The 72,089-nt window shown below is 33.3% G+C and overlaps 3 protein-coding genes across 5 annotated transcripts; 2 read left to right on the forward strand and 1 right to left on the reverse strand.

Moving 5' to 3' along the window:
- The first annotated feature begins 7,105 nt into the window (after nucleotides 1-7,105).
- LOC133292972 (probable alpha,alpha-trehalose-phosphate synthase [UDP-forming] 11) lies at nucleotides 7,106-10,416 on the forward strand. 2 transcript variants are annotated; one of them, XM_061491471.1, is made up of 4 exons: nucleotides 7,106-8,114; nucleotides 8,217-9,358; nucleotides 9,477-9,750; nucleotides 9,929-10,416. In XM_061491471.1, the coding sequence occupies exons 1-4, from the start codon at nucleotides 7,395-7,397 to the stop codon at nucleotides 10,241-10,243; spliced, it is 2,451 nt and encodes an 816-aa protein (XP_061347455.1). In that variant the 5' UTR covers nucleotides 7,106-7,394; the 3' UTR covers nucleotides 10,244-10,416. The 2 variants fall into 2 exon arrangements, with proteins under 2 accessions (XP_061347455.1, XP_061347454.1); XM_061491470.1 differs by having other exon boundaries at nucleotides 7,106-9,358.
- A 4,048-nt stretch (nucleotides 10,417-14,464) lies between these two features.
- Nucleotides 14,465-22,801, forward strand: LOC133292971 (cyclic nucleotide-gated ion channel 17). Its single transcript, XM_061491469.1, has 7 exons — nucleotides 14,465-14,616; nucleotides 14,862-15,378; nucleotides 16,063-16,272; nucleotides 16,419-16,717; nucleotides 20,444-20,555; nucleotides 21,362-21,598; nucleotides 21,918-22,801. The coding sequence occupies exons 1-7, from the start codon at nucleotides 14,588-14,590 to the stop codon at nucleotides 22,635-22,637; spliced, it is 2,124 nt and encodes a 707-aa protein (XP_061347453.1). The 5' UTR covers nucleotides 14,465-14,587; the 3' UTR covers nucleotides 22,638-22,801.
- An 18,300-nt stretch (nucleotides 22,802-41,101) lies between these two features.
- Nucleotides 41,102-46,041, reverse strand: LOC133292980 (protein SUPPRESSOR OF MAX2 1-like). Of its 2 annotated transcripts, none has more exons than XM_061491483.1 (3): nucleotides 43,916-46,041; nucleotides 43,118-43,409; nucleotides 41,102-42,975 (listed from the first exon to the last, which is right to left on the reverse strand). In XM_061491483.1, the coding sequence occupies exons 1-3, from the start codon at nucleotides 45,127-45,129 to the stop codon at nucleotides 41,359-41,361; spliced, it is 3,123 nt and encodes a 1,040-aa protein (XP_061347467.1). In that variant the 5' UTR covers nucleotides 45,130-46,041; the 3' UTR covers nucleotides 41,102-41,358. The 2 variants fall into 2 exon arrangements, with proteins under 2 accessions (XP_061347467.1, XP_061347466.1); XM_061491482.1 differs by having other exon boundaries at nucleotides 43,112-43,409.
- Between the last annotated feature and the right edge of the window lie 26,048 nt (nucleotides 46,042-72,089).

Consider the following 72,089-nt stretch of genomic DNA (forward strand, 5'->3'; position numbering starts at 1 on the left):
GAACATATTATATCACATACCGTTACAGTTAACAAATTCTAACCACTACCCAATGGGTATGGTGGAGCACACATGAGGATTAACTCTAGGACTAAGGGTTTACCTCAATGCAAACTCCTCCCTGCAAAGCTCTCAATGTCAAGGCAAACAGTCCAATCCACAACGATTTTTACCTACAAGATCATATAAACATATGCTTATCACAAGCTTGACAACAAGTTATAAACAACACATAAATGATAATCTTCCCACACACTCATTCTCTTGGCCCAAGCTTCCAAATTTGCATCTAATTGTGATTTAATCCAAGTCAACCAATTTCACAACCCCAATAACATTTTACAACATCAAGCCACACCATAAGTACTCATCATAGTTTTTAAATCAAATGTTAAGATTTCTCTTAAGCAATTTATCAAACACATGGTAGGTATGTATTTACACACCATAATTGCACCATATAGGGTTTCTTGGACCCCTCAAATTTCAGATTTCACAACATAATCCAAAGGAAAAATGATTAAAGAACAAACACAAATCAAAACCAACCAACTTCCAAACTTAAAACACATCAAACACCCACGAACGATCCTAAACATTACAAAATCAGCTTGAAATATCAATCTACATGCACATAAGTTTAGATACAATACCTTGTCTAGCTTCCACAACAATTACTACACACTTTCCAAGCTTTAAACCACTTGAAAATCATTAGTTCCCCCACTGCATTAACAGTACAAGAGATTGTTCGGGAGGAAAAATCTCAAGCTACAATGATGCCCAAGGTTGGAGAAGAGAAGGGTTATGACTAAAAGATGCAAAACTACAAGTTTTGTAGAGTGGACTTTGGCTAAAAATTATTAGATCACCATGAAAATCCTTGCCTTTTCTCTCTACCCATGTTCACTGCTCATAAGAGAAGAAAAAAGGAAGAGGTCGTGTGAGTTTGATGGAAAGAAAGAGAGTCGACTATGTGTAGTAAAAGAACAACTAAGTCATTTAACTATTACACCTTTGATTTTATTTATTTAATTTTACCATTCCTTACATTCCTATTGGTCCCATTTAATTCAACATTTGGTCTTCAATTTTAAAGGACTCAACGGCTACATATGTATCGAATATGTAGAAGAAATTCACTAAATTATGTGATGTTTCATCATTTATAGATTTATCATGTAATTTGACCTATTAAAAACTCTATTGGTTGATTTTACATCAACTTTGACTTATTTAAATTAATTCCTCTAAACCTCATAAGATCAAATTAAATTCACATTTATCCCACTAAATTCACTAGACAATTTAATTAAATCATCTCATTCAAGTTTAGACTTAATTTTTTGCTAAACTATAAAATATCCGTTAATTTTCACTATAAATATTTTCATTTTCGAGTTCATATCTCATAATTATATCTAGGTCATCTTATACATGTCTAACATGAACTGTATCTTTCTATTAATTAGCATGTCACCCACGTGATTTACCACTCACCTTTTCATTAAATCCACAATTAATTCTCTCATACTTGCTAAACCCATTTGATTGACACTACTTAATAGCGAGAGTTGTTATAATTTGTATTGTGTAATGTTTCTCTCGCCATAAAAACTGCAATTTTGACTAAAATGACATAATTCTATGTCCTTTGAAAGGACAAACACTAATCCCTAATTTTTTATTTATTAAGAGTATGATCGGTCCAATAGCAATTGAGTTGGATCACATACGTTTGAATCTGATCTAATGGTTGTCTGGGTCTTTGCTGGAACAAGGGCACTATGAGATGATTCCTTTACGAGATACACAGTGACTTGTGGGATGCTCTGTGAGATTGTGGTCTTGGAGTTGGATCTCTCGGTTGATTAGGTCGATTGGGGGGAGGTGCCTACAAGGCACTTTGAGACTCAAATTAATATATGAGTGATGAGCTTTTAGTTAAGATGGGAAAGATGATTACACCTGGGCTTCTAACCTCTGTTTATATAATGATGGATTGTCTTACTCATGCCGCCTTAGTATGGTGGAATTTAATCTCAATAATGTGCAGAAGTGGCATTTAATCTCAATAATGTGTGGGATGTCTATTTGGAGACTATATCTTATAGGTGCAGCTGGAACCATGTGTCTTTCTCTTAGCCATTGGCTATTATGTGGATTGTAGATTTCTTTAGTGTTGATGTTGTATAGTCACAAAGGACCGAGCTGCTGATATCGCGTGTTAGTTTACCTAGGTGATGTCATGTACGCGAGATGGATTTATTTCTTGGGCCTTTTGGGCTCTTTAAAAACTGTACCTTGTATCATAAGATAGGTTCAGATCAGAGCCCAATTTTAGAAATTATTAATTTTTTTAATGAGTTTTTGATACAGATATTTCTAACGGTAATACTTTTAGTTACAATTAATGGGGTTTGCATCTATCATGTCACATGACACAAAAAAATTCCTACACACACAACATTTTGTGGGGCCCGTACTTTTTGAAACAAAACAAAAAACTAAGGTACGCAAAACGAATCTCTATAACATTACACAATCATTTTTCCTACAACATAACTCTTCTAAAACCCGCAATTAATATGATTTAATCATTAATATTAAACCATATAATTGTAACATCCCAAGAGTAGGGAGTGATCGTTGGAGCAAAAGAGACACGAACAATAAGCGGCTCATGCCAAAACTTGTAGTTGTGGGGTACATGATTGAATCGAATCAACACCCGAAAGAGAGGGATTTCAAAGAATGTGCAAGTATAAGATTGTACAGTTGGGGATAACTTATAAGAATTAATCGGCACTACCTTTACTAACAAGATGTATCTACTTTTTGATAGTCCAGAACGAAAGAACTCCATAGTTAAGCGTGCTTAACTTATAGCAATTATGGGATAGATGAACTACTGAAATTTTTTTCCAAGAAATGCGTGAGTGAGGACAAAACACGTTGAAAAGTCTTGTATTAATTTGTGGGTACAATCATTGATCCTTGAAGCTTACAACAATAATATTATACAGTGAAAAAAAGTGTTCTCCTGAACGAAAGAACTCCATAGTTAAGCGTGTTTAACTTATAGCAATTATGGGATAGATGAACTACTAAAACACTTTTCCAAGAAATGCGTGAGTGATGACAAAACACGTTGAAAAGTCTTGTATTAATTTGTGGGTACAAATGAAGCTTACAATAATAATATTATACAGTGAAAAAAAAGTGCTCTCCTGAATCTTCGCAAAACCTAACTAAAAGTTAACGGGGGATCCTTGAATGTGATAAAATAGCACGAACTAAAATAATTAAGAATTAACAGATACATTTATGCATTCTATCTTAAATTCTAAAAAAAAAATCACAAAAAATGTATAGAAAAAAAATCTGGCAGAATAGTTTTTAAAATGAAACTAAAGTATAAATTAAATTTTATATATCAAATTATAATTTTAAAATAATTTAATCTTTTTTTTGGTAGGCAAAAATAATTTAATCTATTAATCTACTTTTTATATAAGTTTAATTAATTTCCCGTGCGATTCATAAAATTATGAAATAAATTTCTCATATTTTGATAAATTATTATAAATCTATTTCGATTTAAAATTTTAATTTTACGCAACATAAAAACATAAAAATATATTTATATATCATAGAACACACAAATTATTTAATCTGAAACCATCCCTAATAACAATAAATACAAAAGAGTTATACTTATATGAGTTTTTAGTATCATTTAAATTAAAAACATTTAAAAAATAAAATATTTAAAATTTTGAACGACAAAATATATTTATTTCGATTTTTTTTATAACTTATAATATCTTATAATTAATAAATTTATATTACAAAAAAGATAAACATTAGCATCTTAATGTTCATTCTGTATTTAGACATAAATAACTTCATTTACAAGCACCACACATACACACATGTATATCTTTAAATATAAAGGTGAAAAGTTCCAAACGTAAATATGCCAACAGGTATTTTTTTCAGAGGAACAGTGTTTTTATTAAATTATTTAAACAGGGAAAATTTTAGATGCTTAAAATTGGTCATCATATATATTCTCTTGGATAATGGTATTATACATTATGCACATTGGTCAGTAGGTTTAGGATATATTTGTAGTAAAATTCAATAAGTGCTTGTAGCTGTTATATGCGGTGCAGCCCCTTTATTTAGTATTACAAACTTTTATGGACAACATTATGTGTATGACAAAAAATAAAAATAAAATCAAATGATAAATATTTATTTTATCGTGCTTTAACTGATCACAACAATTATAATATTAGATTAAAAATATCAAAGAAAGACTTATTAAAAAAAGAAAATTAAAAGGATATCTCCGTATAACTCTCACTTATGAAATTGATGAGGCGTTATTTTATTTAGGTTGGAGGACATGAGTCAAACTCATTCCCCATATTTTATATTTGTTTATATATCTAGTGTTAGCCTATAATTCTCTTCAAAGCAAGATATATCTATTAATTCACCGCTCGTGTTAAAAATAATAAGAAATACAGTTATAAAGAACAAAATATTATGGTAAAATTATTATTATTTTTTGGTAAAATTATTGTATATAAGGAATAAAAATCTGATACGCATGAACTCTTGCGTAGTATGAAGCGCGAGAATGTTCTTGAATCATGAGTCACGCGCCTAATAAAAAGATTTGTATGGAAAATAAAAAATTGTAAAAAGTAAGATAATATATAAAGATTATAATAATAACTATCATGAATATAAAGAACACGAAGAAGCAGAGCACGCAGAGGAGTAGGTGGGTCCCAAGTTCCCAGCCATTGAAGAAAGATGCCGGCCACGTGAATGGCTAACTTTTAAATAATAATAATAACTTTGTAGATAAAGTGGGGCCCATATTAGCCACGTAATCCAGGTGGACCCCACTCAGAGTGGGCCCAAATCTATCCATGTTTCCTTCGATGTTCTATCTCTATCTTTCTTTTTAATTCGCATTGCAGGCGCAGGTCCCAATATTTGTTAGAACAAGCCATCGAGGATGACTGACATGTTTTTTTTTTTTTTACGCTGAGGAAATCATCAACAGTAACGTCCCTGTTCTTCCACGTGTTTTTATCTCTATTCACCACGTCACCTCATTATATCCACTTTGTTCAACCTCAACGTGTTACCTTCTGCGGTAATTGTTTACTTCACCCTATTCGGATAAGCTCTTCTCTCTCTCTCTCTCTCTGTCATCTTAAAAACAATAATAAAGTACAGCTTCCTAATTTAAATACAAAGATAATTGACTTTCTAAAATCAACACTATAATCAAATTAAAATTCATGATACAATTAAAATATATATAATACATGATTTTGATTTACTATTACTAGTTTTTTTTTTTTTTTTTTTTTTACATATTTAACTATCATAACAATTACTCTAAACGTCATGTAACATATGGACAATAGCTACATGATACATTTTAAGTTAAATTTTAAAGTACATTTCATATACTAATGAAAATGATAACGAAATTATATTACCACAATATCTTTCAAGCAGCATAATTTTTTAATATAACTTAGGATATTAAAGATTAATTCTTTCGAGGCGTAAAAATTATTGAAGTGAATTTATTTTTTTTTATTTACTAAAAAAACTACTATTCATGGAAAGATATATGAAAGAAAGTAATAATAAATGTAAAATATCCTTTGATCAATAAATTTCTATACTTCTAATACAACCTAAGAATTTATCCTTTTCAAGCAAGGAAAAAGCGACAATTCGAATATACTTTACTTTGATCATTTTTGTGAGTGGAGATAATATATATGTTTAAAGTTGGAAATTACGTCTGACAAAAACAAAAGCATAAACTGCCCATCACTCGGTTTATTATACAAACCATACTATAGATGTGATCAAAATTTAATTTTCTAAGTTGGTAATGCCACTGGGAGTTCTCTATATGGTAATATAAGATAGAACAATTCCTTGTTTGAACAGAAAGATAGTCAGTCACCTTTAATTGATTTCATTTTCTTTCTTTTTGATTTTTCTCAGGTAATATTGCGTGTTGCAAAACAACCCATAATTAACAACCCCAATAATATACTAGCAGACAAAGGTAGACATACATACTAAAACACGCCATAATTAAGTTTTTTTAAGCCAAAAAATTTATTTTTTGTTAAGGAAAAAATAGTGCACCCGACTATTATTACTAGAATTCATTTTAATGTCAGAGCAACAACGTGTAAGCAGAGAAGAGCGTGGTATAATAAGAGTGTTGTGTTGTAATGAGGGGTAATGTGGATTAAAGGGATTGGTGAAAATATAAAAGGAATGGATGCCAAGTCAGCAGTCAAATTGTGAGAGAGAGTAAGATGACACCCACACGCCACGTTCTTCAGCAGAGGATCACGTGGCCACTTGTTGGAACCCATTTACTCTTTGGCAGATCAGATCATATCATATCATATCACAACTCTTCCAACAAAAAATAACAAGTCCCCAACCAAATCTCCCAACCTTCTTCTGCAGATAACGGAGTACCAGATACACCAGGAAACTTGCGCCTCCGTGTGAACAAGGGTTCTTGTTAAACGTTTCCATTTTCCACACCTGTCCCTGGACCATCCACCTTTATAGTATTTAACCATATATATATCTATCTATCTAAAATGATTAACAAATATTTAGAGCAATTCATTAAAAAAATAAAATTATATAATTATTTAAACATCTCTTAAAAAGTAAATATATCTATTAAGAAATTTTTTTTTTTATTTCTCTTGTATTTTCCGTATAGACCACGTGATCCTGTGAATTGGCATTCAATTCATATTTCCTTTTTCCTTCCTTAATACATACCCATCCTTATCCGTTTGACATAACACGGGCTATACCCGGTAACCCTCTCAAACCCACAATTTTTTTTCTTCACAAGTGAAAAACTGAAGGATAGAAAAAGAGTAGTCGGTTACAGTTAGCACTTAGCGCACACCCTGATGAGATAGGATCAAATCTGAACCGTCCAATAAAGTCTTTTACGTTGCCCCCATATAAAAAACAGGTTCGTTCTTATCCGCAACACACCACACAGCAGCGTCGTAGTTTTGTTTGCAGAGAGACACGCCACACACACGCTCTACTTCTTCTATAATGGAAGGTGTATTAGTATTAGTTTCTAGGATTTCCATTACTCAAAGATTTATATTCCTCTGCAACACCCACCTATAATACCATCACCCTAAATCACACACACATACAAAAAAAGACTCCATCTTTAACCTTTTTTTCCCTTCTTCAACCAACCAACCACCTCCACCAGCTAGTAAAAGAGAAGGAAAAAAAGAAGAAGAAAAGAAGATAAGATTCGATTTTATCGTGGTTATTGGGTAATGCTCTCGAGATCTTGCTTGGGTTTATTGAATTTGGTATCAGTGGATGATTACCAAGCGCTGAGCCGTGTCCCGAAGGTGATGGCGGTGCCCGGAGATGTAGCGGAGTTGGAGATCGACGACGTCGTTTCGTCGGGTACTCAAGAACGGAGGATCATCGTGGCGAACCAGTTGCCGATACGAGCGTGTCGCGACGCGGAGGGGAAGAGATGGAGCTTCGAATGGGACAGTGACAGCCTCGTGCTGCAGCTGAAGGACGGTTTCCCTTCCGACGTGGAGGTTCTGTACGTTGGTTCGTTGAAGGCGGAGATCGACGCGTCGGAACAGGAGGAAGTTGCGCAGGTGCTTCTAGAAAGGTTCCGGTGCGTCCCCACGTTCTTGCCTGCGGATGTTTACAACAGATTCTACCATGGTTTCTGCAAGCATTACCTATGGCCTCTATTTCACTACATGCTTCCTATGTCGCCCAGCCAGGGTGCGCGTTTCGACCGTGCGCAGTGGCAGGCCTACGTGCTTGCTAACAAGATCTTCGCCGATAAGGTCACCGAGGTTATAAACCCCGACGAGGATTACGTTTGGGTCCACGATTATCACCTCATGATCTTGCCCACTTTCTTGAGGAAGCGTTTCCACCGCGTGAAGCTCGGGTTCTTCTTGCACAACACGTTCCCGACGTCGGAAATCTATAGGACGATACCGGTTCGCGATGATATTCTGAGGGCCTTCTTGAATTGCGATTTGATTGGGTTCCACACTTTCGATTACGCGCGGCATTTTTTGTCTTGTTGTAGCAGGATGTTGGGTTTGGATTATGAGTCCAAGAGGGGTTACATTGGACTTGACTATTACGGTAGAACCGTGACCATAAAGATTCTCCCCGCTGGAATTCACATGGGCCAGCTTGAATCGGTGTTGTCGTTGCCTCACACTGCTTTTAGGGTCAAGGAGTTGAAGGAGCAGTTTCGGGGGAAGGTTGTGATTTTGGGTGTGGATGACATGGACATTTTCAAAGGTATTAGCTTGAAGTTCTTGGCCATGGGACAGCTTCTGCAACTGCACGAAGATTTAAGGGGTCGAGTGGTTTTGGTTCAGATTCTTAACCCTGCAAGGAGCAGAGGGAAAGATATTCAGGATGTGAAGAACGAGAGCGAGGCCATTGCCAAGGAGATTAACGAGAAATATGGCAAACCTGGGTACCAGCCGATTGTTTTCATCAATGGCCCCGTTTCGACCCAGGAGAAAGCTGCATACTATGCCATATCTGAATGCTGCCTTGTCAATGCTGTGAGGGATGGGATGAATTTGGTGCCTTATACGTACACTGTTTGTAGACAGGGAAGTGTTGCTTTGGACAAGGCACTTGGCGTTGAAGATGGGGCTGTGAGGCCTAAGCATAGTGTTATCGTTGTGTCTGAGTTCATTGGGTGCTCGCCCTCGCTCAGCGGAGCAATACGGGTGAATCCGTGGAACATTGATGATGTCTCGGAGGCCATGAATTCGGCTATCACAATGGCAGAGGCAGAGAAGCAATTACGTCATGAGAAGCATTATAAGTACATAAGCTCTCATGACGTGGCATATTGGGCTAGGAGTTTTGATCAGGATTTAGAGAGAGCTTGTAGAGAGCATTACCTCAAGAGGTGTTGGGGTGTAGGCCTTGGCCTGGGTTTCAGAATTGTTGCTCTGGATCCTACCTTCAGGAAACTTTGTGTGGATAACATTGCCTCTGCCTACAGAGCTACACACAATCGGTTGATCCTTTTGGACTATGATGGCACCATGATGCCGCAGGCCTCAATAAACAAAACTCCAAGCAGTGAAGTTATCTCTGTCTTGAATTATTTATGCAGTGATCCCCAAAATGTAGTCTTTATAGTGAGCGGCAGAGATAGGGATTGCCTAAGCAATTGGTTCTCTCCATGTGAGAAGTTGGGTCTCTCTGCCGAGCACGGTTACTTCACTAGGTATATTGAATTTACATGTTACAGAAATTCATAAATGCTGGGTTTTTGGTGTTTTTGTTGATCCATTTTTGTTGTTGTTGTTGTTGTTGTTTTGGTTTTGTTCTTTGCCTGCTGGCAGGTGGAGTAAAGATTCTCCTTGGGAGACCTGCGGTTTGACAACCGACTATGATTGGAAAATGATTGCAGAACCCGTGATGGCGCATTATACAGAAGCAACTGACGGTTCTTTCATTGAACACAAGGAAAGCGCAATGGTGTGGCACCATCAACTTGCGGATCCTTCTTTTGGATCAAGCCAAGCCAAAGAGCTTCTTGATCACCTGGAGAGTGTGCTGGCTAATGAGCCAGTAGTGGTTAAAAGGGGACAGCATATAGTTGAAGTTAAACCTCAGGTATAAAGTATAATCTTTGAACTGACAGTGTTATGAAGGAAACTTAGGCTTTTATTTGTATTTGCTGGGCCGAGAGACACAATGACTCACTCTTCTTGAGTGCATTTTTGTTTTGAGGAGACAGTTTTCAAGTTTCATTGATTAGAATTAAAATTATTGTATTTTTTCTGAGATGCAGGGTGTGAGCAAAGGTATAGTGGTGGAAAATCTTATCTCAACCATGCGAAGTGAGGGAAAGTCACTAGATTTTTTGCTGTGCATAGGAGATGATCGCTCGGATGAAGATATGTTTGAAAGCATTGCTCGTTCAGTTTCTAATCCGGATCTGCCAACCATATCAAAAGTCTTTGCATGCACTGTTGGTCAGAAACCAAGTATGGCTAAATACTATTTGGATGATACTACTGAAGTTATCAAGTTGCTCGAAGGACTTGCAACGGCATCAGCACCACCTACGTCCGTAACTTTTCAGGAATTGCAAGGAACACCATAGAAACTGATACAGAAAACAATCTTGTACAGAATGATACTTACTTTTATAGGTTGATTCGAAAAATTCAATACTTAGAAATTTACAGATTAGCTGATTCATGTTCTTCACATAACTCGCAGCAAAATTTCTTCTTGCATAGAATATAAGTTTCTGCACTGTGCAATTAAAACAGGCCTAACAGCAATCTTTAAGGAATGTAAGGTTTCAGTAAACAACAAAGTTTCTTGACAATGATCAAAATGGGTAGGGGGATTAGGTCTTGGCACTGGCTGTCAATTTTGAGTAAATTTACCATTACTTTATTATATCGCTGACTGCCTGCGGAAGCTTCCTTGGTCAGGACTCGGTAAAAAGTGAAACCAGCAAGCTTAATTTGCTTATGTTGGATGGTAGTTGTTGAAGTGGTGCAAGTTACAGGGAAAAAAAAATGCATTTTGGATTTTAATTAAATGAAACCACGAGTATCACATGAAGAGTCTCAGAGCACGCTGTTGGTGTCCAGAAAAAGTTGGAAGTACTGGTTGGTCATAACAGGCTGGCAAATTTACTTTTCCTTGCAAAGAAGTTAAAAAGAGCTTGTGACAGATTGAAGTTTCTAGTGTGTTGAACAGTTAATCATCTAAATGCACCCGGATCAGTAGAACCCGTGAGTATCTTTAAGAGCAAGATTTTTTCTTAACCAATATGCAACATTAAGGAGAACCAGAAATCAATATCAACTTGACTTGCGGTACATGTTGTTTTTGAAATTTTAGAGTTCAAATGCAGTACTCAACTACTTGCTTAAACTTTTTCTAAATGAAGGAAATTTTCTTTGGGCAGCTCCAATTACAATGCCCATTTTCCACCGAATTCGTCATTAACTAACACTCTGTACTAGCGTTTTGATCCCACCTAAAAGCAGTTTGCTTGATTGACTTGGAAGCTCAGTAATCAGTTTACAGGGTCCATGAGTTATCTTGGATCCTAATTATATCCTAATGATCCAATAACATTTGTCCAGGTAAACTAGCACGTTGATCCACCAAGACAAGGACTTAGATAGTATTCAATTGTGCACCAATGTATAATGAAATGGCTCAATCATGTAAGGAGCCAGCTATATCTCAAGCAGCCTCTGTTATGTTGACACATGGCAGGGAACCAGATGGACTGATCTTGTCCATGTGAAGTTGTGAACCATATTTGGGCATCACTTGTTTCTTTACAGGGAGCTGAGTCTCCTTGAGGGACAATGAAAACAAGCTTCCTTAAAATGAAAGTTAAGGTTATCTTAGATTTGAAAAAATTCAACCAGGGATTGTTCCTTTGGATATCCCAACCCAGCACTTGAATGATATATAAAAAAATGAGGTCAAAAATCAGTGAAACATGTCTGGCAACATTTCTTTTCTTTCCTTGATGAACTATTTCAACTTCCTTTCCTTTTCATTAATTTCAAATCTGATCAATCAGTCAAGGTATAGTCCATATCAATGCTACAAATGGCAAAATCGCACATGGCTAACGTACCATGCATACGACTGGCTCCCACAATGACAAGTGAAAATCAACCGTTAGCGGGAAGGCTTCAAATTTTTCAACACATCATTAATCAATGTTAGATTATGTGCTTCAAACATGCTTAGAGTGTGAAAATGGTAAGACACAAACATGGAGGAAACCTTCTAACTTCTAATTGTTCTCTTCATCTGATTTATAGTACAGTTACGGTTAACAAACTTTTTTTTTTTTTTTTTTTTTCCTTTTCGATTATTTACTGTATATCTGTGGACATTTCTGAAAAGGTTGCAAGTTAGACTGAGAACTGAAGTTAAAGCTTAATAAAGAAGTAGATAGAATGCAGGAAAAAGACTGACCAATCCACCTCATTATTGTTAACTTGCCAAAGATCTAATACAGTTGTTGCTCATTCATTTAAGACAAACTCACTTATAAAAAGGTAACTGGAGTTGCGGCTATGTGTCTGGGATTGTGCAGAAAAATTCATTGCAGGGCAGTGCCAGTGGTCGTTAATACAGCATGATTTAGTGAACAATTTTTATCCATTTTTACTTATGTGTTATTTTTAATGCGAAATTACGAAAATTAATTAAAAAATCGAAGTATTCACTCAACCACTTTTATGATAAAGATGGGACAAGGGAAATAGTAACGAGTGCTAAATAAGAACTTCAGTTTGCTTACTGTTTACGATTGCTAAATCATTGCAACCAATAATCTTTTCGTACCAGCGTTTATCATCAGTTCAGTGTAGTTGAAAAAAATCCTTCTCATACACGATCTTACAAAAAAATAGTCCCAATTATCAACGTCCAACAACTAGTAAAACTTGAGAGAGAAGACACTTTTCAATTTTGAACACATGGAATTGGAAGCTGCATTAGGCAAGTGAAAGCAACAGTTCTCCCCAAGATTTCATATAAGCAACAATAAAATGACCACACACATTTTATTTGTGTCTGTTGTAAGAATTACTTTGTAGAACTTTGGGGTTTGAATTGGGAACTGATGTTTACGTTGTAATATTAGAGGGGGGGGGGGGGGGGGAAGTCAAAAAGAAAAAGGTACATAATTTTTATCTGCCTGTTTGACATGGTTGGATTGCTTTCAAGAGTTGCATCCTCCTCATGACGCAAATTTGAAGACATGTACCAAAGGAGGAAACAAGTTTGGTACTTCATTTTCATAGACATAAAGTAGAATGAAATCAGCAGCGCGTAGGGATAATACATAAATAACATAGTTGTCAAGTCTCACACGACTCAGATTTTCTCCCTTTAGACCCACCACGTGCAATTCGTCCAAATAAGGGGCTTAGATAGAACCAGTCCTTTGTTGGTGATAGCTAAACAGAATTTGGCATACCCACGACGTGGCATTCATGCCAGATAAGGTGCAAGCTAAATCCAGGTAAAAACCATTCATACCCACGATTAAATGGAAACTTTTTGTTTGATTTTTTTTAACATAAAATATGTTAATTTACATATGAAATAACTTCAAACTTGTTAAGATAGTCGAAGAAGAAGAAAACCCTACTGACAACGATTTTTACGTACATATGAATTTCGAGATCAAACCCAAAATCAGGTGCTTAAGTGAATCACACTTCTTCAACTCAATTAAGACCGGTTCATCTATGCCAATTTTTTCCAGTCAAATCGGTTTTATTTGGTTAGAGCATACATTCGAGTCGGGTAAGATTATCATGGTAACAAAGCTCTTCCTAAGGTATAATACATGAGAAATATTTTTCTATGTTGTAGGAAAGCAGTTATCTCATGATGTAGAAATAAAGTTATAAGTGAGACTCACAGGTAAAAGGAGAGAGAAAAAATAATGATGAGACTCAATTCCTTTTTGTGCGTAGGAAAGTTGTTTATCTCATGTAAAATGAGATAAACATAACCCATAATACATATCCATAATTTGAACTCAAAACAACTAAAAAGATCCAGGTAAAACCTGGCAAAATAGAGTTCGCCCAGCCCCACTATCCAAACGGGACGGGGCGAGCTAAATTTTATAATCCACCCAATTTGCCTAGCCTGCCCCACCTAACTTATCGAACGAAGTTTTTTTATTTTATTTAATGTAAAACAGTCGGCCCAACCCGCCTTGTTAATTTATTTTAAAAAATAGAGTGGGATGAGATGGATTGTTTTTTGATGGTGGGTCGCCCATTTTGTCATCTCTAATCCACATACTTGGTTGTTCAAACTCAAGATTTTTTATCAAAGAAAACAATTTTCTTGCCACATCAACGAATGATTATCAATTTTCCACTTTTAATAAAGTAATTAAGAAGTTTGATACTTTTATGCCTATAATTTTTAGTATAAATTCAACACAAAATAAGACTATGGATTTGTTTCAAGTCCAAAGGGGGAGATCCAGTGGTTAGGTAGATATGGATTTGGATCCAGTATGGAACAAAATTGAAGCAGGTAACTTGGACCCTAGAGTTCAATTCAAAATCCAATTGGGATGTAAAGGCCCAAAACCGTCCATAATACTTCGCATGGTCAAGATAGGGACAGACGGACAGTGGAATGGAAGTCCTGTCCTCATAGACCCTGTCTCCATTGAAAACCCAAAAATATCATAATTAAAAAATATATTTTAATCTCAAAATAGTAGCATGGACTATGAATTCTTCATTCTTAAAGAGCAAAGAATAGACATGGCAAAGACGGTGGCGGAGTCCAATTTGACTTGTTTCGTGTTATGTGCTTCTGATGCTTTTGGTGAATCACTCACTATATGACCTCTGATACACTCTGCTCTCTCGTGTTACATTACATTACATTACATTAATTCCATTCTACCATTCTCTTTCTCATGGAACTCAAAAAGGACAAGCTTGTCAGGTATATCCCTCTTCCTCAATTTTTGTTTGCTTATGTTAGCCAACACCATTACCCTTTTATCAATTAAGTTTTTTATTTTTATTTTTTTTTAGTTCTAATAGTAACTGAATGTTAAAGCTTCAAGCTTCCTCCGTGAACCCTTCTACTCTATACTGTTTTTAATAAAGTTGGTTCATTTATTCCATGAATTTTGTTTGTAAACAAGACCCATTTGATGTGTGCTTTTAGAATTTATAAAATCTCAGGTTCTACACAGAGTCATCATCCACATACAAAGTTTCATCGTCTTCCTTGCTCAAAACAAGCAATGCACTGCCATGGGGTAAGAACAGATTTGCTGAAACATTTAGAATTGAGGGATCTAAGGTATTCCTGGAGGATCATGATGCATGGCGTAAAACGATACTTGACCCGGGTAGTGAGATTGTGTTGAAATGGAACCGTGTCTTCATCATTTCATGCTTGGTGGCTCTTTTTTTAGATCCTTTGTACTTTTACTTGCCCAGTGTGAGAGGAAATGCTGGGTCTTCTTCATGCGTGAGGACTGACACAGATTTAAGGATTGTTGTCACCTTTCTTCGCACTATTGCAGATATCTTTTATCTATTGCATCTGTTAATTAAGTTCAGGACAGCTTATGTGGCACCAAGCTCACGGGTATTTGGTAGGGGTGAACTTGTCATGGACCCCAAGAAAATTGCAACAAGATACATTAAATCTGATTTCTTCATTGATTTGATTGCCACACTACCTTTACCACAGGTATGCTGTTCTACTTGCCATCTTTTGGTCTTTTCATGACATATAAATCTACTGCAAACTTGTCTGCCACTTGGTTCTGATTTCTGTGGGAAAAAAAACTGGAGAAAAAGTAAATTGAGAAAAATGTTTAGCAAAAAGAGTATCTTAATGAGTGAATGAACTGAGCTTGTTCCCACCTTGCAAGTTGCTCTATCAAGCTTATGATTTTATTGAGTTACCAATAACATGACGAGTGCAAATTTCTGTTTGATACTCGTAGTCGAAGTATTTTCATTTGATCTTCCTTCGTATGCCCTCCTTTAGGATGGCTAAGAAGATGTGATAGTGTTATTCTTCTGCTGGTGGTTTTGGCCTTGATTCATGACCTGATTTGAGTTTTTTGCTAGCTAAGCTCAAGCTTCTAATTTTGAGGCTTCAAGCTTGATCCAAGCCCAGAGCCTGAGGAAGCTCAGTTTGACTTCACATCTTTATGCAGTAATATAAATCCTTCCACAAATTGATGTAAAGAGTCTCAAACATGGTTACTAAAATGATTTGTCCAATATGTGGCCAGTGTACAGTTTAGTTTTCATCTATTTCTATTTACTGTAGTTGAGTTGTATGAATTGAGTATTTTGGTAGGTTTCAAATTTTTTTGCCTGGTCAGGCATGTTGATAATAACTGATTGAAATTCTCATTTTCAGGTCATCTGGTTTATTATACCGGCAACAAGAAGCCCTCAAACAAGTCACAAGAATAATGCTCTTGCGTTGATTGTTCTGCTCCAATATGTTCCAAGATTATATTTGATATTTCCATTAAGTTCTCAAATAATCAAAGCAACAGGAGTGGTTACGAAGACTGCCTGGGCAGGAGCTGCATATAATCTGCTATTGTATATGCTAGCTAGCCATGTATGTTATTTTGATTGCTTCTCTTTTTCCATTTATTACTCTCTCAATCACACTTAGTTATCTGAAGTCTGAACCTTTGAAACCTACTTACTGGGTATGTATAGTTTTCTGCTTCAACAGTGTATCTCTTTGTTTTGTTGTTGCAGGTTTTAGGGGCAGCATGGTATCTTCTGTCTGTGGACCGATATACCACTTGTTGGAAATCCATCTGCAAAAAGGAAACTAACCCTGAAAACTGTTTTCTTTACCTGGACTGCAGTTCTTTGAATATTAAGCAGCGCATGATATGGGCAAATAGTACAAATGTTTTTAACAGCTGTGATCCCAATAAAGATATTGATTTCAATTATGGCATATTTGCAAATGCAATGACAAAGAATGTTGTCTCTTCATACTTTTTCCCAAAATACTTTTATTGTTTATGGTGGGGATTGCAGCAATTAAGGTATGAATTCGTTTTTCCATTCCATAAAAACTGCGAAATTATTTTATAAATGGTTCATTTGAATAATTCTTATGAAGATTCATTTTTTTAATTTCATTCATGCTATGAAGATGATTGTTGCTGCAACACATTTTACATTGACAAATGCTACATTATGTGCTGGTGGTTACTTGCATGACAGCACAATTTATAGCCTAAGAGAACCACCTGAGAAACAGATATTGTTGTTGATAATCATCTAGTTAGGAAGAGGTGATGGATCATTCATATTTATTATATAGAATTTTTTTTAGGAATATGATCAATGTAATGGACTGTCATTTGCCTTGACAAAAACAGATTCTGGATAAAATTGCAAATATCGCCCTTAACAGTTGATAAATTTGTTTATAAACCACTGAGACTGTTAGAACCTGATATGGACTTAGAAACAAATTGAAGAAGAAAGCGCAGATTGTATTAACTATTAAGCTCAATGATATCTAACGTATGTCAGTCAAAGGCATTTATACAGGAAAATACAGCGGAAATAAGCTGAATTGGACACAGGCATTCAAGAGGCCTGAACTCTCCTACTCTCTCTCTTTACTTAATTCTTTCTTACCTTGGTTCACTCCTCTCATCCCTTTTTATGCTTTCTGATCCCCATTCTGTTACAACTAGTTTTCTCCCCTAAAATCTAGTCACACTCATTCCATGCCTTGCCTATGGCTCTAATCACTTGTGGCTCTTCCTAGTATACACCTTAATGATAGGTTGTGTCCTAACAGACTGGTGGTCTGAAATTTTTCAAATTTCAAATGGACCTTAATTACAATTTCACCATGGTGTTTTTATTAAATTAACTTGTTTGGTTAAGCTATGTTGAGATTATATGGATTTAGAGGAGGAAAAGAGAGAACAAGCTCTAAATAATAGAATATAACATTGACATGTCACATATGGTGTAATGACGTGTCACAAAATACAATGCACTAACTCCTACTTATACTAATACTAGACTCTAATACTTATTAAGCAAGGAAACAAATCATGGAATACAATATAATATGGAAACCACTATTAAGAAATCATCTATGATACTTTAAAATATTCTAAAATATAATAATGATATTATAAGGTATTTTTAAGATATTCTAGAGGATGAGCCTTGAAGCAGCGGTAAGGTTGCTCCTTGTGACTGGAAGGTTACGGGTTCAAGTTTGGGAAACATTCTCTTTGCAAAAATAATAAGGGTAAGGCTATGTACAATCGATCCTTACTTTTACCCTCGCAAGTTGGGGAGCCTTGTGCACCAGGGTTTTCCTTTTATTCTAACACTCTCCTTCAGGCTAAAGCTTACTAAGCTTTAAGCTCGTTAGAATTAAACATATAAAGGAAAATAAATTAAAAATATAATGCAGTGATAGGAGACAACAACATTTCAGTTTGGGAATGGAGCTAGAGTGTCTAAGATTGGAGACGAAGCCAAATTGCATTTGGGGCAAGGGTATGGCTACATTGCATCTTGGACAAGATAATGCGAGACAGAGACTGGCCGGTGTGAGTCATAGTCAACATAAGTCATCAATATAGATATCATCACCTAAAGGTGTGTTTGGGAGTTAGAAAGGGAAGGAAAGGAGATGGATTGAGGGGGAAGGAAGGGTAAAGAAAGGAATGAAAATGAAGGATAAACCCTTACCCTTGTTTGGATGCTACAAAATCATAAGGGGAAGGAAATGGAAGGTTAGTTAAATTAAAATGATTAATTATAGAATAGATTTTTTATTTTATCCTTCTTTTTTTAAAATGATACTATACTATCATAAGTTTCAAAAAAAAAAAAAAAAAACTCTAAAACAAACTTTTTTTCTCTAAAAATGAAACTTGCTAATACAATAATGTAATTTTTAAATTGGAAAATTGAGTTGTCATTCCTCTAGAACCTCCCAATTTGGGGGGAACTTAGAAAAATGTTTTGAGGGTTTATGAAAACGGAAATTTTTTTCTTATGTTACAGGAAGTTTGTTATCTCCTGCTCTCCTCACTTCGATTTTTGCACCATTCCTTTTTTTTTTTTAATCCGGTGGGTCCCGCTCTTTTGTCTCACAGGAAAATTGCTTTCTCTTCAACTGTTGGAGAAAAGTAAAACCCTTATGAAAAAATATCTATCCCCTTCCCCTCTTTTTATAAGATTCCTAAATAAGGGAAAAGCTATTCATAAGCCTCTTCCTCCCCCCTCTCCCTTTCTCCCTCTTTAAATCTCTCGTCCAAACAACCAGAAATGATCGTCAGTAGGAGAAATCACCACATGTATGATTCATTAGTGCTAGTGCAAAAGGTTGACATGACAAATGTCTTCCAACTTTCTCCCCCTTAATGCGATGTTACTATATTGAAACGGATGGCACTGTGATGATACTATATTGAAATTATAAGGATTTGGTAGAGGAGGAAAAGATAGAGTAAACTCTCAATAATAGAATATAATATTGACATATGGTGTGTAATGATGTATTAGAAAATACAATCCACTAACCCAAATTTATATTAGTACTAGACTTTTAATTGTAATTAAATAAGGAAATTAATCACAAAATAAAATGAAATATGGAAAGCACTTCTAAGAAATCACCTAGGATACTCTAAAATATTATAAAATACAATAATGATATCATAAGATATGTTCTAGGTATTCTAACAAGCTATATAATGCTTTCTCTAGTACTTGTCCATTTACCCTCTTCATCCTCTGAAATTATCTTATACCGATTCTTCTGAACCACTTGAGGGAGATAATTCATAATTCCAATAAAGCTATAATGGTGCCTTCAAAGGAACTTGGTAAATCCTAGACATGTGGCCTATAAATTGATATGGAAAGGATTTTATCATAAGCTATCAACAGGAGTTTATGCATGTATGGAAAATCTAACTACCAGAGAATGTTAGTTTGGAATATGAATCTGGTGTGTAACTCGTGATGATCAGTATTGAATTTAGATATTTAATTTATGAGCTGGTCCAGCTGGAAAACCAAATTCGTCTACTTTGGCATCAGTTTTCATGAGAGTGACTCGAGATTTGGTAGTCTGTCACTAAATTATTTAGTTTTTATTGATAATGGTCAAGTGTCAATTAGTAAAAAGTTTAGAGTGAAAACAATTTTTCATTTATGTATATGATACTGACTTCAAAAATACCCTCAATCTCCTGAAGGAGGTATTCTAATGTGCTTGCCCTAATTATTAAATGTCTTGTGCTGCCCATGCCTCTCCAGCCAACTTCCAAAGCTGGTACATGAATCGGTCTGCTTAAGTTATGGATCCATTACTATTATAAACGAGATCAATGATTTTTTGGTTTAGCAATAATACCTTGCGTGTTTGGATTGCAGACTCTGATTTTGTTGCAAGAACTAATTAAAGATTGCAACTAATGAGGGATCAGTTCCTTAACTCCAAAGGGTTCAAAAACAAAGGAAACTATTAGTGTCACATTTCTTCTTTGATTTAGATGCAAGACACGAAAACTTTTACCAATTGAATGATTGGTATAATTTGGTTTAGGGATGAATGGTGTTCCTTTATGTAATGGATAGAGTACTATAAGATGCTTACTCTAAATAGCAGAGTGCGAAACCTTGTCCATGGGTAGTTATCTCTAAATTTTGAAATTTGTTGCCTATAGATGATATTGTTAGTTGATGTTGATTTTTTGTTATTCTCTTTGGCTTTGTTTTAGTTCTTATGGGCAGAACCTGTCTACCAGCACTTTTATTGGAGAGACGTCATTTTCTATTCTCATTGCCATCTTGGGTCTTGTTTTATTTGCCCATTTGATTGGGAACATGCAGGTATTTGTGGATGATTTGTTTTCAGGCTTATTTATCTGTTTATATAGTCATTAATAATTTATAGGGAAAAGTTCACTAATGTCCCTGTAGTTTACTTCAGAATCACTTATGCCCCTGTGGTTTTTTTCTTATCACATATGCCCCTGTGGTTTGTAAAAAGGTATGTTTTTTATCACATATACCCCTGTGGTTTCTTATTTTTTACAAAGCACAGGAACATATGTGATAGGAAAAAAACCACAGGAACATAAATGATTCTGAAGCAAACCACATGGCCATTGATGAACTTTTCCCTTGTATCCTAATTTTGATTCAACCAATTTGAAACTGTGATAAATATCTCTGGCACTTTATTACTATTGAATAAAATTCATTTTTTTATTCTTTTTTGTTTTTGTTGCTTTCATTAGCTTGCTACTAGTTGTTAAAAAGGTTTTTATTTCCTGTTATTCCATGTTAAACTAGTGTCTTATATTTTGTCAAATAGTTGTTTTTTTCCCCTGCATTTCCTTGTAATAGATAGTTTTCATTGAGAATAAAGTAACTTCACCCTTTTTTCTTCCTGTACCCTGTGCGAGTTGGAGATTTATAGCACCAAGTTGCCCTATATATTAGTTTTTACCGACTTTAGAAAAAATAAATAAATTATTTTTCATTGTTTGGTAGTGGGTTTGCCATGTCTATATGAGACACATTCTCATGTGACACTTCCCAGGCCAAATAGGCTGTTAAGACTTGTGTAGAATAAAATGTGCTTAGTTTTGTTTCCAGTTTGATTATCATCTGTGGTTGTTTCTCTGGTGTAGACATATTTGCAATCAATCACTCTAAGGCTTGAGGAGTGGAGGCTTAGACGAAGAGACACTGAGGAGTGGATGAGGCATCGCCAACTCCCTGAAGATCTTAAACGTCGTGTTCAACGATTTGTTCAATATAAATGGGTTGCAACTCGAGGGGTTGAGGAAGAAGCCATTCTACATGGATTACCTGCTGATCTTCGTCGTGATATCCAACGCCACCTATGCTTGGATCTCGTTCGACGAGTATGATTTCTGCTGAGTACTTAAAGACTATTCTATCATTTCTTATTAATTGTCATGTCCATTTCCATGTTTGGTATCTCCATAGAGTATAAACCTTCCTCTGCTCTTGTCCAAATTTTTAGTTTGGAGCATAATTATTCTATCACTGGCTGGTAATTTATGGTAGCTGGTAATCAGAATCTATTACCATCTGTCATTCGAACTATCAATGAGCGCTATTTGATATGAAGATTATTTGTCCAATGATACCAATTATCATAGATATAAAATTAACTTATTATAGGCATTTAACTCCTCCTCGCCTTTCATATTATTTTAGGTTCCCTTCTTCTCACAGATGGATGATCAGCTGCTTGACGCAATATGTGAGCGGCTGGTGTCTTCTCTCAGCACTCAAGGCACCTACATTGTTCGTGAAGGTGACCCTGTGACTGAAATGCTCTTTATTATCAGAGGTAGATTGGATAGTTCTACTACAAATGGTGGCAGGACTGGTTTCTTCAACTCAATCATATTGAGACCTGGAGATTTTTGTGGTGAGGAACTTCTCTCTTGGGCTTTGCTCCCAAAATCAACCACCAATTTGCCTTCTTCAACTAGGACAGTTAAAGCCCTTGGCGAGGTTGAAGCTTTTGCTCTTCGTGCCGAAGATCTCAAGTTTGTAGCTAACCAGTTTAGGCGCCTCCATAGCAGGAAACTGCAGCACACGTTTCGGTTTTATTCCCACCATTGGAGGACCTGGGCAGCCTGCTTCATTCAGGCTGCATGGCGTAGATATAAGAAGAGGATGCTTGCCAAAGATATCAGTTTGAGGGAATCCATTGCTTTGGACGAGACAGTGTCCATTGAAGGTAAACATGAGGAGGATTATTCTGCTGGCTCAAATTCTTCTCAGGCTAAATTGAACCTTGGGGTCACAATACTTGCTTCAAGGTTTGCTGCTAACACGAAAAGAGGAGCTTTGAAGATTAAAGATGATTTGCCCAAGTTACGGAAACCTGAAGAACCTGACTTTTCAGCTGAAGCTGATGATGATTAGTTATTATTGTTCAGAGGCAGTTGCTTTCTTTCATTGGCCTATAGCCTGCTTCAGATGTGTACATAACCAAGTTATGCCTATAACATGTATTTTATGCAATCTTCATCTGAGTAGGTTGATTAAGTCCTATTGAGTATGCCTTAAATCCTCATTTACTTTTTTGGTGCGTTTGATAGTAGAGAAATTTTTTTATTCTTGGAAATTGTGATTTTTAGGAATATGTTAGGAAAGTGAATTTTTCAGAAATGTTATAAAAAACAAAAAATCTATTTAATAGGCCAAAATATTTTCAGAAATATTAGCTTAAGTTTCCTGGTTCTTTATTTGGTTGATTGTGAATGATTGCTGGGAATGTGAGTTGATGTTACACAAGTAATCTTTATCTTTCCTATGAATGCATAAAGCAATGATTATATCACAACAATAATTTTTTTTCTTTTTTCTTTTTTTTTAATAGACGAGCAATTATTACTTTCATATGGAGTCAGATTTTAAAAAAAATATATATTTCATGTCTGAAAACATTTTATATTTTTAATATTTGGTGAATGGAGAGGCAGAGAAGTTTCTCCTTCAAACCCACGAGGCTTTTGGTCTTTTCATTCACAATCTTTTCTTCAATCTTCTTCCTTTCTACCTTCATCATCTGGCTGCTCAAGTCCACACCTTCAGTTCACCAGCAGATTCGTCTTCACTTCAACACATTATCATCTTCTTCTTCTTCTGTCGGTGATAGTGTCAATGTGGGTCCTCGATCTTTAACTGTTGAGTCCTTAACTAGCTTTACCAAAAACTTCATTGTAGCTGGTGTCAAAATTTCAACTTTGATTGATAACCGGTTTGTTAGGACCAAGAATACCTTTCTCTGGTTCAAATCTGAAGATGTAAGACAACATGTTGATGCTTCAACTGTTAATTTCATGGCAATGCAAGATAATGGAACTTCACCTCGAAGGAGATTCAGCAACGAATAGAAGAAGGTTCTTGGAGCTGGTTTACCAAGAAGGTTCAGCAACGAACAAGAGATGGTATTCTAAGCAGGGTTAATTATTTCATATAATTTGTGTGAAATTTTTCCACCGGGTGGGAATCTCAAGGGTATTCTTTGTTGGGATTTTGCTTCACAATTTTAAATTATGAAAATCTGATTTTTCTAGAAAATTTTCCAATTTTTTTTTCACAAGTATGTACAAGAGAGAAATGGGCATTCAACTTTCCTAGTCTCATCTTTGGGGGAAGTCAGCTGCTTATAGTAAGAGTGAGTAAATAGGATTCTCAATGTTAAGAGTTTTTCAGGAATCTAATTTTTTTTTTCTTTACTAAACACTCCGAGCTTTCCAGAGTCTTAGATATCGAATTAAATGAAGACATTTAAGAGGATAAGAGCATGTTCGATCCTTTTTAGTACTATTTTAGAAAGGGTTTAAAGTTTTAATCTTAAGAACCGCCTTGAATCGGACTAGTCGCACAGCTATGAATCAATTAGAATATCTGAATCCATAAAGTAACGACAAATATTATCAAATAATAAATATATATAATTAAAAAAAGGTAAAGGATTTCTCCAGTGAGATAAGTTATCTCCGGTGAGCTCAAAATGACGTCGTTTTGGAGCGGAAATCAATGTGTTTTTGTAATTTTAATATATTGAAGGGTTATGTTAGTCTTTATCATTATAATTTTTTAATCCTATAACCCCGAAACGACATCGTTTTGAGCTCACTGAAGATAACTTTATCTCTGGTACACGAAGAAATACTTTTCCCTTAAAAAATGCATAAATGAAAGATAAGTTTAACCTTCGTCAAATGGATTACAAATTATCAAAATAGAAAAGTAAAAGGTAAAGGTACTATCATAAAAAATAAAAAATAAAAAAAATCAAATATAATATAAAGTTAAATTTTCTCTCCATCAAATATCATTTATCAATGGGAGATGATTCTCTCCGGTTGCCGAGGAGAAAGCATCTCCTATTGTCTCACAGATTTATTTTTTAAGTTTTTTGTTTATTTTTTTATTAACTGAAATAAAGGGACCCACACAAAAAAGGTTTGAGTGACATAAGAGATGAAACTATCTGCAACATAAGAAAAGTTTTTGCCTTTATCAATATAAGAAAGTGAAAAATAGGAAGGTAATCTCACTGAAAGCAAAAGAAAATAAAAATAGTGGAAAAAAATTTGTGATATAGATCACGTGCTCTTAAAACTCTGCGTTATTAAGTGTACAGATATTGGGTGAGATTTAATAATTTTTCTGTCAATGATTTTATATGTATTGTAAACCCCAAATTAAACGAAATTAAATTTAGTATAAATTAATGTAACACAACTAGAATAATATAACAAGTTTTTATAGAATGTGAAGTGTAGTGGTTGAGTGAAATAAACTAAGCGAAGACCACTCTTTCATCTAAAAGTTAGGAAATATAGCACATTATTTTGACAATTTTTTTTTAACTCCAGCACTTTTCTTTATTTTATGTTAATTTCGTGTCTATATTATAAGAGTGGTGCTTCCTCATTGGAGACTATGAAAATGTACTTGGCGTGCTATTCCATAACAGGCCCATGACCCTTCGAAAATATCCATAAGATTGCCTTTGGAATAGTCCAGTGAAAAGAAAGTTTCTGGATCCAACTATTTAAAACATGCACAGACAATTACCCACGGAAAAGCGGAAACAAAGCAGAGAAGAAGACGGGCTCTTAACGTAAGAAAAATATAAGGTGGGCTTTGATCCAGTAAGCAATACAAAATTCTGAAGGGCTCTTAACAATTGTTGGCCTGCAGCAAATCAAGCATGGAAAGGGAACGAAATAGGATCCTAGCAACATATCTTTGGATTTATGATAGTTTAAATCTCGATTTATCATTATGATTTTATATTTTTATAATTTTTTTTCATCAAAACAATTTTACAAAAACTCCAAGCTCTTTAACAATTATATGATTTTTTGTGATTTTTGTATGTTATAATTTTACGTTTTATGATTTTTTATTTCCTTTTTAATTTTATGTAAAATCTCAATTTTAACTACGTGCATGCATTCAAACATCTCTACGCTTAGTGTTTGCACAATACGTCATATTATGAAAAACAATGAGATAACAAAACCTGCTTAGATTGCAAGTTGACATTATGAGATCAAAATTGCCAGCTTGTTCCAGATCCATGGACTCCGACACGTATCGTTGCACAGGATTCAGAGTTGTATTAGAATCTTTTCTATCCCAGTGTTGTAATGGCCTAATGGGTATGCATGTCCTAGCCTGATTTCTTAAATCTTAATTGACTTTTATTTGAATATTTACATTAAATCCTTCTAAATTATTATGGAGAACTTTATTTTGTTTTAGATATTAAAATTGATTTTTCATTATTTAATGTTATATTAACCAAACTCCTTAATCATGTCTTCAGGCGTATTAATTTTTATTAAAATTGAATATAATAAATTAATGTTTTCTTATCATTTTAGAGTACAATTTAGAAGCAATATAATAATTTCTATAATAAATTCAATATTATTTAACCAAAAGATTTATGCTGTAAAAATAATAATAAAATAGCTGATTATAGTATATAAAATTAAGAATACGGTATGTAGCATGGGGGAAGAGTTACTGTAACTTTTCCCAAATTAATTTCATATCTATCAAGAATATCAATATGAACAAGATCTGCAAGCTCCTTTCTCTCGTGGCCCCCTTCCTCCAATCTGATATTAATGTCAAAATTCAATCAGGTATGGTGGAGATTTTCCCTTTTATGTAAGACACGTGTGTTTTTATTTTAAATTAGGTGCACCCATTATCCTCACACCTTTCTGGGATGATAAAATATAGGTAGCGGTTCATTCACTTCAATTCATTAGGATATTTCCTCTAATGTCAAATAGAAGCAACTTAGTGGATGGTAATTTACCATGGTATAGCCTTTTGGTTGTTGGCTGCATGATTTTCTAGTGAGAAGAAAATTAAAAGTGCTGATTAAAATATAACGAGCTCATGCATATGCAAATGATAAGCATCAGATACCTACCACACACACATATCTCTCGATTGAAATTGTTCACTTTATAGTCCAATGGATAGTCAATTATGGATGGAGGAGCAGTTTTGATTAGATTAGAAAAAAAAGGTGTTGCCTATATCTAATTGCAAACGTGATGGTGCTCAAATGACTCACTTCGAATTGGGCCCCATTCATCAACTATGAGGAAAAAGAAAAGGAAAAAGTTGAATAAAAATGTTAATCTAAACATAGTGATCGGGGAACAGGTAAGCATGGTGCTCTAAAAGCCTGCATATCTACGAAAAGATGAGCACTAGTAAAAAGCATGTTTTGCTTCGTCGACTACTTGTTCCATCATCCATGCCTCTCTTAACTCCTATCTCACATTCTCTTTATATTATATTTTATTTATGTCAATTTAAATATCGTTTCAAAGCAATTATTCTATCCCCAAGGGAATTCGTACTCTATATTATATTATTCATTATAACATATAAAAACAAAACATAATGCAGATAAGATAATATTGGCTGATTAATAAGGAGAAAAGAATATTTGACAACCGTGACTTCTTAGCCTTTTTCATCTACTAAAAAATATATTAATAAGTCGTAGAAAGAATTAATTTAACTCAAAAATTGAAATTAGTAACTGAAATTATATTAATAATTTTATATATTTCTAATACATCTTCTCACACGAAAATTTATTAGATTTGAAAAGTGAATAATATACAGATTTATTTATCTATACTAAAAATCTTCAAAAAAACATGATGAATTATTATTTAAATAAGAGGTGAAAATCAAACTGAGAGTGTAAATATAATAGAATTAATTTAATTCAAAATTTAATTTATTGAATAAGGCCAAAATAATAATTTTATATATCTATATAGACTGAGTAAAGCTTCAAATGTCAGCATCTGCTTTTAAAAGGTAACAGAAAAAGTTGATTCATTCAGTGTTCCTTCCAAGACAATCCTTTACCTTTTTAGTGTTTTAGGTAAAGACCGAAGAGATCGAGATCTACATCATTGGAGGAGTGTGTGAGAGAAAAGCAGAGTTATCGTGGTTAATTGGATATATGGGTTGGTTGGTGTGTTTTAATGTGGACTTTGATCTTCTACTTTATAGAAGACTACAAAAGCTTTGCATAATCAAAGCAGGTTAAGAGCATATGCTAAACTAAGAAATTTGGTACGGGAGATATTTTTTTATCGGGAATAAAATATTTTTAGAAATATAGTAGAAAAATATTTTGTCTAAAAAAGTAATGAAAAAGTATTTGGTAGCCCAAAATATTACCAGAAAAATTGGGTTAATTTGACTGATGTTATATTTGGTTGATTGTAAAATATTGATAAAATTGTGAATCAAATTTTTCAAATTACTCATTATTTTTTAAACTATTGTATGTCAGTCATGAAATAAGAGGATATTTTGGTCCCAAAACATAAAAATTAGAATCCGAATTCAAGGGGGAAAAAATATCATGCCTCCTAGGGATATTTTTTTTCCGATCTGTAGTTACAAACTAAAATGCTAGGAAAATTATTTGGCTGACAATTTCTTATATTTCTTGATACCAAATATGGTTAAAAAATAAACCTAACTCTACTTTTTCATCGTTTCAATCAAAATACTTATACCGAGCATATCCTAAGGGCGTACCATTTTTTTCTGTATTCTTTTGTCTTATCTTATGCATGTTGATACTTCATAATAATTTGTCCTCAAACCATAAAACATATTCAAGAATTTCTTCCAAAATCCTGTCATTATATATTAAAAAAGTAAAGACACTGATTATTTACAGGATAATTTTTTTCTTATTTAACATGAGATAAAATAAATTTTTTACACACACATATTAAGTGATGGGATCTATTTATATTTTTTTCTCCTCTATTCTCTCTTCTCTCTCCTATATATGTGAGTGTAGAAAAATGAGTTCATCTCATGTTAAAAAATTTCTTATTTTAAATATAGGTATTATTAATCTCATATTAAAAGAGACAAATTGTCTCATGTACAAATATGTAGGCCCTATTGTTTGTTAAAAAATAAAAAAATAAAAAAATTAAGGAACTCACATTTTTATTTATATAGGAGAGAAAAATTGTCTCCTTTTAACATAAAAAAATGTTTTTCCTTTAAACATAATTAGACTAGTCTTTCTTGAATTCGGTACTACTACATCTAACATTCTTTGCTTTAAAAAAAAAAAATACATGGATTTATTATTCCTAACTCAGCACTTTTTTTTAATCTTGTTTATACTTCTTATTTTATCTATGAATTTTATTCTCGACCATCTTATTGGACCTAGGTGCTTCGTAGTTACGAATAAATCTTTGGTGCTACTGTTGCACCAAAGATTCAGTACATTTTACTGATAAAAATATTACATGTAAGTTAAAGATTTTTTTCTGCCAAATTTTTTCTCTCTCTTATGATGTGTAATACTCTCGTTGATGAAATACACTAAATCTTGATATAACAATAGTACCAAAGATTTATTCCGTGCATTTATTGTTGGGTAAAAATTTTCTTTACTCTTGATTCCTTCTCCCACGCATACGCTATGCTGACTCATGCACCATGCGTGACCTTCATTACCACAAGAGAGGGACGTTCATCTTCTCAATCGAGCCGCATAATCAAGCTCAAACATACATTTTATGCATTGCTCAGCTACTTTATGAGCTGAAACATTCCCCAATCCTCCATTAAAACTTAGATTCTCAGTATTATTGCTCCATTTAACTCCTTTTACATAGACATAATTTATCTCTTGAGAGAAACATATTGAAACCTCAGCATCCATAACAAATCGATTTTCTAGTATTTTTATTATAAATAATAAAATAATGAATGTAGCTACAATTATTTTTTTAGAAAAATGTTAAGTGTGATAAATTCTATTATTAAAAAAATATATATACATTAATGGGATTGTAAACTTAGGAGTATAAAAGGACTTACTCATGTTAGGCTTTAATCTAAATAGGTTAGATTTATGAAAAATATTTCGAGCCTGATATAGGCTATATTGTAGGTTTAGCCTGACCAATATTAAAAAATAAAAAGGCCTGGTCTAGATTTATTAGCTTGTTTAAGTTTATGGAGCTTTCATTAATTATCAAAATTAGAAAAAAGTATATAATTTTTTTTATTAATTAAAATTATATATAAAATTTATTTTATTTGAATTAAAATAAATAATATAATATAGAGCGATATATAAGTTTTTAGGTCAAACTTTGTAAAAATAAGTATACGACCTATTTTCTAAACAAATTTTTTTAAGGCTAAAGCCTAATCTATTTTATTAAATATATTAGATCAAGTTGAGCATAACATAAATCAGATAATAGGCTTTGAATAAATTGCTGACTCATTTACATATCTAATTATAATTTAACCATGTCAAAAGAAATAGATAAAATTGTTGAGATATATAGTCTCACATTGGTTGTATGTGCAACTAATGTGGCATTTATAAGGCCTTGAACACTCTCACCCTTTGAGCTAGCTTTTGGGGTGGTGACCTCAAAGTTCTTTATAAAAATAGACATTATATATATAGACACACACACCACCATCGGCCTTAATCGGTGTCTAAAGTGAAAAGTTTCGTTTCTCCGCTGTTTCTCAATTCTCAACTAAATTTTGACGGGAGTTTCTTACCATACCTAAAATGATATTTAAAAAAAAAAAAAAAACTAAGAGTTACAAATTATCTACAAAATTTAATAATTGAAACGGTAATTTGGTTACTCTAAAATGAAGGTTGTACTGCGGAAGGTAAAATATAAAATTATAATAGATGATTGTTAAAATTCATGAAATTGATAAAATATACTCAAGTAATTTTTATAATTTTGCATAAAGATCACGTCCCACTAGAGAAAAATTTCTAAAAATAATGTCAATAAAAAAATAATAATTTACGCTATCATCTTTTCCGTCATTTAGGAAAAACTAGCTCACAAATTAGAAGTCTAGGTAAATCTCAATAAAGCATAGCTGTCTTAAATGGAAAAATTAAATTAATTGACTCCTCCAATGTCCGATGATTCGATGGTTTCCAACACATATATCTATTTCAACGTAACTTTTGACAAAACTGATTTATGCTGGGGACCTAGATCTATAATTGCATGTCTCATAAGCTAAGAAACTACAATGTAATCATACATAATTACATATGTCGTGAAAAAGCTTCGCGCTGAGAATAATATTCGATTCCATATAATATCCCAAATCTAATTGCTTTTATTTTCTTTTTCTTCTAAATTCCAACTTACTATATTAGCCTTGCAACCAGCATATCCACAAGGGACAAATTAGGTAAAAGTCAAAGCTTTCTGTGTGTGACCCTGAAGTCTTCATCAGCTCGGATACGAATAATGACTCACTTCCCGTTTGTCCTAATAAGCCTTCTTCTTCTTTCAAGGTCCATTCATTCACAGAACGGAAAATTCACAGCAAAGTTAAGCACCGGCCTTCATGGCCAACTAACATTTGTAAACAGTTAAAGGAAGATGGAGAAGGATATTCCGATTCCTCAAAACCTCAACAAGACAAAAAAAATAAATATCATTTTCGATCCTCAACAAATTTCAGATGCCCGTTTTAGTCTCTAACAAATAAAAAGATTATTCATATTTCTTGAAAAATTTAAAATAGATCCATTTTAGTCCTTTTGAGGAATTAGTGTGGATCTTTTTTAAATTTGTGAGAGACTATAATTTTAACTAAATAGGTACATTTTGAATTTGAATTTCTTAGAGACTATTAAAGAAGTGATCTAAAATTTAGCGAAGATAAAAAAAAATATTTATTCGAAAAAAAAGTGTGTGAAAGTAATTGAGTAGTCGAATCAGTCAATAATCAGTGGCACGAGCGTTAAGGTGACTTTGGTAGAAGATTTTTTTCTTTTTTATCCGATAATTATGATATTAAAATTACGGTGGAAAAATGATTTTTTCGAAAATATTTTAAAAAATAATTTTAAAAGAAATTATTTGATAGGTCAAAAATAATACCATAAATATTGAATAAATTTCCTATTCTTGTAAACTTTTTTTCATAATTTTTTCTATTTTGTCAGCCTTCTATATGAATCAACTATATATCAACCCAAATTTATAAAACTAAAATATTATGAAATTAGTGATAATATAGAATAAGAAATATCGTTTCATTCAATAATAATTCAGTTAAGAGATTACATGATCATATATGCTTCCATAATTTCTAAAAGATAATTTTGTGTGGCATTATTCGAATGGACTAATCCTTCCATTTAATCATGTGTGAGTGTGATCACACAAGGATCTTATTCTGTGATTTATACCAATAGTTATGTCTAGGGGTATTAACGGGCCGAGCCGAGTCGAGCTTTGGTCTTAAAAGGCTAAGTCTGTGTTAAAATGTGTCGGCCTTACCAAGCCTGTTACCTGTTACGAATATAATTATCGGCCTGTGACCTACCTTATTTACAAAAAATAAAAGCATGATTTAGCCGGTTAGAAAAAAAAAATAAGACAACAAAAATTTATCCAAACAGAATATACAATCAACAACATTAGTAATTTCATAAATATTAATAAATTGAATGTATATCCAAACAGCATAATATAGAACAAAATCATTCAAAAAGTCTGTTTAACTAATAAAATAGGGTTGAAATGGATTGAGAGGAGAGAGAGGGCTATTACAAATAATATAAAAAAATATAAATAAAAATAAAAATTAATATACTAGGTCAGCCTGAGAAGTTCTAAGGCCGAGCTTTTGAATTGGAGCCTGAGCCCTTTTTACTAAACGAGCTTTTATGCAAGTTCAAGCCTGGTTCCAACAACCAATATTAGGCATGTAAGCTCAGGCCTTCACGAGCCGAGCCAAAAGCTCCTGAAAGACCCCTTAATCGTTTATCACCCCTAGTTATGTCCATATCAATGCATGTTCCCCAATGTTAACATTCTAGTCTTGTCGAAATTATTATAATATTATATTATTTTTATGAGTTAATAACTTTTAATATAACTTTTGTAATTAAAACAAAAAAAAATAAGAAAAATTACAAAAGTTATATTAAAAGTTATTAACTCAACTTTTAACAGATGTTATTATTTTTTATTTGTCTGCCACTTTTTCATCAATTTATGAGTTTGTAATAAAAAGCTACCATTCTTTTATCAAATATTATAAATTTATAAAAGTAAACATTATTATTTTATATTAAAAATTACAAACCCATAAAATAAAAGTAACATGATATCATATAGGAAATATAGTTTCTTATATTACATTAGTTTTTATTTATCTCATACAACATAAAAAATTATATTTCCTATTATATATGTCCCAATCAAAGTCTTCTTAATTGTTGTTGCTTTGGAAGAAAGAACGAAATTCGCGAACGAGTTGGATATAAGAATCTAGATCGAAAAGAGAATGCTACATCGGATTCCGATAATCCTATATATGCCCTTTCCTGGTGAAAAGTGAAGGATATATATAATGAATCTTTCTGAACTTCTAAGGATAGTTTGCTCCTTTTTGAGGAGGCGTGCGCGATGAACGGATTCAGACAGATAAAGTTGTGGTTCACAAAAAGCATCCGAACACTTTGACATTGGCTCCGCAACTTTTACTTTCTTCTCCCACTCCCTCCCAATACATGAAAAGAAAAAGTGGTTACCTTTTAATATATTGACAATCACTTATGGTGGTCGAGATTCTGATGGTAGCGCTTATGGAACAACAGTTCTATATATTTGGACTATCAAAATTTAGGTCAAATGACATGTATTATGTTTTTCTTCTATAAGTCTGATTTTCTAGTAAAGTCTTTTTTTGTGTGGATAAAATTCTAGTAAAGTCTTTTGTAAGTGAATATTAGGGCCCGTTTGGTACCGTGATTTTATTTGAACTCCCAGGAAAGTTATGTATGGAAATCAGGAAATCTATGTTTGGTTGACAAAAAGTAAAAAGTTGCACTGGAAAATTTGTTTCTGGGATTTGTTTATTGTGTGCAATTTTATGTCCGATCACCACTGATGAAATTCCATGGTTTAGTTGGAAAACTTGCTTGCCAGGGGAAGTAAAAAATAAACAATGCTTTGGTAGACGAAATTAACCCCGTGAAATACAACTATTTCGCTGCACATTGTGTTCCTCTTTGTCATGCTTTCAACCTGAAATACAACTATTTCGTCAGTCTCGGACATGGAGAAGGTGAATGGAACTGTCACAACCTTCCTTCACCGACAAACAGAATGCAAAAAAAATTAAATTATTTGTTACATGCTTCTCTCCCTCACTGACTCCACAAGAAACAACTTTAATAGAACCAACACATGACACAAGCAAACAGTGAACACAAGCTCCATGACTCTCACAAAATCCAGATCCCTATGAAATCTGATATCCTGAACGATGAGTATGAGTAACGTTATTAATTTTTTTGAATGAAAAGCAATGGTGGGGTTATTTTGGTAAAATAACCTCACATTCCTACTAATATTTCATAACTAACCAAACACAGACTCAGTAAAATTAACTTAATTTTTCCAGGAAAATATGGATCTACCAAACAGCTTTTTAGTAATATTACAGTAAAATATATTTCCCACTACATTCCAGTAATAATTATTTCTCAGATAAAAAAAAAATTTCTCCCGTACCAAACGCCCCCTAAAGGTTTAAAATTAAATTTCATCTTCACCCCTTTATCTTTTTTGTGTATCACGTGCTTTTTGGTATGTGTTCCTGAACGATGAATGGACACTGAGTTCTTTTTTTCTTTTTCTTCCCCATCAAATCAACTATTCATCAGTTCTTATGTGAAATATGCCCAAGAAATTAAAAAAAATTGAGAAGCAAACATTTCTAATTTATAATAATGAAAAAAAAAAAAGAAACAGCGCTCTACTCAATAATATTTAATACGCAATTATTCTCTTCTCTCTCTCTCTCTCTCATAAAGTTTCAAACGAGTACAAGGTCGTGCGTGCCAACACCTTTTGTCAATTTGGCTATCATTCCACATGCTGATTCGTTTCAACTTTCAACTCTTTCAAGATTCCCTTTCTCCACTTAGACATATTAGCTTGCTTTAACACTTCTTTATCCATCATGTAATTGCTATTAAACTTCACATGATGTCATGCCTAAAGATTTAAAAAAGGAAACAAAGAAAGAAATATATAACTTCAAATTGGACAACATTGATTAATATATCATTTATGAATCTCTTGTCCCAATTTGTATATCATATTTGATTTCACAAATAATAAGAAAACTTTTTACTTTTGTTATTACTTATTACTTATTACAAAGGAACCACGACTTTTTTTTTTTAAAAAAAAGGGTTAAAACTTAAAACATAAAAAATAATATGAATCGATTGATATTGAGAGAGTCTTCACATGGTTAACAGATTATAATTAAATTCTAAAAATTAAACGAAAGATAAATATTATTTGATTGATAAATTTTAATTAATAAAAAAGAAAATATGAAAGTGTGTATGCATGGTTCATGTTTTTTTTTTTTCTCTTCTCTTTATATGGTCTTATATCGGTCTCACACACTTTTATATGTGTAAAAAAAATAAAATTATTTTCTATAATATGAAAAATATTAATTCCATAATTAAGTATATAAAAAGGATAGTTGGTTCATATGATCGCAATACATGAATGGTGTTGTGGGTAGGAGGAAAACACTATTTTAAGCAGGGGGAAAAGAAAGCATAAAAAAGGTTCGGAAAAAGGAAGTGGGGGAGAATTAAAGACAGTGAGAGTCGTTGAGGGCTTGTTTTCATTCTCAAAAGCCCGACACGACAAGAGGAACGGACACAAGCATAAAGTTGTAAAGGTGTGTGGGTTGAGAGAATACGACACGACACTGCCTTTTTAATTCGTCCTGTTTTTCTGCATATAGACAAATCCAAGTGTAGTTTTCCTTTCGATTACCTATTATTCTCATTTTGGAAGTGATGACAATGCCACTCCACAACCATAAATGGTCAATATTTAATTTTTAAAATAAATATTTGTTGATAAGGCTTCTTAAGGAATAACTAATCCCGCTGTTTTTTATTATGATTAATCTCACATATGATAATACTTGTAGGCATACGAAATAAAGGAGGGAGAAAAAAACAAAACATTCTCTCTTCCAGGGGTGTCAAGACAGGGACTCACTACACATCTCACTCCTTGAGGGATATGCTCTTCAACAACTAATAAAAGGCATACCTTCACACATCGGAAAGAACCTAACACTGTATATATTGTTAGGTTTTCTCAGTTTCTGCTGTCGCTGCAGATGAGAAAAATTACAGCAAATTTATTAATATTAAAATACAAAGTCGTATCCTAAAATAAATAAATAAATATTAGCATACAAAATTGTATTCTTGTGGAAATAAGTGTTGCTGCAAAAATTTTCATGCTATTAAAGCCATATTGTTATAGGGGGAAACAAATATTATATTGTAGGGAAAATTCTTAGGTCATGTCATAGATACAATCAATTATGGGGTCCATCATTTTTAAAATAAAAGAATTGATGTACTCACTTTTGTGTCTATAGAAAAACTCTTTGTGTCATGTGAAAGGAAAAAAATATTACCCATTGTTATATTGTAAAATTTGCTCCATGACGAAAATTTCTTAGGTGCAGCGAAAGTATCCAAACGAATATTCTTTTTTTTTTAAAGTGGAAAATTTTCTTTTTTTGAATTCAATTTTCAATTTCTATTTTTATTTAAATTCCAAAAAAATTTAATTTTTTAGATAGAACATAAGTACAACCGTTGCACCCAAGATTTGTTTCTCCATAAAACCAAGAAAAATTTCAGTAGTCCCAAACCACCATTTACTCAGTTGTCTGGACCAATCAAAATCATACAACTAATAAAGAAAGAGGAGAGAAAAAAAATAAAAAAATAAATTTTTGTCCCAATATCACATCTTGAATGAAAGGATCACATGAGACGTATAGCACCAAAAAATATTCCCATGAAACTGCTTCTTTTCCTCACAACGTCTCACTTGTCACACCCCACCTATTTTTCCTTTTTACATACGGTGGAAACCACCACATTTCAGTATTTCACCTCCTGCCAACTTCCTTGAGATCTGATCATCTTTAAATTAACAAAATCTTCTAAGTCAGCCTAGACAACAAGAACCATTCCCCCTATCAAACACCCGCTAGCAATCCATATGTCTTTCTGAAAATAAAATTTATGACGTAAGTTCTATTATCACTTGTTAGATTGAATTCTTACCACTAATTAAAATCTATATCATTAGGCCTAATGATAATCCCTTAATCGAACAGAAGAAGAGTTGATCATGCCCATCCATTGTGTTATTCAAATGTCCATGTTCTTAGCCTCTTGACAAGTGCAAGCCAATCAATTAGGAGATATTAATTGATCGAACAGTCTACTGGACCTAATCTGACCTACGTTAGGCCTTAAGTAGCTTTGTATATTTGTACCCAAAAAAAAAAAGTAGCTTTGTATATAAAGTAAAATAGAATAAATTTTTTTTAAAAAGCTTTATTTATAAAATTATATGCAAACTTTATGTAAAATTATTAAATTTAAATAAAAATAAAATAAAATTTTAAATAATAAAATAATTTAATTTAATTATATTTTTAGTTCTTAATAGGCTTAAAAAGCCTAATAAGTTAATGGGTCATATTAAATCTTTTATTTGTTAAAAATACATCAAGCTAAGGCTATAATTTGATTTACATTAAATTAATGGAGAAATTTATATTTACTACTATTTTAGGTTTATTACTCTTACTACTTGATTGGTTCTCGTTTGATCAATTTGAAATCAATGTTAATTAATTTTTTTTCATTTTTTAATCGTTGATTTCAAATTTATCCAAAAGTAACCAATCAGGTAATAAGAATAATAAGTTTAAAATGAATCAAATGATAGTAAGTTCCCTTAATTAGTAGGCTACGCTTAAAATATTTTATATTCATCTGACTTACCAATACCTAATTTGTTTACATAACAATCAAGTAATAAAGTGAAAATAAAAATATACATTCAATAATTCCTAAGTCTAGAACCAATTGACGTGATATACTATTATTTGAACTTCGAGATTTAAATTAAAGAAAAATATAAAACACGATCAAATAATAGAATCAAAGGAAAACAATTTAAATGAGGAATTCACGATTAAACATGACATGATTTTTAATTTTTTTTTTATAAAATGCAAGACTCAAGAGGATGAATATTAAGATATTGATTTTATCTAACTACTTTAAACTCAACTCAAGTTCTAATTCAATATTTGATAGTAGAATTTCTATAGTTAATCAATTCCTAACCGTTTAGCAAATTGATATTTTTTTCTCTTTTGAAATTATTAATTCCTTAGTGAATCCATTATTCCGTCCACACATCACTCGTCTACCTAATTCTGAATTTGGATCAAGATTTGCGATCCAAAACCACATCATATTTTCAAATTCAGTCTCCCAACCCCACTTTTGTTACCGAAAAGGACATATACCGACATATGCAACGAAACCCTCCTATATGGAAAATCTTCCTTCTGTTCACCATGAAAATTGACTTTTTTTGCCGCTATTTTTTTTTTTTTTGTGTGTGTGTATGTTGAAACTTGAAAGTTTAGGCTGAGAGAAAAATATCTCTATTTCAAGACCAGACTAAATTATTAACATTTAGAGTTGAAAGTGAGAATATAAAATGTTTATCAAAAGAAGGCTCTTATATTCAAATTTAAGTCATAAAGTTATCTTGAATGCAAAATTGATTAGGTAAGCAAACTCCTATATAATCATTTTTTTTATCATAACCAAAAGCAAAGGTTTAAATTTCAAAATTTCATCTCGGTAGTTAAATATAACTTGTTGAATATTGTCTTTGGCACCAACCACCGTATAGAATAAGGCTTAAAAAGTTATTCTTTTGACCAAAATGGCTCGTATTAATTCATTTTACCTACTTGCTTTCCATTTGTCCCATGCAATTAAGGAAAATCCATCATTTCCGCTTCTTCTTCTTCTTTTTCTTTTTGAATACTATAGTCTTGGATTCTCAACTGAGTACATTGTACCAGTAATCTCTATACTTTAATCAAACAATTGATCAAACTACGGACAACAGATTTATGTTTACGAAAGTACCACTCTTACCCCATTTTTTAGAGGTGCAAAATTGTAAATTACGTCATGGTAACTTAGTTTGAATGTTGCTGGTTAACGTGCACTTTTAATTTATTTCCTATGGTATTTTCGATTAATAATGATGAAGACTTTATGATCAATACACTGCTTTTTACGTAAAAAATTTATCATTTTAGTTTCCCCACAGAAACTAAACACGTGTGCTCACTCAGGGACTAATCCCACTTATGAAAGAAGTGTGTACGTTCAGGACTTCTTCAATATACAAAAGGTTTTGAAGGGAAATGGAAGAAGATAAATTTTTCACTTAAAGTAAATATTTTCTAATTTAAGACTTTTCTAATAAAAAATAAAATAATAAATTATCATAGAACCTTCCCATCATACCCCTTGCTTATTTTTGCAGCACACTATATATACCTCTCTTATTTGAAAATGACCAATTTTATCCTCTATTTCCTTTCACTCCAAAACCATCAATCCAAACTTTCCCTGAATAAGGGTGCGAGAAGAAGGGTACAAGAATTATTTATTAAATCTTATCTCTAATGTCTAATGATGAGTGGTGTTAGATTGATTATAATTAGGAAAAGATAATATAATTTGAATACATAGCCGCTGTAGTAAGGAAAAAAATCATCGGGAGTATAAGGGACAGAGTTGAATAGTTGGACGTACGGCTGCTGAAGAAAAGGAGAGAGAAGCGTAAGAGAAAAAACGTAACATATAATGGAGTGGAGGGGGGAATAATATAAATGAGAACACATGCACGGTTGGAATCTAGCTTGACGAGAGATGATGGAGTCAACAATGGGCAAATACGAATTAATAAATGATTATGGAGTATGCACTAAGCATTGTTTGTCTTGTTTTGGTCAGTTGCACTTTGGTAGACTCCGCAGTCAAACTTGCCAAAAAGTACAACTAAATGAAGTTATGCATTAATGGCCTTACGTAGCCTTGAATACAGGATTGAGGTGGAGGAGGCTGAAAAATTTCTTAATAAAATTCATCACCGGCCTTTTTTTTTTTTTTTTTTGAAATATTTCAGTCGATTCAGTGTTTCGCAACTAATTTGATTCGGAATGAGTTCAAAATTAAGACTTTAAATTTCTTCCAAAAGTAATACTAAAAGATTCGAATATATGTTCTCATTCACCTCTGCTTAGTTTAGATAAATTAACTAAGCTACCACCATTTGATCACGTGATTTTCTTTCTTGCATCGGTATTATCGATATATATATATCTTCTTGGTGGTTGGCCTTTTTCTTTTGAAGCAGCGGAGGCAAAAGTCATAATGACGCATACACATAACGGTATAGCTAGGAACATATATTCTTTTCTATTAAGTTTCTTTTTAATTGATAAGGAAATGCGTTAACTGAAAAACATTCATTTGTGTCACGTAGGGTTGTCTGTTTGGGAGTGTACCCATGCCCCATTTCTACGTTACCACCATTCATGGAATGATGGATATGGTTAACTAAACAGTGTGCGCTACGGTCTACATATGTAATGGATGGTGCCACTGCCTGCCTGCTGTTTCTATTCTAAACTTTGTCTTCATTCATGCTTCGCTACTTTCCCTTTAAACATCTCTAAATTAACCACGTGTATAAGAAAAGATAGTATAAATATGTTTGTTGTGACGTTAAAATTGTCTCATCACTTCCTCTGCCATTACTATTGCTTTAAAATGGTCACCACATTACTATTGCTTTAAAATTGTTATTGTCAAACTCTATAAATAAGAGTTAAAGTAAATATATATAATACTTACTCTCTTTTATTATATATAATACTTACTCTCTTTTATTAATTGTTATTGTGCATATATCCTATATCTTAGCTACACTATTTTATTATTGTGCATGGTAATTCGCTAATCTCAACGATATTTCCTCCAAACTTAGATCCTAAGTAAGTTTATCAACCTTAGATTGGATATATCGATCCACCTAGGATCGAACAGATTTCCTTTGACGCGTTGCCATCACTTTCCACTTAAAAGTTAAAAGTGGGGTCCAATTCCTTCTTCTAATCTACACCAAACCACGAACAACTCCCTCGTGGTCTCTTTGTTATTATTAGCGTCGTGCATATTATTCAACGACTCCAAAGGAGCGAATTGTTTAACTACTGTTAAATAATTACTGCTGTACATTATTCATTTAGTACTAGGTAATTAAAGATTATAAAGTGTGAAAAAGGAATTAATAAATGCTCCATTTTATTGATATAATAATCATTCTCCGTTTAATTAATAAATATAGCTATGCTTACAAAAAAAAGAGAAACAATATAAAGTTTATAACTGAAAAATTAATTAATTTTTTTCTAAGAAAAAAAAATTTGACACATCCCCGACCCTTCCACTTATAACGGTTTTTCATGGCCTTTGACTTTTCCCCGACAAAGTGGTCTATTTACATTTCTATCAGCAACAAAAACGGAAATTACCACTGTTTGTCCCTTCACTTCGGTCTCAATATTCGTCGGCCACCACTCTGACAGTAGCAGGTAGCCACTCTTGGGAGCTCCGGCGATCGGAGTGGCCGTCATCTTCAAGCCTAACAAGTATCAGAGATTCATGGTCATGAGTGCTTGAATTGAAGTTCTTGTTCAGGTGGTGAAATGTGGGAACCAAGGCTTTGTCCATCCATTCATCTATTGTGGTTTGGCCTAACCACACTCCACTGGTAATCTTATCAAGAGCCTCCTCTTGTACTTCAATAGAGATCCCATTCCCAACGACGGTGGAGAACCTTTTGGCGATGGATGAAGCAAAATTGCGGCGAAGAAGATCAAAATTCAAGGGCTTGAAGACAATAGCATCATCAACAGAATCCAACAGGTCGCGTGGTATTCGATCACGGAGGATGTGATTGTTGTCTTCATGGTCAACGGTGAAGTCACTGGAATTGAGCGACCCATCAGCCCTGTCATCCTCTGCGTCAGCATCAGCATCAGTAGCAGCAGCTTCATTAAGATCAAATGATAAACCTAAACCTGAATTATTAATCTCCTCCTTCCTTTGCTTCAAAGACCTGTCTTCATCGGATAACCAACTTGGTCTGCGTTTTGTTATTGCTCTCTTAGACACTGATAGACGTAGTTGCCAACCTCCTGTTGCTAAATTTGCAAGCTTATCTTCATCCAGTGGAGTGCCATTGGAGAGGTACCTAAGGTCCTCTGGCAACCAATTTGCTGTGAGGATGAACATGACATTTCCGAGGCTGATTTCTCGGCCGTGAGAATCCAGGAACCTGCCTTGATCCATGGCTCTTTTTAAGTTGCCGCGAACAAGAGCATTGGCTTCATCAATATCCTCAAGCACGATGACAGAAAGCGGATTCCTTCTTATGGCCTCTGCTATTCGATCAAGTGCTGTTTTGCCACGGAGATGATGGATATCAGAATCTCCATCCCCACAACGCCGTTGAGCAACAGGTATTATTATTGGATTGGACCCCGATACTAGCTCAGAAAGAGTTGCTGCCATTTTCTTCTTGCCAACTCTGTCAGGACCAACGAACAGTAACCACGTGTTACCCTTCGCACGTCTTTTACCATTGCCCAATTTGCATTGAGTCACCGTGGTAGCCACTGCTGATGCTGCATCCTGCTGCCACCACACCTTTTCTGTCAAACCTTTGAGGAGCTTCTTGAAAGAGTCGGCATCAAGTAGCTTCTTGCTCTTTAGTTCATCAAACTTGTCTAGTGACTCGGATGACAGACAACCCAAAAAGTCAGTCATCCGTTCTCTGTGTGTTTCTTCTGGAACTGTATCAGTTGGCTTTGTTTGCCCAAGGACTAGCTCCGTTGTTACCGGACTTTCCCGTTCCGGTGGCTGGATAGGCATTGGATTTGAGCTCAATTGCAGAGAGGTTCCAAGGTTTTTATTCATTGGTATTTTGGGTTGAAATTGGTGCCCCAGCATGCTCACACTGTATAGGCCCGCCATTGAGAAAGGAGTAGGTGCAATTCTCTCTCTGCTTCCATTTTGCTGATGAAATTTAGGATGTAAATTCAAGCAGGCATCATACCATTTCTTCTGTATTTCTTGAGTCCTCCTCTTCATATTCACTTCTTGGCTGTTACTCTATTAAAAGACAAAGCAAAGCAATAGTTAAAAGTAATATATTTTCTAGGAAGCCCACCAACTAAGCAATGTATATAGAAAGGAAAGAACAAGCAACTATGACTAGTGTGTATTTGGTTTGTTATTATCAACTCACCTGAGCTTGATCCATTACTTTGGCATTATCATTATTAGTTCTAGCACTCTGCAACCACTGCGGGAGAGGTGGTCGAGCTGCCTCTGATTTAAATTCAGTATCCGATTTCTCAGTTTCTTTTAACATATCTGCTACTTCTTGCTCGTAGTTCTGCATACATTGTGGGCAACAAGTTGATACTCCAGCAGGATCTATGTTCTCAGAGGCACGCCTTAGTGGAGTGATTGTCGTAGTTGGCAGGGTTTTTAAAGGGGACAAAGACTCAAGTGAGGTACCAAGAATGCCGTTGGTCCCAAGCCTGGTTACAAGAAAATAAAATGGTTACTCGATAATACCAAATGCTGGGGACAGAGTAACCATGTTTCAGAGCCTAATCAAGCTAATAGAGCAGAAAGGAATTTCTCCCATCTTAAAACATTGTCATGGAAACAGGAACAACACATGATTTGCTTTCAAAAAGGAATTCATGAGAGTCGTGGCAGGCTACTGGTTAACACAAAAATGAACCCAAAAAAAAAAAAAAAAAAAGGGAGAACAGAATTTACATATCAGATAAGATTCTCTAACTTCAGTCCTAATTGATACAGAGAAGAATAAATTTTAATTCCATTCCATGAAACATGAAACATTATTGTAAATTATTTTATTTGATCTTGTAACAGAACAGGTGACATAAACCAAAGTAGTGAAATTAGATTATCTCAGACAGGACTAAATTAGCAGCTTTCCTTTCAGTGATCAACAAGGTTGGCAATACTAAAAATAATATGGATCAAATTGTGAGAGAGAAGGAAAGACAAATACCTTGGAAACATTGCAGGGAGAGGAGTTCTGGTGGTAATTGGCACTGGCTGAAGATCCCAATCATTTTCCATGGAAGGATGATAAACCTGACACCTCAAGTAAGTCTCACAAGTAGCAGTGCCTAACAACCAAAGCCTGCCAACACCACACTCACCAAACTTGGCCACCAATCTACCCATCTCAGCAACCGCAGCACGCCCAACCTCGGCAAGAGTCAGTTGCTGCATGTTACCCAAACCACCAACTCCAAACCCAACAGGCTGCTCTACCAACCATTTCAAGTCACCCAAGTTGATGAAAACACCTCCACAACCCGAATTTCCCAACCGGGTCTCAATCAAATCTCCCAACTCTTTCAGCCTCGTCGGTATCTGCGCCCTATCCGAAGGAAGCTCCTTCTCCAAATGAATCACGTGAGCATTGCTAAAAGCCCCATCTCCTAATTCCTTGTTCTCAATCTTCTTCAGCACCTCTTTGATCGCAGCCTCTGGCTCCGAGTCACACACCAAGATCGGGTTCCTCTTCTTGGTCCTCAGCAATATATCCACCACCCGTTTCACTTCCTCCCCCTTCTGCTGTCCCAATTGGCCTCCACTCCCCTGCTGCAGCCTCGGGTTCAGATACAAATTCCTACCTGGTGCGGTGGCTCCGGCCACCGCACCAGGCCGGAATCCCAATCCGATGGAATTGGAATTAACGGTGGAAGGCACCGAATTCAGGGACTGTTCGATGGTGGCTTTAACGGCGGGGCTAGAAAAGCTAGCTTCTCTCATAACCCTGCTAACACTGGGGTCATCCAGAATTGATATGATTAGGTGTTCGAGCTCAACCTTCACGGCGAGGAGAGGCTGTTGCTGCTGCTCCGGGTAACCGCGGCGCTGGTGAGCTTGTGCGCGCTTCAGGGCAGCCATCAAGGCATTTGAGATTGGAGGTTCCATGGAAGGGCTCGTGTTCTGCGAAGTAGGTAATCGCTCCAGGGCAACGCTGAAACATAGCTCCAGTGCTCTGCACTGAAGAGGGTGAGAGGAGTTCGGGTGCGATTTTATGCATGCTTGCCTCAGGAAGCCAGAGGGTGAGGCCAGAAGCGTCGCCGCCACGTGGAGCGGCGTCGTTTGGCCGTGATTGCGGCGGCCAGCCTCCGCGATTGAATGGTTCAGAACACTCGCCGCCTCCGGCGTTAGGGTTTGTTGGATGGTGCTTAGCCCGGCTCTCATTTCCCGAGTGGAATTCTGCAGTGTTGTTGATGAGGCTCCAGCTCAAAAAACCCAAATCGAAAAAAACAATCTTTTCTTTTGTTCACTTTTTTTTTTTTTTTTCCTTTGAGTTAGGTTGGGTTTTTTGTTTTTCAAAGGAAACAGAAGCAGAGGTTTCAAAGTTTCAACTTCGATTTGATTTGGTTTTGTGAGATTGAATTGAATTAGAGAAGAACCAAATCCCGAATGAATCTTATCTGGGGTCTTGACTTTATGGGGAGGGAAAAAAGCAACAAATGTGTGTGAAACTTACACTTGTGTTGCAAGCCTATGAGCCCACCAGGCAGAAAACGAAATTAGTGTGTATTGGAGAAGATAAGAACACTTCAATATAGACAAATTCGCATTTTCAAGAGTGGAACAACTGTATGAGTTGGCAAAACAATCAAAACAAGCTTTTTACAAACACAAACAAAATCAAGAAAAGTAATAGCCTACCCTAGCTTGCTTTTAAGCCTTTTTAAGTTTCCTACGGGATCTATCTTCTCCTTTCTGTTTTCTTTCCTCCACCTTGCCCCCCCCCCTTCTCTTTCTCCTTTTCTCCTCCGCGTCGTGTCGCCTAAAAAGCTATGTGGAAATTCAACGCGAAATGGAAATTTCGGAGATCCCCTCCTTTACCACAAGAACATGAACATCCCCATTTTTTTTTCTCTCTCTCTATTTGTCTCTCTCCTCTATTTTGTTTCTACCTCCATCCTTACGAATAATTGGGTAAAGATAGATTGAGGGCGGTGAATATAAAGGTGCCTCCTTTTTTCAAGTATTACAGAGCGCATGAACTAAGCAAAGGTAATTTGAGCAAACAGTATCATTCTAGTTATTGGTGCCTTGCAAAGCAACAAGATAACGGAGAAATAAAAAAAAAAATAATAATTCGCTTCTTTATTGTGGCAAGAGAAAGACAGATAAGCGTAGAGAATTTCTAGTAAACGGAGAATTGATGGATGGATGAAAGTACTATCAGTTGCAAGGATTTCTGGAAAAATGCTTTGTGGACAGAGCAACCTGCTCTCCTTTTTGTGTCATCTTTACCTTTCTTTACTTTTTTTTTTTTTATTATATGTTATCATTATTTTATTTAACACTTTCCTTTTTATTTTTTTGTTGTCTTATGTTTTTTACAATTTAATTGAAAGGCTAATTTGTCTCAACTCAACAGTTTGGTTCTACCGGAGCCGTAGAAAACACTACTTTTTTTGTCTTAGGTTTGATAATATTGTATTATTTCGTTTTAAAATTATTTTTTAATATATTTAATATATATTTAAGGATAAGTAACTCAAGACATTCATCAATAAAAAATAATTTAACATGGTTTTAATAATTTAATAATATAAAACAATAATTTAAATTCATATAACAGAAAGACGTGTATGGTTAAAAGTTACTCATTGGATAGAGAAATGTAAAAACTAAAAAAAAAAGATAATGATGGGAGAGAGATACTGAGGACTAAGGTCTATGAAGTTTGGATTGACTGCCTTTTTAGTTTCTCTCTCTCGCCCTTTTTTTTTGTTTTGTTTCTAGTTTCTTAAAACTGTAATAAAAAGATTAAGGAAACATCTATCCCACGCGCTTAAAGGGAGGTTCATCCCACGACCTAAGACTATGGGACACACTCAGGGGGAGCCCCTACGCGCCTAGGAAATGTGATAGTAACTGCTGCTGTCTCACTCCTCAATTTTTCCTTTCAACCAATTTTCAGCTTTTCACACGCAACACCTACAAAAGGCATCTCACCACTTTCGCCTTTTTCATACTCAAATTACTCTCTCTCTTACTTTATCTCGAGTCCAAGGGTACGTGATCGTTTGGCAAGTTACCATTACCACATGAAAATAGGCACTCATTTGCTATGCTAATCCTTAAATAATAGACGGTATTAAACAAAACTGTCGCAGTCAGTTCATTATGTCAAAAGTTATTCTACATTTCTCTCGAGTTGGGTAACCCCTTTTTTTTTTTTTTTCGGGGCACAAAATTTTAAATTCGACATATGCTTAATTATTCAAAATATAACCAACAATAAGTATAAGGCATTTAAATGATATTAAAAAGAGTTTGGCTCTTGTCTTGAAGTTCAGATATAATAAACTATGCTTTAGAAGCGTGCTGTAGCATGACTTCATGTTTGATAAAATGAAAACGATATAAATATATTCAATCGCTTTGAAATTTACGAGCAATTGCTTACCATATATACATGCCTTTCGGTTTCAACTTGATAAGAATTAATCCCGACCCTTGCTTGGGGAGATTTGATCAATTAATGTCTAAGAAAAACAAAAGCAATTGGACCTCAGAATGATGCCAGGTGGTTGCTTGAGTTTGAGTCATTCAAAAGTAAGATGGTCTTTTTTTTTCTCTCTCTCTCTCTTTTACATTTTATTACACGTAGATGATGTATTGCAACTTAATTTCATTGATATATTAAAAAAACACTTGTCAAAATCATCTTCTGTAATCTGTGCTGAAAAGAGGAAGTGCATTAAATGCATTGAAAATGGTTGGAGCCTAACCCTCGCAGGCCACAGCCGCCCAATAATATCAAGCATTAAATTCCGGAGACAAATTCAACTTGGTTTTACATGGATCCGCCTTCATTGAATCCGAAAAATAACAATCATTTATAAAGAAGAAAACGACTTCGGTCTAACAGCTTCTTTTAATTTTTAATTTACCACATACTTAATATATGAAAAACATCCTATTTTTACCCAATGAACGTAATTCAATTGGTAACGGAGGCGAAATAGAGTGAGAAAAAAAATTTAGATTTAATTTTCACCAAATATATTTTTAAAGAAGGGTTAGATAATTAAACATTGACAATACCGAGATCAACTCATTTTAAAGAAATAATTATAACTGATATAAAAAATTTCAATTTTATGAGGAGAAAAAAAGTCAACAAAGAGAAAATTACTGTATGTACTATAATGATTGAAACTAAACCACACAACACTCTTAACTCACCATTTTCGTTAGTTAAAAAGTATAAAAATGTTTTCACCAAAAAAAAAAGTATAAAAATGTTATAGAATTTGAAATTGTTAGAATAAATTAATATTATTAACTCTTAAATAATAAATAGTTTTCATAGAACGTAGTTTTATTTATCCAACAACTAAAAATTTCAAAATATTCCAGTTTCATGTAGTCAATTTTTTTAGTCGCTTAGCATTATTTAAAAAAAAATTGTCTTGTAACAAGCTAAGCTCACACCGTATATTTGAAAAATAGGCCAAATTTATTCAAGGAAAAATCTAATATGACCTGTTTTCATGTCTAACAAAGATTTAGAAAATAATAAAATACCCTTAATTTTAGATGAAAATATGATATTAATTATTTATTTAAACTGCCCTTTCAATTCATTAATGTTCTCACTCCTTTCACTTGCGTACTTGATGTAGATACAAAGGATAAGAATAAAAAATTTAAAACAACTAAAAATTCTAAAATGGCAATCATTTAAAAAGTAATTAAATATCATACAAATTTTTATTAAATAATTCTCTTCAATTAAGTGTGCGATCATTAATTCTCTTGCCATTTCAAAATAGACTGTCAGTTTAAAATTTTTAATTTATTTCAAATTATATATCACGTTTAATAATAAAGTACTAATTAATTTTTCATTTTACACTTGTCTATTGATATATTTATTAAGTGAAATGAGAAAGAATTAATAGAATGAAAAGTGGCTTAATTAAATATAATTATTTTCTCGGAAATTATAGTTATATAATAAATTTTAATTTTTATGAAAAATTAACTTCAAATAATATTTTAAAATATAAGGACTATATTATATTAACATTACATTGATTTATATATATATATATATATATATATATATATATATATATATATATATATGGGCGAGATATTCTTACACCGATGTAAGAGTTAGAAGTCTTACACTCAATCTTGACCATTGATCCACTTGTATCTAATGGTTCACATTACTAAAAAATTTGAGCCCTTAAATATAAATGGGATCATTGGATAAGATTGAGAGTGTAATTTACACTGGTGTAAAATGATCCTGACACTATATATATATATATATATATATATATATATATATATATATATATATATTACGTACAAACTGCCTTCGTATGTCTACGGAATAAAAACACAAAGGAGTATAGTTGACCGTTCATTAAATTGATTACTTGTACAAATTAAATATACAAGATCTCGAATCAATAATTGCTCCATTAACATCCTTTAAATACAAGAATCACTTACAAGTTCAATATGAAATTAAATAGTAATAAATGGAAGGGAGGATTCCAGATAAGAAATGATAAGGAGTGCTCTAACACTAATGATAATCGTGATTATGTTAGTATGAGGAAATAAAGATATATATATTATTATAATTGACAATAATAAGAAAAAGTATAATAATAAAATAGAGCGTGTACTATCTAATGCTTTTGGGATTCCCAACTTTATATGACAGAGAGTAACTTAGCCACAGACACACCAAACAACTTTTTAAGAAAAGCTTACAGAAACCCAAAAAATAATGAATCATCATAGTTCCTTTTGGTAACGCACGCCCTCAATCCCCTCCTTTTTTTTTCTCTCTCTCTCACTCCCTTGCCTTTTTCGCGTGTTTCGAGCTCACAACTACTTCTACCTTTATACGCACCACCCACCCTCACTCCTCGCTCCCTATTTGTCTCTTTTCCACAGCCTTTGCTTCCTCCGCGGTTTATTCATGTCTCAACCTTTTGTGCCCAACCTTTTTCTTTTGAAAATGTTAAAAGAAAAATTATTTCTAATTGCCCGTGGCATTACAGCAACAGTGACTATTTTATCGGGTTCTCCAAATTATTTATCAAACCGTCACATTAATAGTAAAAAATTTCGAAATGTCACGCGACATAATTCGCTACACTGTGTAGCGAATTATGTTTGCAAATAATTCGTTACACAGTGTAGCGAAATATGCCATGTCATGTTGCACAATCAGCAGTAATGACACATGTCAAACAGACACTAATACAAGCATAATTCGCTACACAGTGTAGCGAATTACTGCCAGCTTGACACGTGTCATTTTTGCCGACTATGCAGCCTGACATGACATATTTCGCTACACTGTATAGCGCCTTATTTACAAACATAATTCGTTGCACAGTGTAATAATTATGATGCGTGGCATTTCAGAAATTTTTACTGTTAACATAACAGTCTGATAAATAATTAGAGAAAGCATAACAAAATGGTCATTGTCCACCCTCGACCTGGGGACTACACCATCAAATGACCATAACTTACTCAGTTAATTATTATTGCATCACCTATCAATTAAGAATGAAAAGTCATTATATTTGTGTTAATTTCTTTTAGCAATTGCACAAGGTTATGTTTATAATTTTATATTTTTCTAACAATATATAATATATTTAATGTAATGTGATATCTACTTAATATTACCTTACTAGTTAATTTGTTTTACAGACAAAAAGGTCAATAATTTCTTATGAATTGAATAATAGCTCGTTAAAATTTTATTTTTTGGACTTCAAATAAGTCGTACAAAATTGATAATCTTTGCCGGATTCCTCATTTTCAACTACATGGGTCGATAAAATTTGATATTATTTCTTGCAGCTAGTGACACATCCTTAATAGAACCGTCAAATTGTTTGTTGAATTACGAAAGTTAAGCAGAGATCTAATTAGGAGGACAAGGTATTTTGATAACACGATTATTATTTTCTTTCATTGTGAAAATACAATCCAACGAAACATTGGAGTACAAACAACCCTTTGATTAATAAAATATGTTTATAATATGTATGGTATAAATTTTTATTATTTAAATTTGTAAAACATTCCTTGTATACAAAATGTGATACTTGTGTATGAGATAAGTTTGACAGGTAAAAAGCATATTATATATACAACACATAAATTCAGCTCAAAATAATATATATATATATATATATATATATATATATATATTTCTTTATGACAAAAGTGTTTATCATTTTACTCTCACAAAGAGGTGGGACCCACACCTTTATATTTTTTTGTCCACTCTCTCTCCTCCTTTATCTATCTATTTCTCTCACTTAAAATGACACAACTTTACATCCTTTAAAATGATACACACTTTTCTCTTTTTTTATTTATTGTTGATGCAATTGGATTTGCAAAAACGTAAAGACCGTTATGGTTTGGAATGCAATGAATTTTAATGGTTTTTGGTTTCACAAAATATTACCTCTTGTAATGCATATCCGCGAGAATTTCTTTTTATCTCGTGATCTCTCTTACCTTTGTTGCCACAAAATCTCATTCTTTAGGAAAAAGCCTGCTTCGAGTCACAGCACAAACAGATCTCCTTGCTAAAGCTGCACGATCAAGTATCTGAAGATGGGCCTCTAGAGGATGGTGATATATTCCAGACTATTCTCAAGGGAAAGGGGAAAAGTGTGTAGGCACTCTAAGATCTGATCTCATAACAACTGCACTAGCAATTAATGGCTAAAGTGAGACAATTTATATGGACACTAAAAAACCTTAACCCCAACCCTAAGTTTATTGGCTCTATGTTTTTTGAGCTATTCTCATGCATTGAGTCCAATTAGACTTTTGGACATTAATACAGCATATATATATATATATATATATATATATATATATATATATATATATATATATATATATACCGGTAAGACTTTACTCAAAAGTGTCTTACCGGTAAGATATAGTGTAGTTTGTAAAAGTTTATAAATATAATATATATATATATATATATGGGTTAGGATCATTTTACACCAGTGTAAGTTACACTCTTAATCTTGTCCACTGATCCCATTTATATCTAAGGGCTCAAATTTATGGATCATGATCATTTTACATCGGTGTAAGACTAATAAGTCTTACACCACATCTCAACTGTTGATTTTCGTGCATCCAATAGTTATAATTTAGAAAGTCATATGAATTAATTAATATTAATTAATCATTAATTATGCTACAAATATCAACCAATGATTTTCGTCCATCGACGGTTGAAATGTGGTGTAAGACTTGTTAGTCTTACACTGGTGTAAAAATAACCTACCTATAATATATATATATATATATATATATATATATATATATATATATATATATATATATGTGGGGAAATAATGTATAATGTCACTGTATATAAGGTTTGGTACTCTCAAAAAATTATAACTATATACTACGGGTAGTACATGATTTTGTCTCTCTCTTCATAAATCATGTACTTCCCCTAGTACATAGTTCATTTATGAAATGCACTATGTACTGCCCATAATACACAGTGTAACTTCACTAATTCTTAAATGCAGTTACTGTTCATCCGCTTTACCACACACACACACACACATATATATATATATGGCAAAATGATTGTAATGCGACTGCATATATGTATTGGTGCAGTCACCTAAAAACTACATCGTTTTGGGTGGGATAAAGGAAGTTTGAGTTCAAAAATAATTGTAGAAAATGGAAATTATATTTATTTTCACCTTTGTTGGTTATGATTCCTCATATTTAATGCTTTATATTTATTTTCATCTTTGTATTGTTATGATTCACCATATTTAATCCTTTCGTATTATAAAACAACGTAATTATATATGACTGCACCAATACTTAGGTGCATTCACTGTATACATCCGCTAAACCCTATATATATATATATATATATATATATATATATATATATATATGTGGTAAAATCAATTATGCAGCCTCTTTACGTACAACAACGACAGGTGTATGGTTATGATTCCCCACATTTGATGTTTTCATCTTTTGTATGGTTATGATTATCAACATTTAATACTTTTACGTATATATATGACAAGTGTTTAATTGTTGTACGTACAACAATTGCAGAAATGTATATCCCTATATATATATATATATATATATATTATTTTTCTCATGTAACATGAGAGAAAAATTCTTATGTATACACAAAATGCAATGTGGGATTTACTTTATGTTTTTCTCTCTCCTTTTTTTTTGGTAATCTCTCTCTCTTTTATTTAGTGGGACCCGTATTTGTGTATGCATAATATGATTTTTCTCTCATGTAACCTAAGAAAAATAATATTCAATATATATATATATATATATATATATATATATATATATATATATATCACTAGCAAGAGAATTCAATATTTAAATATACATTAAATTTAAGGCTTTAATGTTTTTGCAGGGAATGTAGATAAGTTATCTACATTCGCTCTCAAAAAGACGTAATTTTGGGTTGAAAAATTAAAAAATTATAATGAAAAAGACTATTATAACTCTGAAATAAATTATAATTACAAATATATTTTGATTTCTGCTTCAAAACGATGTCATTTTGTACTTGATTCGGATATAATATAGGCCCAACCAGGGCCCAATAACACATGGAAGCCCAAATCCATGAAGGACCCAGAACGAGGCATAAAGGACAGGTACGGAAGCGATGACCATATCGCGGCACACCAGCGCGATGACCATATCGCGCCATACAAGGCGCGGTGACCTCATCGCGGCACGCAAGACGTACTTACTCACCTCGCAACAGGATACCTTCTATAGACAGTAAACTTAAGGGCCAAGGCAACACCACTGCGCCTCCACACCAGTAAGCAACGGACAGCTCCAGCTCGCCATAACTCTACTACTAGACACCGTGGCGGCAAGCTCCTCAACATTTAAACCATGATAGCCACACTACGTTGGCACCAAGGAATCTTTGCCTTCACCATGAAGAAAGACATCCTCCAAGCACACATCTCAACTACTATATAAACACACGATGTATCGCCAAGGTATGATCATCCTTTACTTTCACAACATAAACATCTGCCTCTGATACTGACTTAAGCATCGAAGTGTCTTCGTAGGTACCCCTCATTTGGTGCAACGTGAAGGACGAAGGACAAAGAGCTCAGGCTCACCTCAACTGCAATACCAGACCCAGACCAGAAACTACCGAAAGAGTCTCAACCGTGTGTGATTTGGGCTTAATACGTATTGGGCTATCCATACCGTATTTGGTCCGATCAGAACTCAATGTATATAAGTTATCTATATTAATTGTAGAAAAAGAGAACCCTAAAATTAAAGTTGTTCTTTTATTAAAAATGAGGAATTTAAAATTTCGTCTGATAAGATATTATAAATGGGTTAGTGCTCTGGGCATGAATAGATTAACCGGCTCATCGGGACATACATGGAATCAGGTTTAACCCAATCCATCTAGTAAAATAGAATAAGTTTGGATCTTTAAATAAATTTATTTAGAAAATTTTTATAAGCTTTTTTTTTATAAATCCTAACATATAAATTTATAGGTCGACTTATATTATATATTTTATTTTAAATAAAATAAAATAAAATAATTATATAAATAATTGTAAATAATAAAATAATATTAGTTTAGTAATATTTTATGAGCGTTTAATGTTTCTCTTCAGTAGAAAATAATTTTTCAATAACATATACATAGAAGTGGATGAATTTTTTTTTCTTTTTCTGACTTCTCCTTGTAGGGCCCCACCTACATATGTGTGTGAATGAGATAGAAAAAATTATTTCCTGTTTGCACTAGAAATATTAATCTCATTTTCTAATTCTTGATTGGCATTGAAAGCCTAATAAATTTAAATTGGTATAAGTTAGACATTTTAATTTTCAAATACAAATCAGACTGGACATACAATATAGCTTATATATGACTAATTAGCCAAACTACACTTACAATATTTTACTTAGATCTAATTTATTTAATTTAAATTTAGCTTAACCTAGTCTTTTTACACCCCTGTTTAGTAGTGATGTATTTAAATAATTATGACATTATAAATTTGAACCTCAGAACCATTATTGTTTTACAAAAATGCTTTTATACATTAAAAATAGGGTAATGTTTTCCTCCTTTTACATGATCCAAGCAATTTTTTTACACAAATACAAAAGTGGGTCCATCAATTCTTTTACTTTTCTTTTATTTTAAAAATAGTGAACCCCACAATTGATTGTCTCTATGACATGACTAAGAATTTTTCTACAACATAATATTTTTTTTTTCCTTAAAAATATAATACAAATGAATCATTTCGAGATAAGTGATTGCGTCAATATTCGTGAATAAAAATTATTGGATATTCTTATATAAAATAAACCAAGATTTATTATTGTGAAAAGAAAATATAGAGGTTATCGGTTTTTTTTTTTTGGTGATGTAGACAATATTTTGTCAAAGAAAATTTCGATATTTGATTTCTCCCTTAGGTTTTTTTTATTCATAACTTTCAACAATCAATCAAAACTTTTTTAATTTAAAGTTTATTTGATTTGCTAAAAATTAAAGGATATCACAAGGAATAACACAAGGAAACAATCAAATATTGTCGCTAAAAACACAAGAAATAACACCAAACTCTATGCTTATGTTAGTCGCTAAACGTGGTTTACAAATTCTTCATCCATGATTTAAAAAAAGAAAAGACTTATAACTTTTTTCATTTCATTGCCATAATATTACCGCATGAAAACAATGTACATTACAAACGATAGGATAATAAATTTTACGTCATTTTATAAAGGGAAATACATCTTTTCTTTAACAAGAAAAAAAAATAAAAGTCCTGCAGATACAAACTTAGATGGTGGGCTTCACTGTCAAACAAAAATTAAAATACAAAAAAGATATTTACACACTTATCAATGAGCAAGCAAGAATAATGTTTTGTTTTTCTGTTAAAAGAGAGATCTATTCCCCTTTTATAAATATGGATATCACAAGTTTTGTAATTATGTGTATGATAGTGAAATAACTAATAATACAAACTTATCGTGTTACTCAATATTTATATTGCCTCTCAATATGTATCAAACACAAGTAAGCCCTCTTCACTTAACACACGTTAGTTTCTAAAATATAAGTTTAATATTGAATGTGCTTTTATTTTATTTTATCTTTCTGTAAAAAAAAAAAATTTGCATTTTTTTTTTAATCATGAATTTAACATTATTATTGACATTATGGGAAGAAATTAGCTGGGTTGTTACGTGTGAAATGGTGCAGACTGGAAAGACAAATTAATGAGAAAAAGCTGACGCGTGAAACTTTAGTCCTTTCCTTTTCTGGCGACCCACAAAAAAGTGGTACTTTGGATTTGGATTTGAAATTGGAAGCAGAGAGAGAAAGAGAAACAGAGATACTATAATTATAGGTCTCAGCTTTCTGCATTTATTACCGTCTTTCACCGCCAAACCATCTTTATCTTGTCGTTTTATTTCGAATAAATCAAATAAAGATTTCGCTAAGGATCACTTCCATTTGTAGTTTCTGTGGTATCAGGTAAGGAAAACAAAAATAATTAAAATAATAAAAAAGCAAAAAAGCAAAAAACAAAGAGAATTAGAATATATATCATTATTTTTTATTTTTTATTATCTAATAAAACAATAACATTTCCACATCTATACATAAAAATATTTGGCTAAAATAGAACTTCTTGTTTTTTTTCGGAAAAAGAAGGAACTTCTTTATTATAAGTTAAATTTAAGACAAGTGTCAGAATATATATATATATATATATATATATATATATATTACCACATAAGTATATCACCTTTATAACTAACTTTATTATTATTAATTTTCATCAATCTAACAGTTATAGTTTATAATTAATTAATAAGAGAAACTCAATAATTTTCAATAAATCATAACTGTTAGATTACGAAAATCAATGATGATTAGGTTAGATATAAAGATGATAAATTTTTATGGTGATATATATATCCTTCCTGTAAAAGCCATTTATATTTAAAATTGAAAACACAATTTTTTTTTTTTTTGGAGTTACCCAACCCTAATTATCTCTTTGAGACGAGTTGGCTCCCTCCGGTATCCCGACGAGCTTCGACTCTTTGAGCCGGCTATGGGATTAATCCGGAGTGCGAGGGAACAGTGATGGCTAAAGGTTCAGCCCCCTCCCCAAGAATGCATTCAGCGGGAATCGAACACATATCCAACCCCACTAACTCAGCGCCAAGTTACCAACTGAGCTGCACCCATTGGGTGAAAACACAATTTCTCTAATTTATAAAATCAAGCATATTAATTCCTTATCAATTATTTTTTACAGATGCACAAGAATTGATTTTACACTACGTTTTTCAAAATTTAAATCGCAAGAAGCTTTAAAAAAACACTTGCAATAAATGTTGTCAAAATTGAATTTTTATGTAGAAATGAAAGGAAAAGATAGAAATGTAAATTGTAGAAATGATATCAATTATATACATATTGTAGAAATGATATCAATATATATATATATATATATATATATATATATATATATATATATATATATGGGATTAATGTTTCTCAAGCTGCTTGAGATAATCTTATCTCCAGCTACTAAATTATAACCGTACAAAAGATGGATCAATGGTGATATAGGAAGAGAGAGAAAAAGGAAATCATAACCATTTAAAGGTGAATCAATTAATATAAGGAAATAAATAAATAAAACGACGTAATTTTGAGTAGTCAGAGATAAACGTATCTCAAGCTGCTTGAGAAATGGTTTTCCCTATATATATATATATATATATATATATATATATATATATATATAAGCTTTAATATTTCTAAAGTGAATGTAGATAAGTTATCTACATTTCTCAAAACGACGTCGTTTTGGATTGAAAAATTAAAAAAATATAATGAAAAAGATTTTTATAACCTTGAAATAAATTATAGTTACAAAGATACTTTGATTTTCGTCTCAAAGCGATGTCGTTTTGGGCTCAATGTAGATAACTTATTTACATTGACTTTAGAAAAAGCGAACCCATCTATATATCACATAAGTTACTATTCAAAATATAATAAAAATTTTCATATTTAAAATATATAAGTCACATAATTATATAAGACATAAGTTCAAAAACACAAAAATAATTTAATAACTCATACAACCAAGTTCCAAAAAATCAAAAGAATAAAGTTTAACAACTCCTAAATTATATCAATTGATTCAAATCAAACACATCATTTTGCATCAGTTGTATGTCCTTAATGCCCTCCCTTCTTGTTTCTATAACAAGTTCATTTGCAATAAAACATAAAAGATTTATTCAAAATCCACCTGGTTGGTACTCAAAATTTTCACCTGTGGCTTCATCCTTTTCTTTCTCTGTAACAGTGGCATCACATGAAGGTTTTTTTCCAGATAAGTAGAAAAAGATACTGTGCTTTTTGATTTAGGAGAAATGAATATAGATATATATTTTTTTTTTAAAAAATGAGTCATGTGTTAAAAGTTGATCTTGTTCATTTTTATTTTTGGTATAAGACCGGTTTTATTTTTTTGTTTAAAGTAAAAGCTTAAAAACTTATGTTTCTACTATTTTTATTGATGAAAATTTTTACTTACATTTTTAATACGTATCACTAATTTTTAACAACAGTGCTTGTAATCGAAGGACGTGGCTTACATTTTAATATTAAATTAATCGAGTACCTGTGATCAGATGCGGTAGGATTCTATGTTATGATAATATATATACTATATAGTATATATACCTTTGTGGCATTGCCATACAGAGCATTGATTTTTTTTTTTTTTGATAACAACAGAGCATTGATTTAACTTGTGGAATTGTATAATTTCAATAAAAAATACTTTTTTTAATAATATATTGTATAAATTATATCATTGATTTTATAAGGCCATTTTAAGTTTACAAATATAATCAGTTACATTTTTTTTCTTCTCTTTTAATACATAACTGTATGATTGAGACTGATCCGACTGAGAGTCGTGAAATCGGTGATCTAGGCCCTCTTTGATTTTTTTTTTTCTTTGGCTTGATTACTTCATAAAATTATTGTGCAAAATAAAAATATTTAAAAAATATTTTATTAATTTTATTTTAAGAATACGTTTTCAAAGAGGATACTGTGGAAACGATGGTTGGCTGGTGGCAATTACTCTATTTTATTTGTTGAGAGAAAATTTTGGATTTTCGAGAAATTGATATTATTAATTTTTTTTATTCACATTTGATATCAGAATAGTTAAAAAATTTTCGGAAAAATTATATTCCAATTTTTTTTTGTTGAAACTTTTTGAGGAAGAGTGACCATTTTGCCACACTTGGCAAAAAAATTTACCAGACTGCCACACAAACAGTAAATTTTGTCAAAATGTCACGTTGCACCCTTAGCCGTCGTTGAAAAAGTCTGAAAATATAACTAATTCGCATTATCTTATCTTAACTCTTAATTATTTTCAGACTTCTTCAACGACGGCTAAGGGTGCAGCGTGACATTTTGGAAAAATTTACTGTTGGCGTGGCAGTCTGGTAAATTTTTTTGCCAAGTGTGACAAAATGGTCACTCTTCCACTTTTTGAAGCAAAATGTTATTTGGATGGTGGTATTTTTGGATTCCTATGAGATGAGAAAATTTCACACAGTTTTTTGGTAATATTCTCGGTAATATTTTGTGCTACCAAACAATATTTTGGTAATATTTTCAAAAAATTTTATTTTTCAACATATTTCTAAGAATCATGATTTCCGGCACAAAATTTTTTCTCTCTACCAAATGTCTCTTAACAACACGACAATTATTTAAAATAAGACTAGATAATTTACCAAAGACAAGTTATAGAAAATAAAAATAAAAAATAAAATGTATTCTTATTTTGAGAATAATCCGTTTATAATTTTTTTTTATAAATTACTCTAAGTATGACCGGTCATACATTCTTGATTGATGTATGACCGGTCATACTTAATGTAGTTTGTAAACAAAAAGCTTGTAAATATAACATTTTTCTTCTTATTTATCTATTTTAAAAACAGATGATAAAAAATAAGTTTTTAAAATAATAAGATAAAATTGAAGTACTTAAATCAAAGAGGTAATCATATGAAGTACTAATCTGATTTCTATTCTAAAAATAAAAACTTTAAAATGGCTAATTGTTTGATTTAAATGTAATATATGAAGTACCCTTATAATATGAAATACATTATGTTATTAGGTCATATATTCTTATTGAGCTGTGTTTTTTATGTTTTAGTTTATATTATTATTTTAAAAAATTAAATTTTAAACATAATATTAGACTACTATCACTAATGATTTAATTACATCATATTTTATATTTATATGAATTGCTTTTTCTTATAATATCATTTTTATATTTCTGGATCCTAATTTTCTGATTCAATCGTTTAATCCTTATTAGACTACTAACCCAGTCACGTCACCTTCTGACTGGGTTGATTTCTCACGCTATTTGATGTATTATCTTATTCATTGACTTGGTTAGATACATATTTAATGTATGATATTTTACCATCTTATTATTTACTTTTTTATGCTCCTTTATTTACAATTTGTCCTTGTCACTACCAATTTTTTTTATTAACGTTGACAAATTGTGTCACCATCTGGATGTCTGTGTTGTTTATATTGGTCAGTCCCGCTTCTAAATGGTTATTCAATTTTCAGTTGCTCTTCTTCAATCTTTCACTGAATCAATAATTTTTCTGGCCTTAAATATTTCTAGCAACCACGGATAAGACCCAGGGCGGCAGGGCGCATATATTCGGGAGAGCTTTTTCAAAAATTACAAATTATGTCATGATTATTCTATAAAGAAAGAGTTATATTTACAAACTTTATATTTATAAATTTTTACAAATTACACTATATATTTTTGAAAGTATACTAAGTTACATTATGTACTTCTGAGAATACATAGTATAATTTACAAAAATTTGTACACAGATCCTTTCTCATAATATAATATACATAATTAGTGTAAAACCAATATAAAAGCGGATTTACTGTTTCTGTTGACAAACCAAGTCATTTTGGAATTTACGAAAAAATATTAGGAATTTTGGAAAAATACATGTTGTAAGAAAATAAAATAAAATTTAAGATGATAAAGAATCTCCCTACTGAGATGAAATCAGTAATCACTGTTAGAACTGGGAAGGTCAAGAAAGGCATGCACACTGGGTCTTGTTTTTCACTTGGAATATATACAACGGGTATGATTTTTTATTTTTTTTAAAAGAAAGATTAAGTGAGGTTAGATACCGGTATTTCACTAGGGTCAGGGAAGACCCCCAACCTCTTTGAGAATTTCTGAAAGGGATTACATATCACCCACCAACAAAGTCTTCACATCGGTCAATGAAATTTGAACCTACACCCTTAAAGGATATGGACCAAACCCTTAGCTAACTGTGCCAACCTTTGTTGGCACGACGGGTATGATTTTGACCACAACGTTAGTGTATAAGGAATCCGAAACGGGAGGTCTGTTTTAATTCTAGAAAAGTCATAAAAGCATCAAGCTTTTGGTTCGTGTCATTGATTGCATGGCCTCATCAATACTTATTTTCGCCAAACTCATCATTATATGGATGGATCTGCTGAAGACGAGTATACTGTTTGTGACCTGTGATGACATTGCTTACTAACTTTTAGACATTGAAAACTTTGGTTACCTTTTCATTCGCCAAATAGTTAACAATTTCATTAATTAATAACTACAAAATATTTCAACGGGTAACTCATATAATTATTGTTCATATAAAATACTAACTAATAGTCGTAGTCCTAGACAGAATTGTTAATACATACCGCAAATACGAAGTATTACAATAAAAAATCAGTTATGCAGAGAAGAATGAATTTAACAATTGAATTGAATAGGTAGAAGGGAAAATGAAAAAAAATATGTCAAGGGACAACAATAATGCCTAAGAGATTGTACCAACAATATTTTTGTCCATATTATGCAATTTGGGCACCGTAATCGATTGATTTTGAATGCAAATTTAATTTGGTCAAATTGGGAAGAAGAAATAGAAATGCTAAAGGGCGACAAGGAAGCATATGCTCTGGCCCAGAAACTTTTTCTTTCTCCATTTTCGCTGTATATAAATTTTGGTTGTTTTGTCTCTAGCATATATGAATGTATATATATATTCTGCATCTTAAGCATGATGCCGTAATTATTTTCTCCATTTGAAAAGACTTTAGGTGACTTCATCAGCCTAAGACACTTTTTCTCAATCTTTTTGTATCCCTCCCTTCCCCTTCATTGTAACTAGGCCATATCTCTTTTCTTTACCATCATTTTACTTCTTCCCTCTCCTACTCATTCAATTTTAATTTCTCACTTTTTTTTTTTAGTTTTTCTTTCTAAATCATTTACCTCAGATCAGAATGATTGTCAAAAGGTGTTGTTGCTTCGTAGTTGGTTTCTTCACAAGAGAAAAGTTTCCTCCACTACACCCTCTCCTCAACCCCTGCCTTTTCAAAACCATTCCCATCCCCACCAATAATAGAGAAGCAATGATGATTCCAAGACACTCGTTATTTTCCTCCAAGTAAAAAATAACTACAGCACCCTTTAATTCCATTTCAAGGATCCTTCCGTATGTGCTGAAAAAAATAAAATAAAAAACTGAAAAGTGAAAAACACAAGAAAAATTAATTATAACCGTAGAATTAGTGTATTACACATATTATCCCTCTGAACGACGTCAAATTAATTATGGAAATGAAGAAGAAAAATAAAATTCCCAACAAGCTTAAAAATTTTACATGACCAAATAAATAGGTGAAAGAAAAAAAAGGTCTCGCACAAAGGCTAATTGATGGAATATAATGAGGCAAAAGGTCCCATAACACTTTTGAATATCGCAAGCTAAACCCCACCTTGGCATGCCTTTTTTTTTTTAATTAAGATATGTAAAAAGTAGACGATAATCATGTCATCAAGGTCAAACTTTAAGCAAACACATAGAACAGCAAATCACTCACAATTGGGAAGAAATTAGAGCCATCTCTTGAAAAGTTTTTTGGTAGCTTCTTGCACTCAAAGCAAGTAGACTTTCATGCCTCCCCACAATCTCTCCTATTCCCATCTCCTTTTCCCTTCCTTTTTTCCTTTTTCAAGTTTAGATTAGAATAAAAGAAAGTGATCTTGCTTTTTGAAGAGACGAAATCAGTCGGCAGAAGAGCACCAATCAAGCAAAAAGAGACCGTTGGTTCCCCCTTTTTACAGTAGAAGAATTGTACCATCATTTCCTTTTGAAAAGAAACTATTTTGCGAAAAAAAGCAAGTTTGAATTTGATGTTTTATCGTTACTCCATCAATATCCCAAAAGAAATAATAAAATCATAAATTACTAGTTACTCTTGCGTAGCTCGTAAAAAAAAATAAAAATCATTAATTAGTTAGGATCTTTTTATTCAAACGCATGTATAAGTTCATAATCACACCAAGCAAGTCATGTCATTCAATATCTCTGAGATTAAGAGGTTGGGTTTTAATAATCAAAAATCCAAATTACTAGGTATTTATCATTTGTGGGGTATATCTATTATTTAGCATGATTGCTCTCTATATGACTCATCGATCAACATGAAATCGTAAGAGGCTAGCTAGCTCCTTATGATGATAGTAGCACCGCCCCATGTAAAAGCTATTATATATTCAATTTATATTCTTCTATCACTTACTCCATTTTCGTCACATAGGGGATGAGGAGAAGACGCCAAATTCCTACCTCAAAAACCTTTTGTTTGAATGAACAAGGCATCTTTTTTACTTTAAACTTTTCGATTACTTGGAATCCTTAAAGTGTTACTAACTATAGAAAATCCACTTAGATGAGGCCAGATGAAAAGTTAACTTTTTCTCCACTAACTAATGGTGTTGAAGTTTTTTGTTCATGCCCAAAGCACTACTAATCAATATCTCACCCATACTTTACACAAAAGCTTTTAGGTAGCTTTACAGCAGAAATTAACAAAAGCTCCTGACCTGAATATGAGTCACCCTTCCCTTGGCCATGGGCTACATATTGAAAAGGAAGCATGCCTTGCCTACGTAATATATATATATACTTTAACCACACCACCTAATCCTTTCAATTCAAGTTGTAGTAAGATTCCTGTAAGCCATAAAAGCTGGGTTTAAAAAATGTGCTTATTAAAGTTGTGACAAATCTTTAAGATACCCATTCCTTCAAGGGGCCTACACCAATTCATTCAGTGATAATGACAAGATATTTAACACCAAACCCTAATTAATTCGATTGTCTAGTACCGATATATTATTCTCTAACACGTGCCTTTACACAAAAATCCTTTGAACTTGAAGTATGAATATTGCACAGACCTATTTATTTATTTTTATTTTTATCTTGTGCTTATTTAATTCCACTTAAAAGTGAGAAGAATCGAACTCGTGACCGTATGATCATTAAAATTCTGATACCATGTTAAGAACCAATTCAACCCAAAACTTTAAAATGTTGGGTGAGAGCTCTTTTTTTAATGGTTTAATATTATTCTCTAACAACATATGCAATTCCATTGATAGTGACAATTTTCCTTTTACTCTAAATCTATAAGATTTTTTATAATTTAAATTCAACATCGATCAATAATAAAATCAATTAGATATAGTCAATGAACTTGCAGATTCATCTTCATTCAGTTACCTATTCTTATCTCTATAAAAATCCTTCCGCTTTCATTATAAAAAAAATTGATTAAATATTCCGAATGATTGCACCTCCATTACGGTTTTAAAAAATTATCAAATATCCCAACTTGTACCTCCATTGTACTTAAAAAAATTAAAAATACATCTAACACTATTGTACTTAAAAAAAATAAAAAATACATCTAACACTTTTGCTGATAATCAGTGTTGTAGAAGTATTTGGATAAGAAATTACTTCTCTTACGAATTCTTCAGTAATTAGGTAACTCGTATCACAAATATAAAAAATAAAGAATAATAAAAGGAAGTGCATACAGAAATCAAAGTAAAAGAACATGTAAAAGAAAGTATGGAAAGAATGTTCAATGAAAGACAAAAATAAACAAAAGAAGTTAAAATAATAATAAAAATGCCAAGTAAAAGAAAGCAACTAATTATGTAGAAAATTAGAAGAAAAAATGGACTAAACAAACTATGTGAAGAAACTTATAACTGGAATTGAAACAAGAAAAGAAACTTGACTGAATCAAATTGGTTGAAAGCTTGCAGTGATCCGTTGAATCCTCTGATGTTTATAAGATGTGTGCGGGGATTTTCATGTTGCAACCACTACTACATCATAAAAATTAATATTTATAAACAAAAATCCTAATTAACTACTAGTACATAGAGTTTTGCCACCCAATAGACATATGTCAACTTGACTTTCCAGACTTAACTTAGTTGAAAATCTTTACATCATCGTTTAAAGATTTTTCAAAATGCATCTATCACGTGGGTCTAGGAGAAATCTGTGGCGGAGGATCACAACCAATGGACTAAGTTAAATCAGCCACATCAAGTGGATCCGACACCATATCTCAACCTAAAACCTTAAGGCATTGGGTTCATGAGTCCATCCACTTATATACTTTTCACTTAGCCCATTACTAACCAACGTGAGACTCATCACACTTGAATATCTCAACTGATGCACTTATAGTTGGCCCATTGTACATGGCCCAACCATTGATTAAGAAACTCGTAGTCAACTAGAGTTGTGGCCCAATAAGTATGTCCAATTGTTGAAAGAGACAATGATTTGAAATATAACAAATTACAATCGAATCCAAGTCCCAATAAAGCAGCAGATGTAATTGTAATTTGTTTGGGAAGAAAAGGAAAACAACATATTTGGCATGATTTGAGATGTATTTTAAATTATTTATTTGTAATTTTTTATTTATTTTTAGATGTTAATTACTGTTATATTTATTTTAGGAAGTTTTATTATTTTTAGAATTTTAGATTTAAAATTTTGAATCAATTTGTAATTAGTCTATAAAAGAGTGCTTATGACCCTTATTCTAGGAGTTGAATTTTGTTATTTGATAATTAGAAATTGAGAACCGGAGGGTTACTCTCTTATGAAATCCCAACTTTCTATTTAGCCACTTTTCTATGCGCTTTCGGCATCATTTCAACAATCTCTCCCTCAAGTGTGAAACCCAAAATTGATATGCTCCCCCTCAGCCGAGTACTCTAGGGCCCGAGTACTCAACCCGCCTCCTTGTCAATCACGAGGTAGCTCGAGCACAACCCGGCTCTGATACCATTGTCAGGCTCCGGGGGAAGCCCGTGGCGGGGGACCACCACCAATGGGCTAAGCTAAATCAGCCATATCAAGTGGGTCCGACATCACATTTCAACCCAAAACCTTAAGGCATTGGGTTCATGGGTCCATCCACTTATATACTTTTCACTTAGTTCATTACCAATCAATGTGAGATTCATCACACTTGAATATCTCAACAGCATCTTTTTCAATTGGGTTTGATGTTTCTCATGTTGTAGGAGATAAAATTATTTCCTACATACACATAAAAGTGTGTGGAGCCCATGAGGGATCATGTGAAGAGAAGAGAGAAAAAAAAAAATATGAACATTACAAACTTTTATGTGTATGCAGGAAATAAAATTATCTACTACAACATAAGAGACATTAAACTTTTTCAATTACTTGACTTCAATAGAAAAGTTTAATATTTTCGTATAACAGATAGCCATAAAAATTGTTTTATCTGTTCATTTCTCACTGCTTAAAGTGATTGATATTTTTTGAAATTGTCATAAGTATATTCTCACTAGGTAGTGTTGAAATATATTCTTACCACAAAGTTTTGACAAAGTGTCGAAATATTTTCTATACTAACTAGGAGATATTGAAGAAACTAGTTAATTAAGAGCCACTTTATTATTTAAAGACCCATTACAATTTAATGCATAAGCCCGTCTATTTATCTTAAGAAACTCAAAGAGGTGGGGATTGAATTTATGACCACCTCGTCAAGGATGCTTTAAAATTATGTAAAAAATAATTTTAACCCAAAAACTTAAGTTAATAATTAAATGTTATATTATGTTTTTCTAACATATTTGTATCTCTTAAATTACTTTTTATTTTGAGTTACTCTACTTCCGACTCCAATTAATTTGGAATAAAGATATTGTTGATATTGATGTTGATGTTGATGTTGATTTGTATTTTTTTAAATTATTATTTTTTAATTTTTTTTAACAATAATTAGATAAAATAATAATTTTTTAACAATAACTAGATAAATTTATCTAAAAAAATTTAAAAACTTAAAAAACAAATTATCTTCTAAGAAAAAGTTTTATCATATAAACATTTTTTAAAAACTTATACAATGCATTGTAAACCTCTCGCTGGCTACAGTCAAATAGAATCAGTTTTCCTTATCTTTGTTATTGCTTCTACGAATGTAACATTTACTAAATCTGTACATAAAAAATAAATATGCCTTAGGAGTTTGTCATCGAATTGAAAAACTTAAAAAAAAAAACGTTGAAACCCTCAACATATTCATCGTGTTAAACAATCATCTTATTCAAAAGTTAAAATATATTCTCTCTATACGACTCCGTTGAATTTGAAAGATGATAATGCACAACCCAGCTACTTATACTAAAAAATTTCATAGTTAAATATGTATTAGAAAAATAAGATATATGATAAGGATTGAACTCCGAGCATACCATATTAAACAATTATCTTTTTTTTTTTGTATAACCTGGAAGTATTCTCATTCAACCCCTCAAGTCACCTTGTCCTCGGAATACGGCCCCGAAAGCTACTCCTCATTAAAACAGCGAGTCCATTGAGCTTCGCCATCGAAAAAGAAATGAGACTAATTTCCCGTACGAAGAGAAAGACACGTTCTCTGACCCCAAAAAATTTTAAAAAATTTATTTGAGGCAGATCCAACAACTATCTTTTTAAAAGTTCAAGCTATTAAATGAAACTATTATGATAATTTTATATTAAACTTTTCTTAAAAATTGAAGCTACAAATTTAGTTAGTGCTCAATTACTAACTTTTTTAAACAAAATAACCAAATCTATATAATAAATTATGTTTGCAAATTACATATAAATCAAATTATCTGCATTTAGCCTCTTAAAGTTATCTACATGTATCTTTTAAAAAGTTGCGATCGGATAAGCTTTTCTGACATTTTTGTTCTGGAGCTGAATGCTCGATTGAGCTTCGCTTTTAGAATTTAGTGGCCTGAAGATTAATTAAGTAAAATTTTGGCCATGCTTATCTACTATATAAATAGACTCTATTTACTTCGGACGCTAGCCATACCATTGTCGTTCTCATTCATATTATTGGACCTACATATTGAAAATGCATCGAACACAAATTGAGAACTAAACGACTTTCAACCAAATTCATAATTGCATATTGTATAATCTGTCCTTAGTTATCTTAATGCATCTATAGATTTAGGTGGCATATTTAATAGAAGGAGACTTTGAGGCAGACAATAAAGAGCATTTTATTATATTCCCTCCATTAAATGGTTGGGAACTCGATTCCCTCAACTCAACACAGAATTTGGTTCCTTCAATTCGGCTTGAACCACTAGGTCGGCCAACGCGTAGCAGAAACAAAAAAATACAGAGAAGAGAGACAGAGAGGAACACCTTTACAACAGTCTTCAAATTTTATTGTTGGTACTAGCTTGGTCATCATATCGGACCAATTGAGATCGGTGTGCACTTTTACGAGTTCGAGCTGTCATCCTCCACCACATCTTGGATCCAGTGATACCTCACATCAATATGTTTAATACGGGAGTGATAAGTTGAATTCTTCGTAAGATGAATTACGTTTTAATAATCACTTTTTCACTCGTACTTGTCTTGATCATGGCCAAGTTTAGAGAGAAACTTCTTCATCCACAATATTTTTTTGTTTGCCTCAGTTGCGGCTATGTACTCGGCCTCGATCGTTGAAAGTGCCACGCATTTTTGTAATTTAGATTATCAGGAGATAGCTTCTCATGCAAATGTCATCAGATATCTTGTCATCGACTTCCTCGAGTTGGCATTTCTCCCTAAACCAGCATCCGTAAAACCTTGAAACTCGGCTTTACCTTCTCCAAATTGGAGGCACAAATTTGTTATTCTTAGGAGATACTTGAAAATCTATTTGACAGCTTCCCAGTGCTCTTAGCCGGGGTTCAACAGATACCGACTTACCATTCCAACAACATACGCCAGGTCGTGTCTCGTGCATACCATTGCATACATGACACATCAAACTTTTGACAGTGAATTGGTATGAGATCTTCAACATCTCGTCTTTCTCTTCATCAGATCTCAGACATTGCTTCTGCCTCCGCTTAATGTGTCCAGCTAAGGGGGTGCTCAATGTCTTGGCTTTGTCCATGCTAAAACACTTCAAAATCTTTTCAATATATTTTTCTTGACTCTACCACAATAGCCTTTTAGGTCGATCTTGGATAATCTTGATTCTGAGAATCTGCTTTGCAGGGTTGAGATCCTTCATTGCGAAAGACAAGCTTAACGCCTTGTTCAGGGAGACTATCTTTATTTTGTCTTGCCCTACAATCAACATGTCGTCAACATATAAAAGCAAAATAAAAAAACTCCAACATCATACCTCTTAACAAACACACAGTGGTCGGCTTCAGTTTTTACAAACTTGTGCTCATTCATAAAAGAATCAAAAAATTTGTAACACTGTCGAGGTGCTTGTTTCAAACCGTATAGGCTCTTCTTCAAACAACAAATTAAGTCTTCGCATCCCGGTGCTCGGAATCATACTAGTTGCTCCATATAAATCTCTTCATCAAGGTCGCTGTGTAAGAATGTTGTCTTCACATCCATTTGCTCTACTTCGAGGTCCCTTGAAGCTGTCATGCCTAACACGGTTTGGACCGAAGTTATTTTTACAACAGGAGAAAAATTTCTTTAAAATCAACTCCTTTATTCTAATTCCAGGCTTTCACCACAATCTTGGCATTGTATCTCGACTTTTGGCCATTCTTGTAACGCCTGACAACCTGCAAGAATCAACGACTATCCCCACACACTAACACGAGACTTTTCAGCATGCTTTGTCCTCACTCGCACAATTCCCGAGAAAACTTCCCAGGAGGTCACCCATCCCTGAATTGCTCCAAGTCAAGCACGCTTAACTGTGGAGTTCTTCCGATCCGGGCTACCGAAAAGTAGATGCATCTTGTTAGTATAGGTAGTACCAATTAATTCTTATAAGTCATTCCCAACTGTACTGTCCCATACCAGCACAGTCTCTGGAATCCCTCTCTTTCGGGTGTTGATTCGATTCATTCATGTACCCCCGTCCCTAGAAGCCTGCCAGGAGCCGCTCCTTGTCCGTGCCCTTACGCACCGGCGATCACTCCCCGCCCTCGTCAGCGCCCGGGATGTTACATGCCCACCAGCTTCCGCCTGATTCGTCCTCGAACCACACCGTACTGGATGATAGGCCCTGCTCTGATACCACTTGTAACGCCTGACAACCTGCAAGAATCAACGACTATCCCCACACACTAACACGAGACTTTTCAGCATGCTTTGTCCTCACTCGCACACTTCCCGAGAAAACTTCCCAGGAGGTCACCCATCCCTGAATTGCTCCAAGTCAAGCACGCTTAACTGTGGAGTTCTTCCGATCCGGGCTACCGAAAAGTAGATGCATCTTGTTAGTATAGGTAGTACCAATTAATTCTTATAAGTCATTCCCAACTGTACTGTCCCATACCAGCACAGTCTCTGGAATCCCTCTCTTTCGGGTGTTGATTCGATTCATTCATGTACCCCCGTCCCTAGAAGCCTGCCAGGAGCCGCTCCTTGTCCGTGCCCTTACGCACCGGCGATCACTCCCCGCCCTCGTCAGCGCCCGGGATGTTACATGCCCACCAGCTTCCGCCTGGTTCGTCCTCGAACCACACCGTACTGGATGAGAGGCCCTGCTCTGATACCACTTGTAACGCCTGACAACCTGCAAGAATCAACGACTATCCCCACACACTAACACGAGACTTTTCAGCATGCTTTGTCCTCACTCGCACACTTCCCGAGAAAACTTCCCAGGAGGTCACCCATCCCTGAATTGCTCCAAGTCAAGCACGCTTAACTGTGGAGTTCTTCCGATCCGGGCTACCGAAAAGTAGATGCATCTTGTTAGTATAGGTAGTACCAATTAATTCTTATAAGTCATTCCCAACTGTACTGTCCCATACCAGCACAGTCTCTGGAATCCCTCTCTTTCGGGTGTTGATTCGATTCATTCATGTACCCCCGTCCCTAGAAGCCTGCCAGGAGCCGCTCCTTGTCCGTGCCCTTACGCACCGGCGATCACTCCCCGCCCTCGTCAGCGCCCGGGATGTTACATCATTCTCCTCCTGCTTAATTATGTAAATCCACTTGTTTTTCAAAGCTCATCTTCCTTGAAGAAGCTCAGTTAGTTCATATGTCTGAATTTCATGTAAAGATTTCACTTCTTCCTGCATTTCCTTCTCCCATTCATTCTTGTCTGAGCTCGTAATGGCATCATCTTTGTGGTTCTCCTTCTTCAACAACAATTGTATATTCATCAAGAGGGTACCTTGTAAAAGGTCATTTTAATCATGTATAGTGTCTGAGTTGTTTTTTAGGTTGAGAATCTGGCTCAATTTGCTCATCATCTCAGATCTTATTATCCCAGACCTCAGCATCTCGGTCCTCATCAACTTGTTCATTTCCAATATTTTCTTCATTCTTTCCTCCTGCTTCAGCTTGAATAGGAGGGAGAGGTTCTTCACGTTGGACAGCAACCTCGATTTTGGGTTTCGAGATGTCTTGAAGAGTCTTGTTCTCATGAAAGTCTATATCTCAATTTCTCACTATTTTCTTGTTAATTGGAATCTAAAGTCTGAATCTGAATTCACATCTCGGTGAACCGAGGCAAATGCACTCTTTAGTTTTCGCGTTGAGCTTCGCGCTTTCGT

This window comes from Gastrolobium bilobum, unplaced genomic scaffold, assembly GCF_033153095.1.
Source record: "Gastrolobium bilobum isolate Gb01-03AN ecotype WA unplaced genomic scaffold, APGP_CSIRO_Gbil_v1 utg3588, whole genome shotgun sequence".
NCBI classification, from domain to species: Eukaryota; Viridiplantae; Streptophyta; class Magnoliopsida; order Fabales; family Fabaceae; genus Gastrolobium; species Gastrolobium bilobum.

Excerpts from the sequence above, each read along its gene's own strand:
- LOC133292972 (XM_061491470.1), top strand. The coding sequence starts at position 7,395 with ATGCTCTCGAGATCTTGCTTGGGTTTATTGAATTTGGTATCAGTGGAT. Across the intron at positions 9,359-9,476 it reads GAGCACGGTTACTTCACTAG|GTGGAGTAAAGATTCTCCTT; the intron begins GTATATTGAATT and ends GCCTGCTGGCAG. Across the intron at positions 9,751-9,928 it reads TAGTTGAAGTTAAACCTCAG|GGTGTGAGCAAAGGTATAGT; the intron begins GTATAAAGTATA and ends TCTGAGATGCAG.
- LOC133292971 (XM_061491469.1), top strand. The coding sequence starts at position 14,588 with ATGGAACTCAAAAAGGACAAGCTTGTCAG. Across the intron at positions 15,379-16,062 it reads CCACACTACCTTTACCACAG|GTCATCTGGTTTATTATACC; the intron begins GTATGCTGTTCT and ends TCTCATTTTCAG. Across the intron at positions 21,599-21,917 it reads GCTTGGATCTCGTTCGACGA|GTTCCCTTCTTCTCACAGAT; the intron begins GTATGATTTCTG and ends ATATTATTTTAG.
- LOC133292980 (XM_061491482.1), bottom strand. The coding sequence starts at position 45,129 with ATGAGAGCCGGGCTAAGCACCATCCAACAAACCCTAACGCCGGAGGCG. Across the intron at positions 43,410-43,915 it reads CTCCCTGCAATGTTTCCAAG|GCTTGGGACCAACGGCATTC; the intron begins GTATTTGTCTTT and ends TCTTGTAACCAG. Across the intron at positions 42,976-43,111 it reads AAGTAATGGATCAAGCTCAG|AGTAACAGCCAAGAAGTGAA; the intron begins GTGAGTTGATAA and ends GTCTTTTAATAG.